The 72,089-nt window shown below is 39.7% G+C and overlaps 1 protein-coding gene across 6 annotated transcripts; it reads right to left on the bottom strand.

Moving 5' to 3' along the window:
• Window positions 1-16,323: 16,323 nt before the first annotated feature.
• XRCC5 (X-ray repair cross complementing 5) lies at window positions 16,324-70,738 on the bottom strand. 6 transcript variants are annotated; one of them, XM_075152934.1, is made up of 21 exons: window positions 70,628-70,738; window positions 67,384-67,497; window positions 66,654-66,837; window positions 65,414-65,462; window positions 63,759-63,881; window positions 60,633-60,821; window positions 57,566-57,680; window positions 55,730-55,868; window positions 53,608-53,720; window positions 49,317-49,379; window positions 48,508-48,645; window positions 47,028-47,118; window positions 45,649-45,782; window positions 39,084-39,280; window positions 34,864-34,957; window positions 33,325-33,394; window positions 26,247-26,356; window positions 25,614-25,710; window positions 23,535-23,602; window positions 18,634-18,705; window positions 16,324-17,829 (listed from the first exon to the last, which is right to left on the bottom strand). In XM_075152934.1, the coding sequence occupies exons 1-21, from the start codon at window positions 70,643-70,645 to the stop codon at window positions 17,815-17,817; spliced, it is 2,193 nt and encodes a 730-aa protein (XP_075009035.1). In that variant the 5' UTR covers window positions 70,646-70,738; the 3' UTR covers window positions 16,324-17,814. The 6 variants fall into 6 exon arrangements, 5 of the variants coding, with proteins under 5 accessions (XP_075009035.1, XP_075009037.1, XP_075009036.1 ...); XR_012674065.1 differs by lacking the exon at window positions 16,324-17,829 and adding an exon at window positions 19,540-19,611 and having other exon boundaries at window positions 70,628-70,720; XM_075152933.1 differs by lacking the exon at window positions 16,324-17,829 and having other exon boundaries at window positions 18,280-18,705; window positions 70,628-70,720.
• Between the last annotated feature and the right edge of the window lie 1,351 nt (window positions 70,739-72,089).

The following is a 72,089-nucleotide window of genomic DNA, read 5'->3' as shown; positions in this document are numbered from 1 at the left end:
GATTAATTAAAACTCTGACAAACAACAATGAGACTCTTCTCAGGTCTGAAAGCAATTAATTGCCAAAGTCCTCAATAAATCTAACAGCATCACTGACTGAACTGGCAGAAGAGACCACTTTGAACAGCTCCAGAACAGAGGAAACAAAGCAGATGATGGAGCTTGAAGCATCCCCAACATGATGCATTAATCTTTTGATGTAACACTGGGAGCTGGGGCCTAGCAATTTTAACTTCTTGTTTAATCACCTTCTCTCTCCCCTTTCTTTCCTCTCAAGATCAGAGGAGGGGAGCATCTCAGTAAAGGACATGAAGCGCTTGAGAAGATTGTTAAGAAAACATTGGCCCTTTTTGTCCTTTGTCCAGACTCTCTGAGCTGTAATGAATGGGTTAAATTTTTGAATGTCTGTTCTCCTCAGACCAGTTGTAACCAGTCCTGATAAAGAGGGATTTTGGAAATGCAATGAGGAGCTGAACTCTTCCAGTGCTTTCCCTGTTCATCATTCAAAGAATGACAAAAAGCAACAGCACTTGCCCAGAAAGTGGTAGCAAATCAAATCCCACTATGGGCAGGTCAAGGAAAAACTCAGCGCTGAGCTGGAGTCTGAGAAACCAGACACAGGCTGTGGGGGTCAGGAGCAAAGGCAGGGCATGAAGAAGAGAAGATGAAGCTGATCAAAGGACTGTGAGAAATCCTAGACTCCAGAACCACTTTCCAAGGTAGGCAAAAGGGGAAAGCTCTAGTGCACAACCATTTAAGAAAAAATGTTGTCAATCTACTGCAGGGAAAAATGGCCACAGCCAGCAGAGAGGGAAGGAATTAGTGCTTTTCACTTTTTGCCTTCTGTCTGTACTGAACATCACTCTTGCAAACTAAGCCCAGCTGGGACGCCATGGGATTTTGAGGGAACACCACGAAAGACCACTTTCTTTTGCAGCAAACAGGGCTAGAGGACAACAGACCATCTTCAAAGCCAGTGCAGCTCAAACATGTTTGGAGACCTTGCAGTACAAGGTACTGCTTTTTCAGAGAGATGGGGAAAAAAAGCCTTTCCTTCCATTTTTATCCTACTTATGCATTGTTAAGCAGCCTTTGCATTTCACCTCGAACAGTTACTATTGAGGAACTAAAGCTTCTTCATACTAGAGATCCAAGACAATGATTAATACAATTATCAGCAGCGATTAGTTAATACGACCATAATACAACAATCCCACTGCCTGCCAGTCAATTGCAGGCATCAGCGCGTTAAAGCATGACAGCTGCTCTGATTAAACACTGCCTCGCTCCTGAGGACAAGAGGAGAATCCTCTTTGCAGCAGCAGCCTCAGCTGAGGGTGACGCAGGCTGCAACTTCCCATGCTGGAATGGGGCAGGAAACAGTGAGTTTAGACATGTTGAACTCAAAAGATCATTGCCCTGTGATCACGTTAGAGGGAGGGTGCATGGCTCTTGCTTATTGGTGGGTCTTTAGTTCAGTAATTGAAAAATAACCACATATAAAAGGGTAAAACAGGGGTAACTAAGCAGAGGACAACAAAAAGGGTTTACTTACAGGGCTCCCATTTTAAATTACAGAAACTGGTTCTCCGAGCTTTGTAAAAAGGTTCGCTATGGAAAGCAAATTTTAACGTGCAAGTACAGTAAACAACAGATCCCTTTTCCAGCTACAGAAGAGGAAACTAGTCAAGGAAAGAAATGGACCTGAAAGGGGAAAGGTAGGAAGGCACTTTACAACAGATGAAGCGGACGTTTGCAAATACTAACAACTCTTTGTCTCCATCTAAACAAAGGAGGGCGAGAGACAGATGCCACATACATACCCAGATTTCCCAGGAGAAGAACGGAAGAGAAATTAGGACGGACCAGATGTTCCAGGAATTAAAATTTTTGACGAGTAACTGAAACACACAAGGAGCTGTTATTGCTCAGGTGAGCTCCGCTGCCTCAAGGTATGTCTATATCATGCAGTACAGAAGCATGCAGATGTGCCCTAGGCGTCTCAAAAAAAACCAGCTAGGTCAGAGTCATGCAAGTATCTCTTCAGAGCACCATGCTCCCCTGAGCCCAAAGGGCGAGAGGAGGCTAATGTTCTGCCAGTGCATTTTAAGCCATCTTCAGAAAGCAGATAAGGCGGCGCGTCTCTGCAGATCAGTTGACGTGACAGATACGCACAGACACGTACATCCACTGTGGAGTGAATCCATCATTCAACCTAAGATTTGGGTCAGATTTTCTGACTCCACCTGCAACTCAACTAAAGACCACTCAAAAAAGGGATGAGGACGGGGCAGGGTGGGTGCCTTTTTTCCACAGTTTTGCTTTCTATCCCTTCCAAGTATCATACATATAACTCATGTTACTCTCCAAAAGTCCTTTCCCTGTTGCCAAACCCAAAAAGACTGCACATTCAGGGAGGGAACTGAGAAACCACTCTGCAAGGTCAGGGATTTTTTTGTCCCAGTTTCAAGGTTCAGCCCATTTTAATGTTAACGCCATAGCTCCCTCCACAAAAAAAACCCAACTTGTTTTAAAAACATTAAAACCTTACAGCATACTGCAAGAAGAACCATCATTCCAAGCTCCCTGCAGTATTTGGCCGTTGCAAGGTAAGACGGGGATGTGGGTATAACTTCAGCTTTGAATTTCTTTCTTACCACTATCAGCTCAAGGGAAGCACCAATGTTGTTTTTATCCACTGCATAGACCAGGTGCTACAGAACTGCTTGGTGTAACCTGCCACACTGCAAAATAAGTGTCATATTGAATTAGCGATTCTCTACTACACTTCTGTCCTTTTCCTCCACAAACAGCCGTGTAGAAGTGTAATCCAGAAAAACGTATCACTTTCTAACTCCTATTTTATAAGCCAACTAATACCTCCACTTACATAGCATTATTGTCATGGACAGTCAAAAGAAGCACTAGTTAGACTGGCACATTAGACACTTGTTAATTACGTTCTGTTCTCAGTGTCAGGAGAGTCTCTCGTTTGTACCTTTAGAAGCTGCAAAAGGAGGAAGGCTCTGTCTTTGGGAGGAAAACAAAAACAACTCTTCTCTGATGCTGTGTAGTTCTTGAGTTGGCTAACCAGCTACTGCAGCGTAGCTGCCTTATTTTTGTCACAGACTAATGTATGCATCTGGATACGCAGATGGACTAATTTTATCCACAAGAATATATAAAATAAGCATCTCTCTGCCGAAGTCAATGAAAATGTATTGGTATGTAAACCAGCAAAAATAAAATCAAAATACCACACATCACTTCTAGCATTTTGATCTTCGTCTGAGATCTGCATTCACAGATGACGTTTCAAAGTATTCATACATGTCTGGAGTTGAGCATTCAGCTTGGTACAGTTCAGCTGATAAGAACTCAGTTCAAGAGACGAAAACACCAGGTTTGAGGGAATTAGAGCTAGTATTTTTGATTCAGGCTCAACTCTTGAACTGATTTTTCCCTTACCCATGTATATGGCACATCTTTTAATTTCTTCTTCTCTAACAAAATTATTACACTTTTCTCACGCCTCTCCATCTCATATGCTTAACATTGCATTTTCACAGCTCTTTCACAGGTGGCCTCTGAGCCAAATATCCCTTCTGAAGCACAGAAAGGGGAAGGATGGGTGCCCCAGAAAGTGTAAAAGATGCGTTGAATGTATCAAAGGACCCAAGAACTGACCAGTAAGTTGCTCTCAAACAAGGGAGCACTAGAAGGAGGAAAAATCTAGGACTAGAGTCAACATCCCTCTTGTGCAAAACTGAAGGAAGCGAAGGGTGTCTCAGCAACGGCAGACATGCTCACGTGCTGAGCAGCACTGAGAACCGCAGTTAAAGTCCTGCTCAAAGCTCTGCTCACACAATTGACCTGAACCACTTGCCCCTGGGGGTAGAGGGAGAACTCGCAGAAAAACTAAAAGTAGAACCCAGAAGTCCTAACCACAAATATCAGCAATTAACTACCAGCACATAAAATCTGGCAGCCAGCACATAATATATTCGATCTGCTTTCATATGCTTTGGTTTGCCAGGCAGAGAGCAACACTGACTCCGATGACACATTCCCGCACTGCCTTCTCCGTCAGCCAAGCTGCGGCAGACAGCAAAGAGGCACGAACAACCTCTTGCACTGAAGTACTTGTGTTGGGAGCCCTCTTGCAAGCTCCCAAAGAATTAAGCATAAATAGATTATTAGATTCTAGATAGTTTTGATAGATTTGATAGTTTTGATTAGATTTGGTAGCTTTGGAAATGTTCCTTTAGGCATTTAAAAAAGAAAACAAGGGAGTGCAGGCCCAGTTGAAAAGGAGTATGTTTGTTCCCTTTAGAATCATTAAGGTTGGAAAAGACCTCTAAGATCATCGAGTCTTTGGAGCAAGGATCACAGGCAGCTGCATGAGACAGCAAACCCCTACACACTGGGCTACAGCAGTCACCAGGGAGCAGTCACATAGTGAAATGCCCTGAGCAGAAAGCAATACGGGCTTTCTGTACCTCTTGCTTTTTAACTGCTGCATCTTTCCTGAGAGAAAAGGGTCACACACATGTTGGCTTCTGCTAACACAGCAATCCGCTCAAGATGCTTTACAAAGGATCAGTGAACCTACCTTGAACAGAAGTGAGATGTTTTTCTTTCTCCATTGACAACGTGGGGGAAAAGTTGCCCTTTCCCCAAGTTCAAGAGTTTGCATTAGCCTCAGCCAATCCATGCCAGTGAAGGGGACGAAAGTATTGCTCTATCTTACACAAGAGATCTGAAGCAAAAGAAACCGCTTAACACCTCCCATCCTTCTTCCATGCTCTAGCGTGCAAGCAAAAGTTGTCGCAGTCATGGATTTCTAACCTCAGAAGCAACAACTGGATCATTTGTTCTGACTTCTCGCACGCCCCTTAGCTCCTTTGGCTAATCATGAATTTCCCAGAAAACTATCCATAGCACTGATCTGAAGGTTTCAGGACATGGGAAAATCCATCCATTTCCTCAGTATTTTGATCTAAACCGTCGGAGCAGGGAATTGGGTCTCTCCAGGTCTGCTGCCATTGTGCTTTTAATTATGGGACCTGGAGCACATCACTTAACTACCTCAAAACCAGGGCAAAAAGGTTACTACCAGTCCACCAAAGTGCAGTGGGATCGTCACAAGAAACATGGTACCGATTAAAAGCAGATTGTCTAGAGTTCAAGCACTGTCTGCAAAATGAATCAAAACTTAAAGGTGTTACTACAGACAAACGCATGTGCTTAAAATAAAAATTTCTCTGGTTGCATCAAGTGTCTCTCACAGTTACAGCCTATATTTAACAAGGGAGGCAGCAAGACACACTTACTTTCAAAGTGCATTTCATGAGAATTTGCTATGCCAGCCCTACTATAGGTGCTCAGACAGCAGCAACAAGATGAGTTGGTAGAAAAGTTTGGCTTATATTAGGCTCAATAAGATTAGATTGGAGAGTTATCGAAGGCTGGATTTTGACAGATATCAGGACAATGCTAGTCTCAATGCAGGCACATTTTGAACCCACAGAGACACATTCTGCTACCAGGAACAGCAGGGGTATTTTTGGAGTCATTCAGAATCTGCCTTGTAGCATGTCTTGTCATGCTTATCTTCAGCCTCCCATGCCTTCTCCACCTTTTCTCCAAACCTGCAGTGCAGGGAAAGTTTGGATTTTTGCATCATTTGCATCTCTGAGGGCACACGGCTTTCCACTGAGAAACCAGCACTGAAAAGCATTTGCTGGTAGAGCAAAGCCCACTGCTAAACACCATAACCCCAGAGAAAGGGTTCCAGAGATGGACCAGCTGCTTGTCTTTTACAATCCAAATGGACCTTAAAAAGCTCCCTGGGGCTTTTGTCGCCACATTTGAGGTTGGGCCAGGTATGACTCTGCACCAATGGCACACAGGAAGACATGTCACCAACATCACTTCCTCACCGGCTTTGACTGGCCCAGCTCAAGCGTGCAGAGCCAGTCCACAAAGGTCTATAGCAGGGACATGACTTCTGTTTGCCAGCCTAGAGCCCGACCTGAAGGCTGCTTCCTCTAATAGGCACAGCTGGAGTAGCAGTTGCACAGGATGACAGTGCTGAAGTTGGGTCTAGACCTGGATTTTACAGATCCCCAGTTGTTGCTTGTTCCACTGAGTTGTGCACAAGCTACTTGGTGCCAACAAATGAGGAGAGTCCTACATAAAGTTTTCTTAGACCAGACCACCACCTTGCTCATTGCTTGATTGACCAAGTGCAGGTGCTCTCTTAGTTGCACTACACAAATTCAGACACAGCTCCTTCCAGGCAACACAGTGACCCCAAAAGCCCCAGTGGCATGGGCTCAGCTCAATGCCATCTCTTTTGCAGAGTAGGTGGAGCCAGCATCAGGCGAGCTGGCTAGAGCTTTTGCTTTAGGATCAAGATCCTACGTTGGCTTCTCTGCAGCCTGCACTAGCTTTTGGTCTCGAAAGCTTACATGGGTGATGCTCTTTCCTTCCTCCTGCTGATCTACAGATCAATATGAACCTCTTTATTCATCTAATTATAGCTGCAGGGAACTCTTTGCAGCTCAAGTGCATTTGTCTCCCTGTGATGTTAATACAATCAGGCACAAAGATCACTTCATTAAAAGATCATCTATGCTTGATCTTATTTGAGCTATAAAAATCACTCCTTTGTCATACAAACTGTATGGCGAAAAGTGCAAAGCTGGATGACTCGCTTTAGCCCAGGGAGCAGCGTTCAGCTCCAAAGAGCAGCTGGGAGAGGAGCTGTCACCAAGTAAATGCAGCACTTCCACCATGATTCAGATGGAGCTACAGGCACCACACTCCAAGCCAGTTAGCTTTTTACTTAAGGCCCCAACTCAGCCAGTATCTTGGCACTATTTAAGCACTAGTTTGCGACACTGCTGCTTGCCTTATGCTGGAGCTGGTGGGACAGGAATGTAAGCATCCCTCAAAGCCAGCCAGCTTGGTTCAAGTCACCAGCAGAGGTGACTGAACTAGCCTGGCTGGCTTTGCAAAGCAATGAGCTAGGTTGCACCTCCCGCATCCTTTCTACCACAGAGCTGCTGGTGGGAAGGACAAGCCTCCAGCAAAAAGCAGTCCTGCAACAAAGGAGCAGCAGCAGTCTTCAGCCACCTCAGCTGACTCCAAGAAGGACCTCCATCTCTGCCCAGCAGGACTCATCCACTGCATAGATAAATGGGCACTCTGCAATCAGGTATGGGGGGAAATGAGGAATACATTGAATGTAAGGTGTAGAGTGTGTGTGGCAGAACCCAGAACAGAATCTAGCTCTCCCGTACTGTAAAATGATGTCCTCTTTTTTTCAGTCCACCTCCTCCACCTTCCTACTAAATATCCCTCCTGAAATGCAAACTGCAGAATTTGTTCATTTATAGTGCGCTCAGACAGACGCTGTCCTCAAAGCAAAGGGGCTCTTTACTAAGTAGCTGGTGGCCTAGAGGGGATGTTGTCTGCAAAGGAGGTTGAGAATGTCCCAGCAAATGCAGCTCGAGGTTGGTACTTAATATTTGCCTCACAGATGTAGCTTCCAGCTACAGTGGATATTACACTTATACAAAAGAGCACATCTTCAGCAGTAAAGACTAAGATTCAAGATTAACAACCAAGAGGAATCAGGTAGAGGAAGGATTTGAAATTGCTAGAAATATTGCTAAAAAATGCTTTGACCTCTTGACTAGGACAGACAATAAAGGGGTAAGGGCACAGCACAACCAACCTGCCTCCACTGGATTTTTTTCAGATCTAACCTATTTTTGCAGACATCGTCTGAAGACACCTACCCTCAGGCCTGTGGGTGAAGGACACTTTCTTTGTTAATTCTGCAAGGAAAGCAATGCAGCCTTGGGACACTGGAGCATGCACATAGAATATGCAGGCACAGCACAGCCTTTGCCGCTGTCTGTGTCCTAGTCCAAAAGGGATATCTTCAAAATCCTCCACAGAAACGATCTTGCCTTGCCAACACCTATATTTCTACCAATACTGACCCATCTGTGTGGATATTGCCTCTCTACGTTATACATCACTCAGCTGAAAAATAGGAGCAACACAATGTTCTTTTGAAAACCTCAGGATGGAAGTAAGCTATTACAGCACTCTCTGTGCCATTAAGTTATTAATAAACACACAAAGTCCTGAAATCTTTTTAGCAGATTCTCACTGGAAAAAAACCCAACGACCTGTACATGCTAGAAATTCAGCAGCACAGGAAATCCCTGGTTCAGCAGCACTGAATCCTTGGTTCATCATTCATAGACATTTCTGGACATGAATTAAATACATATGCTTAACACCAGAAGTGCTCATATAGCAGCACCATAATGCAAGTTCTTCTCACCTTATCGGCCAGATGATTTTCAGGAACTAGTGATCACAAGAAAATTCAGGGAGAGATAATTGTAGGTCACCAGGTTGACACTGGCCCCAGAAAGCAGAGAGTAGTTGCACAGCAGGAACAAGATGAAAAACTATAATGTGTCCTAGCACTAAAGAAGACAAATTGGCAAGAGGTCTACCATACAGCACTGGAGAAATAGTTATGTCCCCAAAGAATGGTGGTTTGAAGCTTCCTTGGTACCCTTCTGGAGAGGTGAATTTTGAAAAGCCGTTAAGTCAGAAGGGTTTGAGGGGTCTCATTTCAGCTCCCAGGACTCAGAATCAGATGGCAATTTCCTACAACCAGTGGTTTTGCCTCCCAAACCTGGAAGTGCAGCAGATAGTGCCAATTTTAGCTGAAGGTAAGAGCTGAAAATGAAGCACAGCAGCAAAACAGGCTGGAGAGAGCAGTCATATGGCTGGAGCTGTAAACTGCCAAAAAGGCAAAAGTAAGAGTAAGTGAGCAAAGCTGGATGGACACCCAAAAACCTGTAGCCAAGTTCAGAAGTACTTCGTACACAGTGCATGTGGCACGTGGAGGAGGCAGGGGAACACACTGAAACGGTGCAGTGCACGGAAAGAGATAGAAAAAGAAAAGTTACAGTACTTCCACGTGAGGTCACCTCCTCAGAAACCATCTTGCCTTTGCTTCCTGCTGACCAGCAAGGCGGTGACGGTTACAGCGTGAGTCTCCATGCACCCAGCCTAGGGCAGTTTGTAAATCGCTCATTGCTTCTCATCCCAAATTACAGTTAGTGGATGTCTGCATTCTCGAACACGTATGCAAAAGCAGCATGACAGCAGTTGTACAAGGGGCCTAATGTGCTGACCATAACACATACGTGGCAGACCCATGGCTACGGTGAGGGAAGAAAGAGAAGACATTAGAGAATCAGCAGACAGAGCCGGGGCAGCTCACTCCCAACCCACCTCTGCTAGTCTGGAATGATGGCATTCCCTGTCTCTTCACATTAAAGCATTAAAGTCTGAAGCTGTTCGAACACCAACTAGCAAAGCCACCGTCACTCAACACATTGCTTTTCCTTTAAAATCTCACAGGGAAGTATCACCCAGTTGAAGGGGTTGCTTTGTTGTCTGTTCTGTGCACAAGAGGCAAAGGACACGAGCCCATTTGGTGCCCAAAGGCCTGCTGAGCTTGAGATAAGTGAGACTGTCTGTGAGTTCTGTTAGTAAATATAAAATACGCATTTCTTCCCAGGGTGTTAACAGTCAGCTGGTCAGCAAATGAGCCTGTTAATGATCTCAGGGCACCAGTAAAAAAATAAAAATCATACACTTAGCCTACGGCAACTCATAAAGTACTCATTGCTTCTTACCCCAAATTACAGCAGCATGCAAAGACAGGGAAAGGCTATAACCCATCTGCTTCACATTTTAAAAATTAATTTTGGGGATTTCAGTGTTTCTGTTCTGTGCTGCTATGGAGCTGTGTGCTTGTATGGGAACAACTGTCACGTGTGCACGTGCATTCACATGTCCACAGACATCACCACCATAGGGGCAACTTTTCCCAAAGGAAATGAAGAAGAAACTGAGAACCTGACCCTGGGTCACCAGAAAGTTCCCACCCTATTGAACTCAGAACAAACAACTGCACAGGGAGCAAAGGCTGTTTACATCATCATTCTGGTAAACCTTTTTCTATATGTTAGTCTTGTTTTGCTGTAGGTGCAGCTTCCCAAGGATGGCTGCACAGGCAGGCAGGAAGGACAACCATGCTAGTGGCAGCTGGCCATCAGCACTGTGACACAACGCTACAGGATTCCTCTTGATACCCAACCCTGGATCCCCATACCTGCACCCTTGATACAGACAGGCCAGATGCACCTTTTAAGGCTTCTACAGCAATGCTAGCAGAAGTGACAAACTTGGCAAATTAGCCAACTGAATAAATGCAAGAGAATGGAGCTGTCTGATCCAGAAAGCACAACTGCTTTTGAAAAGTCAGATGTATTGGAGAAATTGTGTGGCTCTACATCGTGACTTTTTTTTGCAAAATGCCTTCAGTAAGCAATGCACGCCTGGATAATCGTTGTTAAAAGCATCCCATTAAGGGACTGCAGCTCTAGGACACATGGGTGTTACCTACAAACAGCTAACATGCATTAATACAGACTGGTCTATACATTACAAATACTGACAAGCTCCATGCATAGCAGCTACAAGAACTCTCCATCACCAAGTAGCATTTTGAGCTGAAGACATACAGCTAAATCCTGAAAGCCATGCAAAGTCCAAGAAAGAACATATTTTTTTTCTTTCTGCTCCTCCTTAGGGCCTCTCTGTGTCCATTCAAATGAATCCTAAGGGAATGTGCTTGTTGATATGATTTGCCCACTTCTCATAGTAAATATTATGCCCTCATCTATTCAATTTCCTCCCTCCTTGTCTTGAAGCACTATTTTTTCAGCTAATCTCTGATCCCAAACTGTGTGTATGTGTTTTGAGTTACTTTTCTCTTCTTCTCCTCTCTCAGTTCCCTTGCTGCCTTTAATTCATGCAGGGAGCAATCTGTGCTCCACAGACACGGCTGGCTTGTTGGGTACCCAACAAGTCCCCAAATGAGTGTAGAGGAAGAGCATTCACAGCAGTCTCACAAGCTTCCCTGCACCCTGCCACCAGAGCATTTTGAACCTGAGCAACTGGGCTGCCAATTCTACACCTACCTGGTGATTTTGCCTTAGTGTCCTCTGTGCAGACACATTGCTATCAGGAGGAAAACCGATGATGCTCAAGATAACTGCGGTGCAAGAGTCATCAACATCTGCTCCATCAGCTGGTTTCATGCCGGCTCTGAGGGCACACAGGAAATCTTCAGAGACTTCAGGAAATCTTTGTACAATGAAGACTACAGACAGGTAAATTATCTTCAGATGCATTTGCTCTTCTAGGATTTGGAAAGTGGGGTTGATTGCTTCTTTAATGCCAAACAAAATACAGAATTTCACCCCAACAATTTTGGTCATTCTGCAGCTACCAAGAGAATCACAACAGCTTATTTTCTTCTGTTCTACTCATCCTATGGTTTTTGTACCAGTCTCGAACCATTTGCTGTCTGGCCTAGAGTCATTTTCAGGAACAGATACTGGCAACCTAGAGGTCAGATCCCATCACATGGAAATTCCTGCACAAAAACTTCAGCAGTGAAATATAAAAGAAGGAAACAATTTGCTTTGCGCATCTAACACATGCTTCTCCATGCAGCTGGGATCTGCCTTTCAATTCTCTTTACGCCACAGTAAATCTCTGAAACTGCTCACAGCTCTTCCATGAAGAACTAGATTCTGCAAAGTCATTTTCCCTTGAAGAAAATACAGGCTGGTCCTGCCTTCCAGCACACACTCACTCTGTAACATACGTGCAAAGATTCGGTTCCCTTGATTTCCAGTAGTCCCCTTGGGTATGTATCGCTCTTGTTGTGTTTCAAGTTACAGTGACCTATTGTAGGAAAAGGTCATTCCTGCATGTTTTTCTCTCTTCATGTTTGTTCTTTTTCGCATGTCCTCTGTCTCACTGCAGTTCTTACATCTGAGTCATCATTAGCTTTGGGTTAATGGGGATTATACACAATCTCATGTGTAAGATGAGAGTGAGTCATTCAAATGCTAAAGCCTCTATTGCTTCCATCTCCTGAGGACTGCAGAGAAATCTCTGCCGGACAAGCTACAACCCAATTACATATTGTCTTTCTGGACTAGCCCTATTCCTTCTACATTGATTTTGTCACTGCTGCCTGAAGGGAACTTTGTGACCATTTGCATTTTTAAATAGGTCAGTGTGCGTATGTCTGGGAGAACAGCAAGTAAATGTTCATTATGTAAAACAGCTCATTCTTTCTGATTGTGAAAGAGATATAGAAAGGCTGTTCTTTCCAATAATAAGCTTTGAAATCTCATCTGTTTCCTCTCCTTGCTTTTCAAAGTCATTAAGTGGAATAACTGATTGTCCATTTCTCCAGAATACCTCGGTCTTTGTCTGTTTAATGTCTGCCTCTCACATATTCCTGCTGCCTGTGAGACACTTAATGGAATTCCCACTGCTCCACTTGTCCTCAAGACTAACGATCATGTTCTCCTCATGTCCCAGGGAGCATCACAATAACTTGCTTTTTGTCTTCATTTACCGCCCGCCCCCCAAATCTTTTGCCATAAAACTTTTGCACTTATATATCCTCTCTATATGAAGTCTCATCCAATCAAAGTCCCTCAAAAGTCTTTCAACTGCCTTCTCTGTGAGACACCATGAGTAAACAACTTTCCCCAATTGCAAAGGGAGGATAATCAAGAGGCAGAGAGGTTGAATAAGTGGCCCCAAATGAGTCTTCAGCAGAGCTAGGAATAAAACCCTACTGTTGCTGTCCTCCACTAGCAAACCAGAAGATTAGCTTTCTTACTTTCTTACAAAATAAGACAATGAAAAATTTTTAATGAAGCTACAGGGGACGCAGACTGTTTCTCCAACTCTTTAACTTACAGCTTGATTTAGTATTAGCACACCACCGAGAGATTCCACCTGTTATAGAACATACCTCATCTAGAGTACCTTCTTTATCTCCCAAGAAGCCTGACCACCAGATCTCACAAAGTTTTGAACATCCCTTTTGATAGAGCCACACACTCCTTACAAATAACACACAACAAACCCAACCAGCTCAGTGATAGGTATGGTCCTTGTAAGTGCAGATCTCCTTGAGTTTTGCTTGTTTGCTAGCAAATACTAAAGGCTTAAGACAGAAACCTTCCTAGCTCTGTCCCTTCAAGACCTTTCTGCGATAAGCGCATGCCTCTAAAGGTAATGTTACTGTCTGCAAAGCACAACCCATACCAGAGAAACAATGGCTTAATAAGCTACAGAACACACTGGTAAGTTCTGGTACTTCAAGTGGTAGAACATAAACCAGAAGAAAGTTCATTAATCATATGCAGTTTCTATCTCATCAACAATGCTTTTCTCCCCAAAACCTTTTGTCTCCTTCACTCCTTCTCCTCAGGGAGAAGAATATACCTGCTGGCTGATGTTATCTTTAATAAATTCCCCCACAAAAAAAATGAAGTGAATCAGCAAGTTTAGCTTCTAGAAGATGATCAGAATGTTAGTTGAAGGTGGGATTCAGATGATACACAAATTTGTACGCTACCCAGGCAGAGTTTTGTGAAAGGTGGATCAATATTGCTTATGCTAAGTTCTTCTTGGAGAGCATACAGCCTTCTAAACTTTGGGGCCAAACTGAAACATGGAGATACTATGGTTGGTAACTGCTGAAAGTTCACGAGTACTAGAAGACTCCAGGGTGAAAAACCTACATCCCAAGTTACTAAACAAAGGACATCATGTTATTTCTCATCTCACCTTTGCTGAGCCATTTTTTATCCTTTGTAGACAGACAAGTGACACTCCCTGAACATTCAGGAAGGCTGAGGGCTAGAAGATGAAATTCACGTGGGATTCATGCACAGTGTTATGGGACCACAGGGAAAACCGACCCTCTTACCTATTCAGATCAGGGCTTTCCATGCTGGCCTGCTTGGAACCAAATAAAAAAATTCTTTCCCCCTCCTTCTTTTTTAGTAAGTAAAGGGTCCCTAAGCATTCTCATATAGCTGCTATAACTCTTGTGAAAAGCCAACATGGTGCAGGGGGCTCTATACCATTTCTTCACATCATGGATGTACCTTACACTGTGGGGAGAGAATATTTGTCATTTGACTACTCGCATTAGCAGGCCGGAGAACAAATTCTCACACATCCAAGCCATATAAAACTCCAACAATCAAGTACTACAGCTATTTTACCTTACTTTACCTAGCATGATGTCTGATCCACACGCTTCAGGCAAAAATATCTGCACCGCAGTTGGTCTCCTCAGGGGCTTGTGCTCCCTTTATGCATTGTCTCAGACAGCAGATAGAAAATGTTTCTAGTTATACCCCTACATTGGAGGTATATCTGCTTTCTGTTAATATCTTGAAAGTTGCAGTATTCACTCCCTTCTGGAGGAAAAGGAAATGACAGTTATTACTGCCTGTTATTGCACATCAAAATAGGAAGAAAGATGAGACAGGGTTGGAACTCAGTAAAAATAAGGAAGAAAAACAATCCTTTGGTTTGATACATTGAAAACAACATTAAATACATTTCTATGGTCAACCTACCAATTCCATCATAGACTTCCCAAACTCTCATAGGAGTCCATACAGCTGAGCTGGTGCATACAGAGGGGTCCTAAGGATTAGGATACACCAGTAAATATACGTATGACCAAATGTAAGTACTTTTTAGTGTTGTGAAATAATTCATGATTTGATAACAGCAAAAAGTACTATGAGTACTTTAGGCTGCTGGTAAAGAAAGCACTTTGTTATTGGAAGAGCCTCATACTTACTCTATGGCTCCCAAAAACAGTATTTTGTCCCTTCTGTGGAGCATTCACAGTTTCATGCTATGGCCCCAGCTCCCATATTAATTAATGCTTCCTGGTATAATACCTCTGAATACTTTCCACCTCTCAAAGTCCACGCTACAAAACATCTTTTCTGGTCTACATTCCTCTTCTAATTGAGGAAAAGAAGGAAGAGGACCTGCAGACTAGGCAACACATGATACTGCTGATGTGACATGATGATTAGCCTGCCAGCTGCTACCCTCAGCTGCCAAGGCCAGCCAAAGAAGGAAAAAAGGCTGAACTCTTCATTCCTTTCCCTTTCACCTCTTCCCAGCATCAACTTTCACAAAAACCTTTTAAAACATAATGCTGAAACCAGTGCCCCTCCATCAAAGCTGACTGATACTGCCCAATGAGTTAAAGAGATATCAGAGCAGTAGATTAACAGAAAGACACAGACAGCAATAAGTTTTGATCTCTCGGCAAACAAGGCTAACCAAGGTTACTGTCCCATATGATTAGCACCCAAAGAGCTTTCCAGAGAGGCATTCTTTCCAGGGGAAAAAAGAAAATAAATCAGTAACACATAACAAAATCACAGCCATTATCTTTTCTTTCTTTAGACACACTGATAATTTCTCTGGCTATGAAGTACAGGACAGGGGATGTTCTGCTGCTTGCAAGAAAACAAAGTTGCATGGCATTTCCTGCATGTCTGCTTTTGAAGTGGAAGACTGCTCTATTGCTTCTGAAGACTGGCCAGTATTGCAGTTCAGAATGCGTATTCTCAATGTAATCAGTGAGTAACTAGGTCAGACTCTATAACTGAAAATGTGAGTTTAGACTAAGTAAAAGATCTCTTCCAGTCATCTAATAAGAACCTGAAAGCTGGCCCTTTGCCAAAGAACAAGTGTAAAATCAGGTTGCTATCTGATAGATTCTCCGTAAGACATACCACAAGCTTCTGATGACTGATACCCAGAAAGCTGGGCAGAATGAAAGACACTTTGCTTACCTTCTAAGAATCTGCTTTCACTTGTTTTAACTATGAGTCATAAATTCCCATTGCCCTCTTCAGTACTAGCAATTCAGTTACCATACTGAGCCTAAATGTGCTGTACAGGTAACAAGAAGATCTATGAAATAATACTCCATGAACTAAATGTTTATTGCTTGACAGAAGCAATACTCTCTAAAAATGTGCTCAAGTGGTTCAAAAGAAACAGAAAGCCCTAATCCTTATTTTGATTTGCAAAGTAGTTCTATATCCTGTCTAGTCTTGACCAAGACTTCTCATGACCTCTGCAAAACGGTAAAAATTATTTTATTGGGGTGTTGTTCTATTCTTTACAAACTCTAAACTTCACAAGTAATTACACTCGGCTTCTGTAGAGGGCTTTTGATATTCAGTGTTTGCATTGTATGCTCAGAAAAGGGGCTTTTGATAGTCTCTCTTAGGCACTGCATAGGTAGTTAATCATCTGATTTTAGCAAACATGGTTCTGAAGACGACAAAAGCAAATTTTTAAATATTTTATTAATCAAACAAATTAATAAAATGTAAAAAAAACACAGCCAGTGTTATACTCAGACATTCAAAACAATGGACTGACCAAGTACTTCTTATTTACAGTTCAGAAAAATATCTTCTGGTGACACAAATGCTCTAAAGGTCTGGAAAGATCACTTATTCCCTGCCATCCGCATTTGAAAAACCCTTTCAAAGTCTGCATGAACTCAATCACAACGGGATGTAAGAGAGGAGAGAGCAGGTCGCTGTGTAGGGAGACAGGGACAAAAAGCAGTTGCTGTTTCCCACACAGGGGTTGTTGTTCAGTATAAAGTGCAGATATTCCAAAATGCTTTTTAACTACAGCTCATGATTTTTTTCTTATGATCTTAATACCATTTTGCACAGTATGTTTATACATTTGCAGTAATGAAAGAACGTTTTTTAAAGGAATGAATCTGGTTGTAACAAAAAAGCATCTGTGAAGGTGTCATTAGTGTCTCTCCAGATCTGTAATCAAATCTGAGTATCTCTTTCCAAGCAGTAGTTGACTACTTTGGCTTGCTCTGTGTAGACAGTACTCCATTTTGGTTACTAATGTTAACTGTTATCAGTTATCTATCACAGGTGTCAGTGTCGAGCTTTCATGGATTCTTCTGCTCTGTGTTAGCAGTTATCTGCAGTGTATGAAATGGGGATATAAATGATTTATTCATCCTTTTAGCATCAGGAGTATCTACAGTAACCATACTAGTTAAAAGTCTAAAAAATGAAACAGGAAAATCTATAACAGAAGGAGACAGAGACTGTCGAGCAGCTGCTGAGGTGACAGGATAGAGAACCTGTAGTGCAAAGATGACCGTAATTACTGATTTGGGTACAGTGTGGCAAAATCAGCACACTTGGCTTTGCTGTGTGCTTTACATTCTGTTGTGGATTTCAAAGTATTACTTTGCAACTCCCTGGCCTAGAATTTTTTCCCATAAGCCTTTGTGGGTTTTTTTCCTCTGTTTTTTTAATAGGAAAAAAGCATGAAAATAGAGACTTTTTCCATTCTGTAACAATAATGCTATGGAGTTACCTCCACTAAAGATTCAACATTACCTGGTAACTTCACTGTGACATTTCTATCTTCCTTCCCAGGCAACGTAACAAGAATTTCAGGCACCAGCACAAATTCTCATTAAATTTAGTAGTGTTTAGCTGAAAGCAATATCAAGGATAAGCTAGATTCAGTGTGCTTAAAAAAAAAAAAAAAAAGAGATGCCTTAAAGGTATCATTACTTCACAAATACTTCAGATTATTTCAATCTTCTTTTCTAGCTTTGAAAAGTCAGATGACATTTATAACAACTGGAAATGTCTCTGGGATTTCTGCTCTCATTCCAGAAAATAAAGATGAATATACTGTTTTCTCATTAGCATCCTGTTTTGTGCCCCATCTCACAGGGAGATCTCTTCCAAAACTTTGCTTGTATAGTCACCATATATCGCCCAGTCACATCATGTCCAGCTGCAAATAGAAGAAACAGATTTGGAAAAAGCAGCACTGAATTCAAGTTATTTCTTACGTGTGTTTAGCACTTAGAAAACAAAACAAATTCGGAAATCCTTATTGTGTAACATAAATGGACAGCACAGAACTTAATACTAAGCTGCTATAAAGTACAAAAACAAACCTAAAAATCTCATCTTCACATATTCATATATGCAATTTATAAATTTTAAAAAGTACAGTCCAAAAGTAGAAATCTGCCTGCTATTGAAGCTTCGTTAAAACTGTCTACACTATCAGCTTAAGCCTTGGAGACAGATTTGTAATGACTCAGCCTGTAAAAAATGGCTAAAGTATTTATTAAAATACCTCTTGAAATCCTTGAATTTCAGCCTATATAGAGAAGGTTAATTGAGAAGATTAAAACATCTTTTTTTTTTAAATGATTTTCAGTTTTCAACGCACATCAATAGCTGTTCTAGATCTACAAGCTTTGTTAAATGCTATTACAGTAAATTGTAACAATCTGCTATCAAATAAGCAGCCTCACTGGCTCTTTTGAAGCATACTAGAGGACACATTTAACCTGTGTAAAACCTGTGTTACTACACAGCACAGTATTTGCCATCATGAAAATTACATACCTGGTTATGTTTTACAATAGCAAACAAATAATTTCATGTGGCTCTTTTCTGACTCAATTCCTTAGGTGTTTTCTAAGCCATGCACTCTAACCTACTGCTTTAAGCACGCACTCTCTCTCATTGCACCCTTCAGTTACAGTTTAATTCTAAAGCCACATCATGTCTTTATGGTACTCACCAAATCATCAACATCACCACCTTCGTCTGTGGAGGGCAGAGTTTCATTTTTCTTTTCTTTCGGAGCCAAGAACTGAAAACACAAATGTATTTATATGATACTGACAAAACTCAGACCCTTAATGTTAAATTAACAGAATGTATCCTTTGTATATCAAAACAAATCCACCTGTAATTAAAAATCATGAATGAAGTTTGTTCTGGTTTCCACCCTCTAAAATCATCATAAAGTACAGGAAATTTCATAAGACTTGCTTTTAAAGGATTTTATGGTGAAGTGTGTTGAATAACAGACAAAAGGATGTGGTTCTTCAGACAACATACGGTTAAGTTGTAGAAGACCCTGTAATAAGATGCTGCAAATATTAGTCCTTAGTCTCATGAGGAGATGGGGAAAGTTCATAGAAGAGAAATCCTTTGAAGTCTACCAAGTCCACAGAAACAACCTCAAGCACAGGAAGTATCTGAGACATCAGTGGCTGGAGCCTGGGACTGTACACTTTTCCCTACCCATCTGTTATTGTCCACTGTCAAACATGGGATTCTGGGCTAGATGGAAATTTTGTCCATTACAGTATGGCCATGTTTATGTTCTTAAAAAAAAAATTTTAAAAGTAATATTGTGTGTAGCTACAAAATGCTGAAGGACAGCAAACTTCCCCCCCCATTGATATTAATACATATTTAAGCTGACCAATGGCTTGTTTAGCAAATTTCTAAGTACGACATTCTAGTTCTGTGTGGAACTTAGAAGTTTCCCATTCAATTCAACTACTATTTAACAAATGAACAAAGACATAAATTTTAAAAAAACCCTCAAACACGCAAGATGGTTGGAATGCCAGTCTTTAAAAATAGAAAATTCATTACATAAAATTCTATTGCCATAGCTGCTGATACAACTCACCATATGCCCTTCACTTAAAGCATGGCATCCATAAACAGAAGATAAAGGTAAGTCGCTCAGATACTATAACAACTGAAATCAAACATACAGACAATATCTGGAGTACAACCACCTCTGAATTATTTTTCTCTTAGCCTAACATAGTGAAAAAATAATAATTTACCTAGAATAGCAGAAATACATGACTCTTACAAGTATCCAGTTGTCTAGAAGTTTTAGTTACGGTCTCTTTACCAATATCCTTACTATAAAAACATAAATTTTCTTTTTCTTATTAAAATGCACTTGTAGAACAAGTATGTAGAGCCAGGAACAACCCTGCCCCAGATAAAAAGATGTCTGTGAAAGCTGGGGAGGAAGAAAAGCCACATTCCATGACTTTGAGTTGCAACATCTTTAATTCAGAAACAACTTCGCTATAACTCTAGATGATGAAAGAGAACAGCTAGTTAGAAAATAACCACATTAAACAGGCTACAAATACCTGGTTAGAGTTTAGGTAACTCTCTTGTGCAAACAACTGGCTCCTGAAAGCAAGCTACTGTTTACCTGAGGACTTCTTCAACTGTAACAGCTATGGAGGTTGTGTAAAAGATCATGGGATCCCTATCAGAGCACTACCAGTCTCTGAGACAATATACTTGTACTGTAAAAAGCTTAAATATTATTTTATATAAATAAAATGTTCTGATCCTTTTCTAGAGCAATAGCGACAGCTTTAGACAAGGGGTAAAATACTGAGAAGTTACCTGCTGCATCCCTTTTGTCGGAAAGAACCAGATATCAGATCCATTAGGATGAAAAGCAAATACATTGCTTTTGGTTAACACCAAAGACAGAAGATGTAGACAACCTCTGCCTAGTTGTCTCGCTACCCAGAAGTCAGACCTCTCCTACATCCTAAACAGCATCCTACATCCAAGAGGAGTGTAGAAAGCTTACTCCACAGACAACACTCACGTTTTAACATGCTGACTTCAACTTATCATATATATTTTGTAGCTGCAAAAAAACATGAGAAAGTGACAGGGCCAGAAGGAATTAAAATTTCAAGATGCCGTATGTCTGTGTATCTTTTTTGCTGGCAAAGTTCTCAATCTAGTAGTAATATAAAGCACATACTATGAAACTAAAAGCTAATGACATTGTCAGCTCTGAAAGGCTTTTTGTGCCAGATCAAATTTCATTTTACACAGTTAATTAAGACTCAAATGATATTTCTGAAAGCAGCACATTTTTCAAAGTTTTCAAAATCAGCTTTCCCACACTAAATTAGGTAAAGAAAGCAAAAAGCTAAAGAAATGTATGATGAAGATTTGCACTAAATTGAAACCTGAAGTTTCCATCAAATGCTGACCATGCAAAGTTGTTTTGTTTTCCAAAACCTGTTTTACATTTATGCAAATGCAAATTACATATAATAGTTGTGCTGAAATCCATTACTTTCCCCAAAGCAACCAGAGAAAGCACTTGACATTTCTGCTCTTTTAACCTATCATCCTCACACTCTAAAAAAAGTATCTCCACTATTACAGGAAAAAAAAACCCTACCTAAAATAATTTTTCTCAGTGTTAGGAAAATATGCATGGATAACCTAGCTCAACCAAAAAGAAAAAGAAAATTTTTACGTGTTACCTCTCTAATAAGCGTCCTTGTAAGTCTTCCTTTCTCCTTCAGACAGCAACCCTATAAACCTGAAATCTTATATTCAAAACAGTCCTGAAACTATCAGGTAGTGATCTGCCTATAAGAGAAAAGGCTTTTGTGTCACATAGGACCACACTGACAGCCGATCTCCAAGACCTACACGTTTGCATGTGACCTATTACAGAGGTGAAGAAAACTTGCATCTTACTCTGCTGTGTGATATTTTAAAAGATCCAATACAACTCTTTAGTATCACCTTCGGGGTGATCGCCTTCAGTACAGAAAACAAATGAACCATTGTTGCAATCTACTATAGACCTAGGAAGATGCTGGCTATGTATCACACAGGAAACCTGTGGCAGGGTTTAACTGGACCAAGGAGGACTAGATTTTAGATCAGTCCCATAACCTCAAGACAAAATTTTCTATCCCTGTAGATCTTACTCCAAGGATATGCAGTCTCCCAGTTTCTTAAGTAAAAAGTCATATAAACCCTTGACAGTCAATGGCAAATCAGGGTTTTGGTTTTGAATCTGGAGAGTGTGAGGAGGTAGCTATCTAGTGAATAACTGGGATTGCCAACTGCCTAGCTAGCAAAGAGATGCAACCCATTTATTCTTAAGTCAAGGTAACTGACACGTTAGAGGACTCTGTTGCAGAGCTGATTTCATACAATCTCTCTTACTCGCCTGTTTTAAGGGGAAGTTATGGCTGTTGTAGGACCTTCAATCAATCACAAAAGAATTTCCTGTATTGCAACATCTGGCTGACTGTAGGATGACGTTAAACAGAAAAGTTTTGAAGTCAGTCTACAAATGCTTTGCTCCAGCTTAGCCTGGCAGCTGTAAATCTAGTCCTTGGTATACTATAATTTGTGCCGCATTCCTATGCAGGCACAGTATTTTTTAGCCACAAGCTCACAGGTAAGACAACAGCATGTTGTAAGGTCTTCATGGCTAGTAGAGATTTCCTTAAGGAATAGTGGCTATTTCACACAGCATTAGCACGTTTTGAGCATCAATGGTAGTTTCAGACTAGAAAGTGAAGTTCTGAAGAAACATATTGTCTTAGGAAGTTTCCAAGTAAATTCATAGCATTTGGAATATGTAACAAAAACTGATACTCTTTAAAACCACCACTGGGGAAAAAAGTTGCTCTATACAATTATGTGTGATAAGAAACAGCCAGTAGGCCCTTCATGTCCAGAAAAAAACATCATATTCTGTCATTTGTACTCTGCACATGTGCTTAGCTTTCGGGACTCTTAATTTGTTAGCTTTTCGTTTTCATGACATTTCTGTGCCTTCTTCACCTTGAGGTAAATTGTTACAGATGAAAAAAGCAGTTTCTAAAATACAACCTTTTACCCAGTCATTAATTCACTTATGGAGAACCTACTTCTACACCCTTCTGGTTATTGCTAACGTAAGGCCTGGAAGTTGCGAAAATCTGTGTGGCATCTTTTAGAAAAGCTGCTTCGCTGCAAAGTACTTAGTGATTTTACCCACAAGTTTACCTTCAGGGGTCTGTAATACAAGGACCTTCTTTCTCCTAAACTATTTAAAATCATGGCTAGCAGCCTGATATAAGAATGCCTGTCTTATCCTCTCCACACAAATACAATTTTTGACAGCAACTCTGAATTCTGCTTTCTTTCAAACAGAAGTCACTATTCTGCCTGTTAGAATTCGCTCCTTTGTAACTGTGACATCCTTCATTCATCACTGCAGTTACTGAAGTGTTATATTTCTGTAGAAAGGATACCTGCAAATACTCCAAAACTTTTGTTTCCAAAAGGATCTAATATGATCACCAATAATAATAACAGTATCATCTATGATGTCCATCAATCAAAAGAGCTGCATAAAGTGGAAAATACTGATATCGTTGCATATATTGGTGAAAACTAGCCATAACAACTTTTTATTGCTAGAGTTTACCACGCCTTTAGACAAAAAAGTGTCCTAGTTTTTGAACTCGTGTGATAACAATGAAATCACAGTGCTTTCTATGAAGTTCAAATAATGATCTTGCATATATAAATAGTCTATTCCTGTTCCACTAAACTGAGTTCCTGAAGTTCCTATTCTTTGTAGAGGATATTTTCAGATAATGATGTCAATACATGCTACTTTCTAAAGACCAGTTAAAACAAATGCTGCGGTACATGCTAGGGAATTATTTTTGCTCTGAATTGGGACAATTTCAATTGTGTGGCAAAACGACAGTCTTCTTCCTTCATATGAATCCTATTTCCATTCATCTAAAGATTTATCCACATAAGAAAGAATCTTCTGTTCCATAGCACAGGCTCTATACAAATAGATGCTCATTAAAAAACTGATACCTTTTCAGCCTCTTCACTAGTCACCGAACTTCCCTCTGCTTCATCTTTAGTGATCAAAGAAATTCTGTCTAAAAAAAAAAAGAGATATGAAAATATCATTAGACGGCTTCCCAAAAATGCACTTAATGTTAGAAATCAAAAAAGTCTCCCAACTTCTGAATGTGTCATCATCACCAGCAAAAATAAAAAAATATTGCTCAAAGGAAAATGTGACTTGCATAAATGAGTCAACTATGATATAAAAATAAATTAATGAGCATATTCATAAGCTTGTGGAAGTATCCATTTAGTAAACTGCTAATATTATGACAATCAAACTAATGAGACACTGAAATCACAGATCACAGATGAAATGCTGAAAATCATCAGAAATTACACTTTTAGTCATTTACAGTATGCTCTTCAGTCCTTAATAGCCTTAGAAAAATTAACTCCTAACATACAAACACTTATGCTGTGATTACCTACAGTCTGACTACCAAAGTGTTGGTCCTGCCCCCACTTTGCTCCTTTGTTATGCCAGTACCACCATCCTGTGCAGTGACCCCCGAAAAAAACAAAATAAATCTCAATTCCTTTTTACTCCAGTAGTTTTTCCAGTCTAGTTCATCACTTGGCTACACAAATGCTTGTGCCTGAATAAAGCAGCTGTGGGTGTGAGAGCAAAGAACAGTAGATTCATAAAGCTACCAGCAGCAGTACAAGTGTAATGCCACCTTAACGTGCCCGTAGAACGACACGGCAGGGTTTCATGAGGCAAGTGAACTTGTCAAACAGATCTGCCTTGCTCCTGAGCCACTAGCTCATTAACTCACATCCATCCTCTTTTGGTGACTGTAGCTGCTCATGACAAGGCCCAATGCATGCTACATTTGGCAGAAAAGAGGGGATGAGTCATGTGGCAAGAAGCAGGGAAAACAGGACTTCTGCTTTTGGTAGCAGCAAGCGAAAAGCAATATCAGCTATTTAGTGAGAGCAGCTAGATTATGCATAAAGCACTATGATTTTATCATCCTCTCACAAGAAGATAATCTATTTTCTATAAAAATATCATCTCTGTTTGCATTTGTAATTTTTTTTTTCCTCAAAATATATTCCAGTTTGTTAAAAACTCTGGTTTGTACCAGCTAAAAATTATTAAAACAGTATTCTAGCATGGCTTTGGAAGATCCAAGTTTCCTACTTTCAAGGTTTGGGTTTTTGTTTTTGTTTTTGTTTTGTTTTCAAATTTCTTCAGAGAAGGTCCCCTACAATACTACTGAATATAATATAATATTCTTCCAGTGTTGTCTTGTGCTGTTGTTTTGGGTTGCTAAACAAATTTCCATCTTGTATTTTAAAAAAGTTGGGCGAAGTAGACATTACTTTAAAAGGCACTATACAACAGCATATCATTACATTTTATAGCATGCACCCTGAAGAGATACAGCTGGGCATTTAACAGATTTTCTTAGCACTAGTTACAATTAAAAATAAGAGTATGACGTAAAAGATTTTTTTCAGTCCACTATGTTTCACATTTGTGAAAATGTTCTTTTATTTATCACTTCCATAGTCTCTGAATGTCTTTTGGAATTGCACCGCCTTGTATCTCCCGGATTAATCATAGGTAGGTGTCATATTACCACATATTCTGTCCTTCAGGTTGCTTAAACACAAAATGATCAGTGACATATTTCAATGCTATCTATGCCTTTTTTGAAGCTTAATTTGGAAGAATCTTTTTATATCTCTGCTGCATGAGTTTTTTCCATTTATTTTGAAATTCAGCTGAAATCGTATCTTCTTCTCCTTACCCTGTAACATTTAATTTGTCTCTCTTCTTCCACAATTAATTTACCATTTCAACAAAACTTGGCAAGGCATTACGGATATTGCTGATATGAAACTATTAGTGCAAAAAAGGAAGTTGCAATGTGAAAGACTTTTTTTTTTTTTTAAACAGGCTGCAGGAATGAACCATATCAAAATGCTGCTCTGGGGTTAGTTTAAGTGTCCCATTGCTAACAAAGTTTTCTCTTACATAATGGATAATACAACTAGAAATATCTTTTTTTTTTTTTTTAAATGCCATCCTACCTTGTGTCATGACCTCCCAGAAATCAGCTAAGGCTTTATCTTCCACCTTTGATTTCAGGGCCCGCAGAAAATCATTAAAGCACTGCACCTTGGACAGCTGAAAAAAATAACAGCAATGATAACACAGAAATATTAAAGTCGCTTACTAAAGAGCACTGCAAACTTTATTCTTCATGAAGTCATCTAACATGGTGAACACAAAAGTCAGTACAGATTTTAGTTTTTAATCTCTACTAAAACCAAGAGTTCTAAGGAAAGGTGAGCCACAAAAACTGCCTTTCAGAAAGCTAGCAAGACTTTCTTGTAACTAGCTTTATTCAAGAAGAAATTTGTAGGATTGCTTATTTTTCTTTTACAAGCATCAGGTCACAGGCCTTGTGTTTTTATGTTTAAAAGAAAACAAATAACAGCAAATAATATCAGAGAAGCTAGTCTGCATTCCGATAAGAATAAAGAAACATAAAATGCAAATATATTTCTAAACTTAGGAACAGCATAACAGAGTTTAATCTATGAATCAATTCTTTTTGCTGTAGCAAGAAACTATCAAGTTTCTAATACATGTCTTTAATTTGAGAGGCCCATCATGTCTTTAATTTGAAAGAGATGAGAGTTTTCACATATTAATATTACCTTAATGGCCTCCTCTCTGAAAACTCTGATACAATTGATCCCTTTCATGTAGTACTGTGAACCTTTATTTTCCAGGAACTGATCAACGCGGTTTATCAACTGTTGACTCACTGAAAGACAAGGAGAAATAAATAAATCAAAGAATGCACACTTTCAAGACAATACAGTATTTTTCCTTTACATCTCTCTCTTTCTATTCCACAGGCATCAAAAGAGTTAATCATACCCATACCGCCTCAAGCTAATCAAGTTGATAATTGTTATTTAAGCTACTGACAATTACTTCAGCCTCTCTGGAAAAGCTAGGTATACTAGGAAGAAACCCAAGCATGGCCAACGCAAAAGTCTTTTCCTGAAAGCCAAGAAAAAAAGCATTGGCCTAGCTTGTTTGATAGAAAGTAAAACCAGAACATTTGGGATCCTAAAGCTGAGGGAGATTATGTTCTACAACGCAAAGCATATTCCTTAAACATCCTTTGAAATACTTACATATTTCCATAAAAGCATTAAATTTACAATGAAGGTGTAATAATGTCAAAACAACAGCTGTAGGATGATTGGAGTCAAAAGACTACCTTGTTGTTATTGACATTCGAGTATATCTTGTCTCTGTACAGGTAGTTTGATGATTTTTCATCGGGGCAATGCTCTTTATGATTATGGAGATAAGTATTACAAACTGTGCATGCCTGACAGAAAGCAGAGGCAAACAATGAGACTTGTACCAACAAGAAGGGGAACACCAGTTTCATTCTCACTGTTGAGCTCCTAAGAGGTAGGCAGCTGTAACACACTGCAAACGTGACAAGTGAAAATGTCACCAAGAGCTCTGCAAGCCCAATTAAATTCTGCTGGATTTTAGTACTTTATTTTCTTCATGTTTAATTACAGGTGAGGAACTGTCCAATTTTACCCTCTGCAGACACCTCAGCCTGGGAAAAGACAAGCGTGAAGAGCATACAACAGTGATCTATAAACTCAGAAGCACCGTGGAAAGGATGAATAGGGAGTGATAGTCCACTGCCTCTCTCAAAACAGGAGCAAAAAATTGGGTTAAGAACAAATGGAAAAAAAGTATCTCTTCAAACAAAACCAGTTAACCTCTTTACCACAGGCTGCTGTGGGATGCTAGGAGTTCTAACAGCTTAAAAAAAAATGCTTGAACAAATTCTTAGAATTCTTAAAAAAGGAAATCTATCTAAAGGGAGATTAAAGATGATGTTGCCATTGAGGAAGAAAATGCAGGAAAGCGTTCTGGACAAGTCACAGCATCTGCCTGTCCTGTTCTTGTAGTGTTAAAGACAGGTTACTGGATTAGCAGAAACTTTAGTCTGACCTATAGACCTTCTTACGTTCAGATGTTATGGGCATAGATGTCACTGCAACTATTTCAGCCATGGAAACATCCACATAAAAAATCATCTGCCAGAGTGATGGAAGAGACAAGGATAAGTAAACACACTGAGAAGCAGACATCATTTAAATACTGTATTCCACTCTGCTTACTGTAAGCATGCACAGCGCTAGCTGTTATATTTATGTTCTATAAAATGCCTAATTAAACTGAATCTGAAGGACAGCATCTCTGAAAAGAGTGAAACAAGACATGTTTGATATTATCCTACTAGCTTTTCACTCTACAGTTTCTAGAAAAGGAGGCGCATAATGGTGCTGTCCAACAGCAGCTATCACACAAGAAAGTGTGCTAAAGTGCCTACTGCTCCAGAGGTGATCAGCTCACTCTTTTTATTTATTTCACCAGTAGCTGACAAACGAAATTGAAGTCTCACTACTTAAGCTCCCCAAGTTAAGTCAGTCCATTTTTTTCATGGTTAACAATTTTCTCATTAACTGTTCTAATTTCTTACGAATTGCACTAATAAAAGCAAGTCCTGCTGGTGTTTTCAGTGGTGGTGGTGTTTTTTTTAAACGCTGCCTTTTCATTGATGTGTTAAATTAAAACCCCAGGCACTACGAGGGTGCTATAAAAGTCTTTTTTGTCAGAATGATTCCAGCATGCTGTTTGAAATTATCAGACACTCTACTACTTCTTTTGCATTTAATTTTTTTAAAATCCCTTTCCATTTGATTGCACTGGCAGGCATCAGAAGAAAAGACTTTTTCTTGCTACTGACTGTGAGCTGCCTCTTTTTGAAGTCTGTTGTAAGGAACCAAAAAAACCCTACAATGTTTTACTAGGCACTGAAAGACCATGCAGGAAACAGGTTACATGGCAACAATATTTTAAGTCAGGTTCTTCTAACATCTTGAAACAGCTTGGCTAAAATTGGGTCTCTCCATTAGGTCTCCCTTAAATGACAGGCCAATGACTGATGAATCTAAAATAGATAAAATGCTTGTGTTCTGATTAGCTTACCAAATTACTTCAGGGGGGCAAAGACAATACCAGAGATGGTAGGTAAGGATTATAACTGGAAGTTCTCCGAAGTGGACTCTGTTCCTTTACACTTCTAGGTCCGAGAACTTTGTTGATTTCCTGCTGCCTGTTTTCTGCCTTTCCATTAATGTGAATCTTTGGTTTTGGGTGCTGCAAAAAATAAATCTCCCTGTTTTTGGAGAAAAGCATGTTCTGCATAAAGATGTCTATCTAACTAAGCTGTGAATATTAGCATTAACTCTGATGTGTCCCAGACAAATCTTATGCATTCGGGTTTTGAAGAACAGGTCCTAGAGTTACAAACTAACAGCCTATTCAGGCCACTACTATGTAATAACAACTTTTTTCTTCTCCCCCAATCTCCCTCATCCCCCACACATTTAAGGAAGTAAACTAACGAAATTCTGTATTTTGCATAAACTGGAATTCCAGCACTCCTAATAACCACCACGTTCTGCAGATCATGCCAAGAAATTTTAATCTTCTGCTTCCCTCTTCTACTGTAACACGATACTGGTTAGATAATAAACACAGTGATTAAAGGCTGGAGAACTACAGGTAAAAAAAAAAAAAATCTTTGAATAGAAAATATTTTAGTTCTAACAGAATTTAATCCTTTCCCCACTGGCATTCAGATACATTCCTTACTCTAAAATACATTCACCAGTGCTGTTATTTCTTGTGAAATATGCTATGAACAATTATATTCACTTGTTATCCCTGAATAGTTACAGTACAAAAGTGTATTTTCATGTGTGTTCAGTTCAGTGCTTGGTCTTCATTACTATGCCAACCAGATTACAGCATAATAATAGATAAGGCTGTATAATAGTCCAACCTCCAAATCCTTCGGGATTCCCTCTCCCCCCTGATAAATTAACCAGGTTAAAAAATAGCTCTTTCTGTAGACAAAAGACTCCTGTTGTTACCAATCTTTTGATTTATCCACTGGTGGTGGTAATGGTTTGTATTAATGGACAGTGCTTAAAGTAAGTCACTGACAAATCAGTTAAACCACCTGATAATAAATGTTAAACTACTGCTCTGTAAGTATCATCTTTTTGTAACTGAAAAGAAGAAAGAAATTATAAACAGAAAACTGTCCTAATTTTTTAAGGACTTCCTTCATCTTTAAGCTAAGAAATAAGAATTTTAGGATCAAGAGCTGTTGAACTACTCCAGTGCCCTATGACATGCTGTTCAATGGTCTCTCTAAATGGCCTGTCGGTATGGATCAGAATGATTTAGGCTGGATGACTGAAGGACATCTGGTCTAAATCCCTGCTCAAACCAGGGTTGCTGTGGATCAGGTGGCTCAATGCTCCACTGACTTGAGTTCCGAATAGCTCCAAAGATGGAGAGTCTCGAAGTTCTCTGGGCCCCTATTTCCGTGTTTGACTACCACCACTGTGGTTTTTATTTCTTTTTTCCCATAACATCTAATCCAAATTCTGTTTGTTGCAACTCAGAGCTTTGCGTCTCGCCCAATCGCTATGCCCTTCAAAGACGAATCTGCTTCATCTTCTCTGTGAAGCAGACGTACAGGAAGCTTCAAAGTGATTTTATATACACAAGTATTTGGTTTGCAAACACTCTTCCAATGACTGAATAATTTTCATCAAACTATTCGTTGCATTTGGCCTACCTAACAGTAGAGTAGAAAATTTACAAACCAAAGAAAATACTATACATGCGCCAGTATCTTTTTTAACCCTCATTAAGCCATCTTATCTTCCACAGAAGCCTATGAAAATACAACACCCCATATCAGACACAACCTGCTCTCCAGAAATGCAGACATAGGTGGAAATCTGTAAATAGTCAAACGTAACTGGTAGTCATGTGGCTACTCCTTTGGCATTACAAAGATGGCAAGCACTCACTGCGTTTGAGAGTCAGCACAGCAATGAAGACACTCATTGTACACCCTTGGGAGTAGCGATTAGATTCCACTCAGGAAAACTAATCTATTTTATTTGCATTCATTGACAAAAATGTCAGAAGCTGTTATCAGAAGACTGCTCTTTGTGATGACTGTGCACTTGTAACCTGCTCAAAATAAGACCTGCATAAAATGACATCTCTCTGGCCATGAATGCAAACAAGAAAGTAAAGATATCTGGAGGGAAACACAATACTAGTTACACGAGCAATCAACATTAACCAGTCAATTGACACCATCACGCACAACTCATCACGTAAGCCGTAAGTGGGTCCCTACTGTAATAAACTACAGAGGACCATTAAAAACGAAGTTGATTACTGTTTCAGGAATTGAGCTGCCAGTCTCAGAAAACCTATCCCTAAGACCCTTCTCAATTTGAAACTCTTAGATTTTCTAAAAAAATGTATTTACACATTAGTGACCCAGTTCTCACTAACAGTGAATGCACTGTTTCTCCTGCTCTGGTCTACCATAGGACACAGCTTGCACTTAGGCTTCTCCTATGAATGGCACAAACCCTGATCATCACATCCCAGTGAGGCCACTGCAGGAGATGCATTGGTACTCATTTTCGATGATAAATATACCATCAGGACTTCTTATAAGCTGTTTAAAAAAAAGAAAAATTCCCCTTGCCATACTTTAGTCTTGATAACTTTATAATTTTGGTGACTGAAGAGGATGTGTGCCATTAACCTGCAGCTTAATTAAAAAGCCACTATACTGTCAGTATTTAAAGTACAACACTTCCTATTTCTACAACTTCTCTATCTAACAAAAAATCGCACCCCCAATCAAACAATTGAAAGGCCTTTCTCCTCCCTATGGAGGGGAGTTTTAAAATGAGAATGTAGGCTCTATTCAGTTTGGAAGACTACACTGGATGCTCTTTTTATACAAGAAAGAAGCAAACCAGGACATAACCTAGTAGTTTCCCTGTCTGCATCCTGACACATAAAAGATATTTTTTTTTCCCAATAAACTATTTGAATGCCACAGATTATCCTTTCCTGCAAAGACATTTTAAATGTCACATGTTCTAGCAGAGGAAAAAAAAGTTTCATCATCAAATATGATATAAAATTATACTAAAAAAACCTTAGAACCACTGAGTAGTTTTAAGGCAGAATTTACTATTTACATAACCAGGATGCAATACAGCAAGCCATTAAAAACATGCCTGTAATGTTTTATGTATTAAGCTACCTAACAGGCTCTAAAGCAGAAAAAGGATTATGCAGAAGAAAAAAATAATATGCAGAACATGTTTTTATTTATAGTGGCTTTTACCCCTCCTTTAAATGGGCGACTGCACAACATTCTAACTAGACCTTACAATTACAGATCACACATAAAATAAAAGCAGATTGCTCAAAATTTCAGAATCCATCCAAACACGTACTGCAGTTATCTCCAGCACAGCTACCAACTGGACATATTTAAGCACTCTTTAGTTAAACCATCTTCCAGGGTAATCACTATACTTATTTCTGCCTTAAAGCTTTCCTACATGATAAAATTAATTACCGTAACAAAGTAGTCAACTGTTTCACAGTTTCTGTATTCTAATATATCGTACAATGCTTTTTTACTGCATCTTAATATATCTGAGATTTGTGGACACAATTCCAAATATTTTTTCAGTAAACAATTTCTTCTGGATCTAACGCAAAATCCACGTAAAAAGCTGGCTAGCTGGCTTATAGTTCTGGAAATTTTAGAGAGAAATAGCTATGTAGGCTTTAACAGACTGTATCACAAATCAATATACTACTCAACACGCTCCTCAAACTATGTCCAAAAGGACCAAAGGCCTTGTTGAAATACCCAGCACCTCACTTCAGCACCTCTGCAAATTTTTTTTCTTTAAAGAGAAATGCTACATTAGTGGCTATTCGGCAGATGAGGTTTATCTTGCCACAACCTTCAAATCATTCTTTAAAAGAAAAAAGGACCCCATCCATCCCGTGCATTCTTTTTAAGATACCTTTGGATTACATATATCTCTATATAGCTGTTCCAGTAAGGAAATACCATACAAACAAATGGTAATTTCTTTGCATTTTCAGATTTAGAGCATGCAAGACAGTGGCTGACCTATGCTTTGTATTCTCTCTTGTCTCTGCTTGCTGTACGCTGAGAATAGATTCAGTGCACACAAAGCCTGCTCTCATCTCTAAGAGTCACAGACTACCTGCTTATTACACTCTAAATTCACCTGTGCTTTCTCTTGCTCACAACAAGCAGTAAGAAACAATCTTTGCATGTAAAGATTTAAATCCCAGGCATCAGATTCTTATTTCTTCATAGAACAGAATAAGTAGACAGCAGAAGATGGGTTTCTCACACCATGCGCAGCCAACAGCCCTCCACTTCAAGCCAGAAAGATCCATGAAGCCAGATGAGAAGCTGATACCCAGTTTGAATGAGGCAGGCAGGCAGTACCAAGGGATCTTCTGTTAGAAGCACCTGAAGAGTTGCTCAGACGCCTCAGTGTAGCCGTCTAGTGCCATCTTGCACAAACATGGGTATCTGCGACTTTCAAATGGGCAAGGCAAATATTGACCCAGGAATTACAACTGACACCTTTCTTTGCTGAGTGGCACTAGAAGCTAAGCAGTGAACTCCAGAGCATCTCACATAGCACTAGAAACTTATGTTTAGACAAATGGATTGCATTTATTGAATCCTGAAGATGCTACTAAATATAAATAAGATAGATAAAAGTTATTTACCGTCTTCAAAGTCAGTATTTTTCTGCCTCACCAGAATTCGAAAATCTTCTGCTGGGTTAACACTGCCAACCTACAAAAGGTCCAAAAATGATACAATCATCTGCCAATATCCATCTCCTCATTATTGTGAGGCAACAAGAATCTTTAAATTTCTGTTTATTTTAACACGGAAACAGAAGCTCTACAATTCTCTGCGTGCGGACTCATAAAACCAAAGTCTTAAAATGTGTGTTAACGTGCAGTACTCCTAGCAAAGGTTAGTTATGACATGAGCAAGATGAACTTACACTTACTATGTTGCACTCTTATAAGCCAACCATATTCTCTGGGGTTTAGAGGTCAGAAGCACAGTAATTCAGGCTATCTGCTAGTTCAGCTTTGAGACCTTCTGTAGCACAGACCTCTCACTAATCTTGACAGACATTTAATGAGGAGTGGGAGCTCCCAAGCATGTGGGTACAGAACCATTGGTTTGCCACTCCAATAGAAACCTCAAAATTAAAAGCTTGCACTCAATTCATCTACCCTTTCTGGCCCAGTCTGACATCTTAAAGCTGAAGCTCTAAATGGGCATACAAGTGCAGAAACCTTACAAAGGAACTAAAACCAGATCAAATATAAAAAAACACTTTCTGAAAAACAGATGCAATAACCTCAGGAAAAAAAAAAAATTACATTGCTTAACACTTCCTTTCAGGAATCAACATTCCCCTAAGTTTATCTGAAAATGTTATGCTTTGCTGTCAAAATAATTCTTCGATCTTTCAATAAGCTTGCTTGGTCTCTTCGAGTTTCTTTTAAATCTGGCTATGCCACTTTTCAGGAAAACTCAGAAGTGTATACTAGGAATATAAAATATTTAAATCTTTTTAGATTTTAAATCTTTTTAAAAATCTCAATCATGCATTTTAAAAACCAAGCTTAAAGGATAGTTTGAAAACAAGTGAAGTTATCTCAATTAATATTAAATCAGCTTTTTTCCTATAATTTGAAAAATCAAATAAAGGAAGGTGCACAGTTATGATACAGGCTTCATCTACCCATGTACACAATACCTGGAATTAAGTTAGACGTTTAACCTATCAGCAAGGTGAAGCTAAATTTGTGATTTAGAACCCCAACCAATGCAGAGAACAGTCCCTAAAACCACAGCAATACCTCTGATTAAATATAGAGGCAACTTCTATGTTGCAGATGATATGAAAGACAGCAAGAACAAAATTCAACCACTGAACCCCAAATCTGAGATTCTGTTTTCTTCAGATCCTCAGGCTTGCCCTTTAGAGTTCTAGACACTGGGGAAGAATTTTCTCCTAAATATCCAAGACTGATGGAAACTTGTGCTAACATATGCTTAAGGGCAGAGAAAGTTGTCTTTACAATCTCTAGCAGAGAGTCTCAAATCTATGAGTAGACAATATTTCAGTCATGTTTCAGCTAGAAATCATCCTTTTGTCAGGAATTCTGTATATTCACTATAATACTCTTAGAGAAATTAATCTTCCCCTTTAATAATCAGATTTGTAAAAATATGCTTACAGAGGTGACATTGCCTTCAGCAAGTTTTATGATGCTAAAGCTACCTTCCTCATCTTCAATTTTTGGTTTCTTAGGGTTGGGTCCATCTTCACTGCTGCAAATGAGAAGGACAAAAATTAATATAAACACTTAAAGTGTCCTGCCTAAGTATGAAGTCAGTAAATTAATGAAATATACACTGAACACTGGACAAAACTTCATTATACAACTGTTCCCAAATTAACACTAAATCACACCTCATTTTTCCCCACAGGCTGCACAAAGCAGACAGTAGAAACAGAGATCAAACTTTATCTTATCATAAAGCTAAGGCACCAGTTATTGAAGGTGCGAGATTATTCATGCTTATTTCAGAAGTGAATTTACTCATACACGTCTTCTCCACCTTTCTAAATACATAATATCTCCAGTCACTTTATTTGGAACCTGTATATTCAGTTAACCTTGATAATTTATAGTATATGATTTACAGTATATTGCATAACATTTGGTATTCTCACCAGATCTTAACATGAAATGGCAACAAAACTTAACATTTGAGTAAGAAATTCATTTACTCTTCAAAAACTACCTCCTAGTTCCTGTCCTGGAATTGATAGCTACTACAAACCTGTTTACACAGTGGCTTTTGAGTCCAGTGACCCATATTCTCCATCAGCACACGAAAGCTTTATAAACTTCCACTTACAGCAGTCAAAACCTGCTAGACAAACCCCAATTAAGTACGTAAAAATTCTCTCAGGACATTTTAAGCTACATCTCAAAATGCTTTCAAAAGACTATTTGTTATTTTTGAAAGGCTAATTGTGATTTTAGGCTACTTTCTAGCTTTGCCCTCACAGGTAACATACACCAAGGTGTACATTCAAACCAGGAACTTAATTGTAACATGCAACATGCCAAACTTTAGAGCACATCTTAGCAACAGAAGAAAATCCAGCTAATCACAAAAGGGGAAGAAAATCAGACACCATGTTCTGTGTCACTTAATGTGACAGGCTACTGACACAGAAGAATTGATTTCAGTTTAAGAATGCCTGAAAGCTACTCAGCGGTCTAAACAGCAGTATTTGTGTTCCAGGAATCCCAAAACAAAGTTGTTTTTCTTAAAACAACTACTACTGCAGTGAAAAGAAGAAACTGCTTGACGATGTAGGGACAAAGCCAGAGATCCTGGACTAGGTGCCATTTTGCATTCTACAAGGTTAGAACTGATTTTAAAAATTGCATTTCACGTTACAGAAGCAATCAACTATTAAAAAGAACTTGTACAGTCTTCCTTTTTACTTTCTATAGCACACTCCTCTCCTACTTTACAATCAGCGTCTATCCCACTTTGTTTCAGTGGTCTTTTCCGCCCTTTACTTAATTTCATCACTACTGAAATGAAATTCCTTCTCCTCAGCAGCTCCTGTCATCCAACATAACCTTACTTATCACTCTAGGAGAAATGATGACTTTGGTTATGCCTCAGGACAAGAATAGGATACCTTGCTTCATTCTCAACTCTGCTGACTTTCTGGCTGACCTTGGACAAGCTGCTCGATTGTTTCGGACAGCCAATATGCCTATCTGTAAAATGGAGACACTGATACTTATCTAACACCAGGGAGTTTAGAACTTCTATTTGAACCAAAATTCTCGTATATTGACATGGTTTGATGAAAGGTGCAAAGAACAATGAAAATTCTATTTTAGAATATTTTTCTCCAAAGGTGTTTTCCACCCAATTGCAATGTCTTGAAATCTTTTTCCTCCTGCATTATTTTTACGGATTCAAAATGCTTTGGGATTGGAGGAAGGAGGAGAACATAAATGATGATGCTGCATTTAACTGCCTAGGACCTATAGCTGTCATTAATCAGTGCAGCAGAAACTAATGAATCCATACCCATTTACACCAGCCAAGGATCTGACATTTAGAATCTGTTACTGGTAACGCACTGATTAGCAGTATTTTTAAATTGTAAAACGTGCAACTACTATTAGAGAAAAATTAATAAAATACAAGATTAATTTAAAACACCCACTTATACATTTATATAGAAGCCTCTCACATACTGTAAAGCTGGATGAGGTAACAGCCTCTCCAAAGCCAACCTAAGAAGGAAAAAGTAAAATGCTTTCCATTTTACTGGATTTTTCAAACTACACAGACCTTCGCAAAAGTAAAACAAACGAATGCTGAATATTAAAATCTGTATTAAGATATCATGCCTACATTTATGCTGCCTTAACCCCATTAGACCTTAAAAATTAAGCAGAGATGAATCAGGTCAATATGATGATAGGAGACACAAGTCAGTTTTAGAAAACAAAAATAATGGTCAAGAGAGCTTCTAGCCAACTTTTTCAAAACACTTTAGTTCAAATCTGATAGTTTTAATAAGTTGAACGCTATCTCGTGTTTAACATTTTCCTTAGTCATTGTTGCATAGTAATGTACCTTTTTTTAATCAAGTGACTTAATTATATCACTCAGCTTTTCCCCACACACAGAACAAAATCATAAAGTTAACACTTCTGTTGTAGTACTGACAATACTGCTGTTCCCATTCATTACTACAGCAATACCAGTTTTCTTCATATTTTTTAATCCTATTACCATTCATTCTGTATCCTTTTGCCTCCCTTATAGATTTTTTTTTTAATCATTTTAATGCCCTACACCAACTTCTCTCTCAATTGTTTCTATAACTGCTTTCATCACTCCTCTAAGGAAACCAGTTTTTAAACAAAATAGCTTTCCTTCTTGCTTGTCAAACCGATCACTTTGGGGTGATACGTTTTTAAGCAACTACCAGTAATGGGTCACTGGTTTTTGTTTAAATTCTCTCCCTAGCTTGTTTGAACCCAAGTTTTGCCCCTTTTTTTTTTTAAACTGGTTCTATCACTTTCTAAAATACACATATAAATGTATGTATATACACACACACGCACCCAGAGAAACTGCGACACAGAGCAAGGACAAGAGAATTTAATCAGTATGAATTCACAGACACACCACAGCAAGACAGGCACACATAGTAATGAACAAAATCAAAAGCAAGGTGTTTCCCAGTCTGTATACAGAAATGTGGTCGTTATTCCAGAGCGGTAACTTGAGAAGTCCTATGTCATGTCTTCCCAAAGACAACATGCTGAGGAGCATTAACCAACCCAAGGTAAAGGACATATGACAGCTCAGCTAAGCAAGGCCTCAAAACGGCTCAAAGATGTTGTTCCTAGCGCTGAAAGGACTGAGCTAAAAATGACAAAAAGGAGGGAGAAGGAGCTAACTGAGAACTCTCCAACATCCCAGGGGACCCACTAGTTATATTACAGGCATTCAATAAATCAAGCTCTAAGAAGCAAATTTTGTTTGAGCAAATTGATTTGTGGCTGGGGTGACACTACCAATGCAGTAGCAATTAAACATTTATTCTTCATATTTGCAGCACAATTAAAGTAAACACAGTGTATGTAATAACAACAACAAAAAAATTATCTTAAAAACTGTTCAGACAATAGATGTTCCAGGACAAGTCCATAACAGTTTGATATTTCAAGACATCCACATTTATTGAACAGCAGATAATAATGAAGTTGCTTTTCTTTTGATTTAGAAGTCAAAATGAAAGCTACAGAACAACCTAAATCGAGCATGCTGAGAAGGAAGACTCACCTTTACAGCTAATTTAAAGCTCCACAGCATTTGTTCTAAACTAAATTAGACCCTCTCTTATTCTTATTTGAATTATTTTATAACTACCAGTAGGTCAAACTATTTGATCAGGAGACTGTAAGCAATGCAACAGGCTGCCCAGAGAGGATGTGCAGCCTCCATCCCTGCATGTTTTCAAGACCAGACAGGATGAAGCCCTGAGTTATCTGTTTAGATTGCATAGATGACCCTGCTTTGAGCAGCAGGTTGAACAAGAAACCTCCTGAGGTCCCTTCCAACCTGATGGATTCTGTAATTCTGTGACAACAAATACAGACATGAGGAAGCTACTGACTGCTTCCTGGTGTGTCTTGCCCCGTAACAGTAAGACCACCACTGTTCACAAAATATGCCGACGTACTGTGGTACCACAATATTCTCCATCAGTATTTTTTCAGTGTGTAACTCATCTTTCGAACTTATGTTCAAAAGACTCTGAGTCTGCTTCATCCAGCAAAAACAATTTGAAGTGTAAAAAAAAGTTTCAAAAAAAATCCATAATACATCTCTAACTTACTTGTCTTTGAAGATGTCTTGAGCAGTCTTCTCTTCTTTTTTCTTGCCAACTTCCTTTAGGGGGAAAAGTGCTTTTACTTTTTCAAGAGGAGCCTGACACCTTTCTTTTACCACACGGGGCATCTCCAGCATCTCTAAAAGATGCTGTTCAATTGGCGGCAATGGCTCATTGGGGTGAAAAGCCTTATGCTGCAAACACTGCAAGAAACAATTTGAGCGAAGAAAAACTTTTAGTTTATGTGCTTTTAATATAATGCCTGTATGCCTGACATCATATGGTACATGCAAAATATCTTCCACATTGGTGACAAATATTTCAGCTCACAAGTGGATTGAAAGTCATATGATCAGCTGTTTAACGAGATTAATAATGATATTAAACAAGAATATTGATGCAGATGAGTGTTCCCACTCTCCCTGGAATGAGTTCTATGAAAATTATTAGGAAAATCCCAGGAATGAAAGTCATCTACATCTACTCAGCTTTTTAACTTCCCTTTACCTTTAAAATTCAGTTTCTATTATAAAACAGTCATATGGGAGAGATATCTATACATTCCAAAATTAGGCAATGAAATATATACCCCAACCATGTATTCCAGTTATTATCACAGTTTATTGCCCTTCAAAGAAAATATTTCTTCTTGGTCAATAAAACTTAGTATGCATACAAGAGAAATTTTCACCAGTTAAAGAGCAAATGGAAAGAGAGAAGTTAAATGTGCACAGATGAGGCACAGAATATAGGTATGTTTGCAAATTAGCTTTGAAAAGAGTGAGGGAATGAAGGGTCCTGACAGATGTACATCAAAGTTGGAAAAGATGGTAGGAGCTACAGAGAAGAAGGCTTTTTCACCAAAGCATAGACAGTGCACACAGGAAGCCAAGCAGAGGGAGAGAGATAAGGTTAATGAGGTAGGCTACAGAAATTCCATTGAGCATTTTAAAAAAAAAGTAGGTATCTCTTAAAAGTTGTGAAGTGTGGGATAGCAGTAGAGATGTATGTGATTGTGCATATATATACACAGATACCAGCGCACACACATACATACATAAAAACATGTGATGTACATGGGAGAATAATTTTTCCAAGCCCATTGTACTGGGTGAATTAGACACAAGTGTGAAGGTAACTACTCAGTAAACTAGGAACACAGCAGAGATTTGCTCCCCTGTTGGCTGTCAGACATGACATTAATTTAAAAAACAAAACCAAAGCAAACAAGAAAAACTCGCTATTCATGCTGAAAAGCTGCCAATAAAGAAAATCCAGACCATATGCTACATATCAATACTGACGTGCTTTCATGCTGCCATTAAGATTCCAATCCCTATTAGAGCATACTTTCAAAAGGAGGCAGTCATACAAGGCTACTGATTTGGAAACACTTGTAATGATTTAAGGCATAATTATTTTGAAAGAGAGTAAAAATGTTGCTGGAAGCTGCAGTAATGGCTCTTGTGATACAAAAAAACAATATTAAAACAACATTAGGGGATTGAATTAAACTCACAAAGCAAAAAAACCTAAGTCCCCTGTTGTGAATGTGTTTTTCAGGCTTTTGCATCTGAAATCTCCCTGTGTGCAGCTGCAAGAGCTGAGCAGACTGAGTAGCCACAGCCTCCACTTGATCCTGTTTTTAGAGTAGATTATGACCTCTGAAACCTAAGATGGCAGGTACCATCACAACTCAGGTGCTAAATGGAGATGAAGTTGAACAGACTTAACCTGAAGTTTCTAATCACAAACAGTCCCTTTTAACCTTCCTTTCTCCTCCTTCTGTGCCCAGCAAGAACCACTCCTACCTTCATTGGCTAGAAGGCAACCCACGCTGCCACTGGCTTCCAGACTCACTGTTCTATTCACTAACGTTGTCAGCAATGTACTAGCTCCTCCTTGCTCAATTTCCTTACATTTCCAGCCTAGAGATGTAGCCAGCTTTCCGGAACAGGGGTCACACTAAGATACTGGTCAATGGATGTAATGAAGTGGGTTTTTCACATAATTAATTCCATGATAAGCAATGGCATAAATGCATGAATAGACAGGAATTTGCTGCAAGAAAGCACCCTGCCTTGTTCCCTTCCACAGTGCATCTAGAAACACACTTTTGTAAGAACATATTTTAGCAAATCTATAAATCCTACAGGAAGCTGACAGTATTTAAAACCTTAGAATATGGGAGACAGATTCAGCTATCTAAAAGATAAGCATCTAGTCTATACCAGTCATCTACTCACTCTACACAACCACAACTATCATGTACTTATGATCTCCGAAACAAGAAGGAACAATTACTTTCCCAATGTTCTTTTTTCATGGATTATGGAATAGACTTGGACAACTCAGCTTACACTAGTTAGCCAGCTTTTGGGTGGTTAAACCTGTGTGAACTGAATCCCAAACACAAGGGTCTTAGAGTTGCTTACACCTAGTTTGTGATGATTTCAAAATGACTTTCCAACAGATCCACTACATTCAACCAAAGACAAGATTACTTGTTGCTGAAAGCCCTTACAGACTTTCGTGAGTGACCTCCTGTCCCCCTGTTGCTCTGCTTTTTGAAAGAACATCACCATACAGTCCAACCAATTACAAACGAGCTCAGTCCTCTGAGGTCGCTTACACGCAGTCTAACAAGAGCCATTACAGCATATTTAGATGCAGACTCTGCAGCTGGATCCCATGAACTATGCAATGCTGCGGGCCACCATCCCCACAAACCTTCCCCCCAGGTCTGTCTCAGTACAGAACAATCATCGTTGAGCAATTTGTTTATTTGGCTACCAATTAAAATGCACTGCATTCCCCAAATGTCTTATGTGCTTCAAATCCCTGTATTTAAGAGGAACAACTTAAACAATGACGCTGGAAGTCTGCCACCACAAAAGCTATGGAAGTTCACTTAGGCTTTTCTGGAAGCAAGGAATAAAAGTTGAAACTCCGAATACAGGATATTCTTCACCTTCCACTCCAGCAAGCATTAGCAACTCCCTTCCACCCACTCTGTCATTTCCTGATGCCTACCACTACTTCCAGAGATATAATTTAGCTTTAGACGTTTCTGTTTAAGTTCTGGCTCTTGTCACTTATCATTCCAAGTATCTTCATGAGGTAACAGAACAAGGAAATGAAGGGGGAGTTCATCCTTTCTTCAGAGTTATTTTTCCAAACCATCTATAGATCCTGTTCAGCCCAATCAATTTACTGGCTACATTCAAAAGATGTGTAATTTTTCTTCGTAGTTCTTAAGGAACCAGCAGTGCCACTTGGTCTAAGAACAAGATATTAAGAATCTGAACATGTTTGCAGCAAAGGAGAGAACAATCTTTTTGCAAGTTATATGGATTAATAGCAGTTTTGTAACCAAGACAAAAAAATGGGGCTGTGCGCAGGCAAAAGAAAGCACTAAAAGGACTGGTAATTTAGGGCTTTATAAATAGCACGCACTGGGGACAGGAACTGTATACTACCTAGTACATTGAAACAGTCAATAAATACTTTTTTCCACCAGTAGCATTCACCCTTACAAAATCCTATTAGCCTCTAAGGAAATTGGTGAGTTATGCAGTTACTCTCTTCTAGCAGCACTTGACTCAACTGCTGGAACACCACCATCATACTGTTTCAGAAGATAAATGGCACACCTAAAGAAACATCTTTCGTTGATAGGTGACATCCACTGAACCAAAAGAACGCAAAATTGTATCTGGCAATATAACAAGAGGAAATTCTATCCTCTATGTGTTTCATTTACAAGCAAAACCATATTTGTTTTGTAATACCCAAGCTTTACAATCCTTCCTAAAATAGGAGTCATGCAAAGGTCAATCCATTTTAAGCTCTTGCCCAGCAATAACCTTCTACTGACCGAGTCTTGCATTCAGTTACACACTGTCTTCTCAGTATGACTGGGAACACTCAGTTCTTCAGGTGTCAATCAGAGTAGGATTTGAAGACAGTGGGCTTACAGGTGTTCCTGAAACGTAAATATGACCTTCAGATCCTTTGCTTCATTTAACAATACTCAGGCAGCATGGCTTTTGGAAGTTAAGGTAAGTTTTCTTAAAGTGAAAAAGCATCTTCTTCCTACTTGTAAACTGAAAAAATTTCGTTCCGAATTATCATAGAATCGTAGAATCATTAAGGTTGGAAAAGACCTCTAAGATCATCGAGTCCAACCGTCTACCCAACACCACCATGCCCACTACACCATGTCCCTAAGCGCCTCATGTACACGTCTTTCAAATACTTCCAGGGATGGTGACTCAACCACTTCCCTGGGCAGCCTGTTCCAAGGCCTGACCACTCTTTCAGGAAAGAAATTTCTCCTAATGTCCAGTCTAAACCTCCCTTGGCCCAATTTGAGGCCATTTCCTCTCGTCCTATCGCTTGTTACTTGGGAGAAGACACCAACACCCACCTCGCTACAACCTCCTTTCAGGGAGTTGTAGAGCGCGATGAGGTCTCCCCTCAGCCTCCTCTTCTCCAGGCTAAACAACCCCAGTTCCCTCAGCCGCTCCTCATAAGGCTTGTGCTCCAGGCCCTTCACCAGCTTCGTTGCCCTTCTCTGGACATGCTCCAGCACCTCCATGTCCTTCTTGTAGTGAGGGGCCCAAAACTGAACACAGGATTCGAGGTGCGGCCTCACCAGCGCCGAGTACAGGGGCACGATCACCTCCCTGCTCCTGCTGGCCACACTATTTCTGATACAGGCCAGGATGCCGTTGGCCGCCTTGGCCACCTGGGCACACTGCCGGCTCATGTTCAGCCGGCTGTCAACCAGCAACCCCAGGTCCTTTTCCTCCGGGCAGCTTTCCAGCCACTCTTCCCCAAGCCTGTAGCGTTGCCTGGGGTTGTTGTGGCTGAAGTGCAGGACCCGGCACTTGGCCTTGTTGAACCTCATACAGTTGGCCTCGGCCCATCGATCCAGCCTGTCCAGGTCCCTCTGCAGAGCCTTCCTACCCTCCAGCAGATCAACACTCCCGCCCAACTTGGTGTTGTCTGCAAACTTACTGAGGGAGCACTCGATCCCCTCGTCCAGATCATTGATAAAGATATTGAACAGGACCGGCCCCAGTACTGAGCCCTGGGGAACACCGCTCGTGACCGGCCGCCAACTGGATTTAACTCCGTTGACCACAACTCTCTGGGCTCGGCCGTCCAGCCAGTTTTTTACCCAGCGAAGAGTGCACCTAAGCCGTGAGCCGCCAGCTTCTCTAGGAGAATGCTGTGGGAGACAGTGTCAAAGCTTTACTGAAGTCCAGGTACACCACATCCACAGCCTTTCCCTCATCCACGAGGCGGGTCACCTGGTCATAGAAGGAGATCAGGTTGGTCAAGCAGGACCTGCCTTCCATGAACCCGTGCTGGCTGGGCCTGATCCCCTGGTTGTCCCGGACATGGCTCGTGAGCGCCCTCAAGACGAACGGCTCCATAATCTTCCCCGGCACCGAGGTCAGGCTGACCGGCCTGTAGTTCCCCTGATCCTCCTTCCGGCCCTTCTTGTAGATGGGCGTCACATTGGCAAGCCTCCAGTCGTCCGGGACCTCCCCAGTTAACCAGGACTGCTGGTAAATGACGGAGAGTGGCTTGGCAAGCTCTTCTGCCAGCTCCCTCAGTACCCTCGGGTGGATCCCATCCGGCCCCATAGACTTGTGAGTGTTGAGTTAGGATGAACATAGGATGATGTTGAGATAGGATGAACATGCATGCTGTAATACCATTTTTGGTCAATTTTCAGAGTGGAGTCACGCACTCAATATCTCCGTGGCTCTGTATACAACAAAATTCTGCAGCTGCATAAATTGCATCGTAATTCTCCTTATTTTTGAATTTGCTGTGTCATTTTTTTGAACACTTGGATTCCAGTGTGTAATTAAGTCTCTCATCCTCACAGTTGGAATGAAAATCTTCATGATACGAAAGGAATGTAAATCAAAATGTAGACAGCTTGCTACAATAACTGCAAGAAGTGTGAACTGTTCTGGTTGCCCGTAAAATGCGTCAGCTTAGACACCCACGTGGAATATTTTAAATGTCAACAATGTTAACCATTTACTGCCAATGAAGTTCACCTCAGACTGATTTGTTTTGGAACCACTGCTAGATGCAACAATGCAGAGAAAAGTGACTCTGCTCAAGATTTGATGGGACACAAAACGAGGAGCTAAAGGGATCTCTGATTTTCAGTCAATTTGTCTCTTCGCCCAGAAGCTGAAGATGGAGTCTATGCCTGCACCGTGATCGTGGCAATACAGTGTTGAGATACCCAAAGCAAGTTTTAACTTGTCTAGTCTAGGTGCCTAGTGAATATCACGGATGCTGTTGCAAAGAACTCAGCACAGGTGTAATTTCCCTTGCTTCCTGGAAACTGGAAATTTTACTAATAAAATCTATGTCAGGGACAACATGGAAGTCACTGGCTACCCCATAATTAAATGCAAAAGAATTTATATTCCCATCTTCACAATGCAAATCTTTCCAATGTGAATCAGAGAAAGACAGAAAGGTGAGAAGTCTTAACAAAAGAAGTTTTTAAAAAATGCCATATAGTTCATCTCACCTGATATAACCTCTGAAAATGAGGGTTTGGGATTTTGCTCGGCTTAAACAGGTCCTCAAAAGTTTCTCCATCATCATTTTCATAAACCAAATTCGTAGAATCAATCAAAGAGTCAACAGCAGATAACTGATCCGCTAAGGCAGCAATTACATACAAAGAAAAATTAAATACACTTGCAGATGGATGCATTTCTTGAAACAATTTATAAATGAAGATTCACTTCATAATGTGGGATTTTGACCAAATCATTACATGCCACAGAATACACTGCAGATATAGACGTGCCAATAAAGAATATGGATAACGGACACAGTAATAAAACCCCTGCTTTATTTAAGGACTACAATGTAAAGTCATAAAGCCTTCCCTCCCCCCCCCAAGACTTCAATTATTGCTGCCTTTCTGCTTCCATTTTTCTTCTTTTTCAAGATGTTTTCATTTGCAACAGAAGGTTTATAGGCCACTTAGAAAATAAGGAGAACAGCTGGTTTGAAAAACTAAATGGTGTAATATAAATTTTAAAAGTTATGATTGCAAATTAAGACAGTTCACAATAGTCAACTACTGCTTTGGTAAGACAGGTTTCAGATTTGTTCTCAAACTGCTGGTTATAGGCAAGAAAATAGAAACTGTTTCAGAAACAACTCAGCATGCTTTATATACCCTGATGTGCAGAGGCCCATTCAATGGATCTCATAACAAATTAAAGAAGTGGGAGTGGATTTTAAACTACAAACTACATCCATTTACGCTCATTGCTGTGCAAAATTCTCAGAACAGTAAGTCAAGCTTGGTATAGCTGCATGTTCTATGGCTCTCCAAAGACACCCTCCATCTGAATCTGGACACCAGTAAGTGCATCCTTTAAAAAACAACACACCACAGAAAATACAGTCTTTGCCTTTGTACATTATATTAACAGGCCATACTGTAACTGGCTACAGGACCAGCTTTGTATGAATGAAGCTGATCACATATTGTAGCTCCCACAAGGTTGGCCATTTAGTCTCACAAATGAGTTCAAAGATCAAAGGATATGGAGGACTAAATCTCAGGTGCCTATCACAGAGATCCTGTTAGACTAATAATTCCATAACCCGAGCCACAAGTCATTTAACAGGACAGTTTTAAAAGACAGCCTGCAAACCTCAAGTCTGCTCAGCCTGCAACTAAGCTGGCGAAGTTTTGAAACAGGCTTTACACTTCAAGATGACATCACACTAATGTATTCCCAAAGGGCTGGAGTTTATTTCCTAAGCCAAAATAATGACAAAACTTATGTTTTCATTGGAAAGCCAAATATTCTAGCTCTTTTAGAGTGTCTTAAAGGACAACAAGTAGGTTACTTTGTGCAGTTGTGCAGCGAAGCACTATCTTACCTGTAGGAACGAATTTTTTATTGTTTTTCAAGGATGAAAATATGTACTGTCGTAAGTCTTCCATGTAGGGTAGTTGCACATAGATGAGACACTGAGCAAGACAAAAGAAGAAAGAAACAACTGAGCCTGAAGTAAAAAAAATCTGAAGTATCCCAAAGTGCCCTATCAGGGCAATATAAACATATGAAAAACCCAAAGATCTAATATCTGTGTGTATCAAAATACTTAAATAAAATATTTACAAAGCAACACAGTTTTAAGCAGAATAAAATACAGCATTGTTTTATAATATAGCGATGGCTACACTCCTCATTTTTCTACTGGTGGAATAAAGACCTCCCAGGTCATCTGATCCCTTTTTCTTGTGCAGAGTTCCAACCAGCCAAGCTTTAAATACCCCATACAGTGGCGCTTTGGGAGACTTTATCATAGGTTACTGTGTTTTAAAGTCAAAAGTTGGTTTCAGTTTTTTAACATTATCAGCCTAATTTTTTCTTTATCCAAATACCTCCTCCAGTTCATACCACCCTAAGTAATTCCTTTCCATCTTCTTGTTTATACCCTTCAAAAGTCTCAAGATTGTTATGTCCACCCCCACTTTCGTCATTGCTTAGCCATGCTATACATATTTAGCTCTTTCAAGTCTCTCGTAAGTAAGATCAGTGGAAACATATGTTGCAAAAATTCTGACATACTGTGTTGCTTCTGGGTCTCTCAGAATTCAAGAAAAAATATTTCAAATATGATTCTGCTGTGTACAGAACTTACTTCTTTTTCCCCTACGAAACAGACTTCATTTTTTTCCTCTTGTTTTTTAAAATAACCTTTTCAAGTAAATAAATATACTACTGTCTTCCTAACTCTCCATATGAAAAACAGCTTTAAATGCTGTGAGCTCCTCCCCTCAGTTCCAGTTGACTTGGAAACCTAGTGACAACAGCGTAGTTGGACATGCTTGAAATGCCATGGCAACTATCAAATTCAAATTTCGCACTACCAAGCAACCTGGAGATAAATCCGCAGTTTAAGAAAATGAAAGAACCTAGTGCAACTTTGGATTGTACGCAGAGAGGTAAAGAGTAACACAGCAAGAAAGCAGTGGTAACTTATTACATAAGTATGTGATTATACTCTTTCTAAGTACCAAAAAACCTGAGATTTTGAGGATAACAAAATGAAATTATTACTATGTTACTGAAATAAAAATCAGTATCATTTAAATCTGTAATGTAGAGGATACTAATAGAAATATATGGCATTATTTTTCCATGTATTTTTTCTATGGAATTTTCTTAATACTATTTATTACCTCCTTGTCTTAAGACTATTTCCTAAAATCACTCCGACAAGTCACATTGGTTTCTTCTGGTATTACATAACACTGCAAATTCATATGGTTCAAATATGATCACTTATTAATTGGTATTTGTAAAGCACCAATATGGAGGCTCTCTACAGAAAGGGAAGAGTGAAAAATTACCTCGTATGCATCCTTAATATATGGAAAAGCTACCCCAATTTGCGGGTTGCATCTTCTATCATAAGCATACCGCACTATAGCTACCACTTTCAACTCATCCAATGCATGAACAAGGGCAGAAAAAGCAACTGCTGCATTCTGGAGGGGGAAAAAAAAAAAAGTCTAGAGAGTCATGCAAGTTCTCATTAGTCTGCTGAAATACATCTTTCACAGTGAATTCAACAGCACTGATTTAGTCAAGACTAGTTCCCTCAGCTGTAACTTCAACACAAGCATTTTTCATGTTTAAAAAATGAAGAAGCAGAAAGGTCAAATCTCATCATGATAGTGGATCCATTCAAAGCTGAGCAAACTTTAGATTCAGCACATTCCGCCTTTTCCACTAGGTGCTAAGAGCTCTCAGAAGTATTACAAGAGAGAACGGGAGGGAAGTCAGACCCTTAAAGGAACGCTACAGTGACGTTTTTACCTCTAATATTTAAAATAATTCGGGGGTCTGTTCTAAATAACACAGCAACAGGACACACTGTTGCTCTGCATAGAATGGACTTAAGCACCAATTCCAGGTTCCCCATGCCCTTGCACAAACAATATTTAACAGTTTCTCATTATTCATGAGATATGGTATTCATTTGGGGTCTAATCCAACTTCTTTACATCCTAATGGGCAATGGAACAAGACTTCTGGAAGCTGATTAAGAATATTTGTTCTTATTAACACAGAAAGAAGGGACAATTTCAAGCACCACTACTATTCTTTTCTGTTCCACAGCAAAACACCTTCAGCATTAAACTTCAGTTCACCTTACCTCATCATCTTTCCCTGCAAAGACCTTCAGAACCTGGTTGCCCATGTAGTAATGCCTCTGGATCTACAGAATCAAATGGTCAAGAGTTAGCCTTTGACAGAGTAAAGCCTTTGACACTGTCTCCCACAGCGTTCTCCTAGAGAAGCTGGCAGCTCACGGCTTAGGTGCACTCTTCGCTGGGTAAAAAACTGGCTGGACGGCCGAGCCCAGAGAGTTGTGGTCAACGGAGTTAAATCCAGTTGGCGGCCGGTCACGAGCGGTGTTCCCCAGGGCTCAGTACTGGGGCCGGTCCTGTTCAATATCTTCATCAATGATCTGGACGAGGGGATCGAGTGCTCCCTCAGTAAGTTTGCAGACGACACCAAGTTGGGCGGGAGTGTTGATCTGCTGGAGGGTAGGAAGGCTCTGCAGAGGGACCTGGACAGGCTGGATCGATGGGCCAAGGCCAACTGTATGAGGTTCAACAAGGCCAAGTGCCGGGTCCTGCACTTCAGCCACAACAACCCCAGGCAACGCTACAGGCTTGGGGAAGAGTGGCTGGAAAGCTGCCCAGAGGAAAAGGACCTGGGGGTGCTGGTTGACAGCCAGCTGAACATAAGCCGGCAGTGTGCCCAGGTGGCCAAGAAGGCCAACGGCATCCTGGCCTGTATTAGGAATAGTGTGGCCAGCAGGAGTAGGGAGGTGATCGTGCCCCTGTACTCAGCACTGGTGAGACTGCACTTCGAATACTGTGTTCAGTTTTGGACCCCTCACTACAAGAAGGACATGGAGGTGCTGGAGCATGTCCAGAGAAGGGCAACGAAGCTGGTGAAGGGCCTGGAGCACAAGTCTTATGAGGAGCGGCTGAGGGAATTGGGGTTGTTTAGCCTGGAGAAGAGGAGGCTGAGGGGAGACCTCATCGCGCTCTACAACTACCTGAAAGGAGGTTGTAGCGAGGTGGGTGTTGGTCTCTTCTCCCAAGTAACAAGCGATAGGACGAGGAGGAAATGGCCTCAAGTTGCGCCAAGGGAGGTTTAGACTGGACATTAGGAGAAATTTCTTTCCTGAAAGAGTGGTCAGGCCTTGGAACAGGCTGCCCAGGGAAGTGGTTGAGTCACCATCCCTGGAAGTATTTAAAAGACGTGTAGATGAGGTGCTTAGGGACATGGTTTAGTGGGCATGGTGGTGTTGGGTTGACGGTTGGACTCAATGATCTTAGAGGTCTTTTCCAACCTTAATGATTCTATGATTCTATTCTATGATTCTATGATCTAAAACAAGTGTCATTAATGCGACCGGACCAATTAAATTATGAAACAACTAACACATTACTCAAGTGAGAAGCCACAAAATTTAATTACTGTGCATAGAAGTTAAAGCCCTGTATATGTTTCATATCTCCATTTATCCCTCAATATGGATATTCAGTCATATTAGGCAGGATATTCTCGTACTCTTCTATTGATGGGCAGGAATGAAAGACTACGATACTTGCAGCTGAATAATACTGCAGTATGATAATACCAGTCTGAATAATACTGCAGTAATTCAAAAGTCAGTGTGGAAAACCTCAGTAGTTAACAAAAGACCTAAACCTAACTGACACTACCTTTATGCTATTAAATTTTCCTAGCAAAGACGTGTCAAAAAGGAGCTGAAAAAAGTCACATCCTTAATTAATAAAGCTACTTCAACAGCAACCAGGAGTATATACAGCTGTGCTGGCAAAGAAGCACTTCTGTTAGCAGAGTTTATGCTGTTCATGAACATGGCTGACGCCCTCCTCCCCCCCAAAAAAAAAAAACCAAACATAGAGTTTCATTAAGCGGCATTGCTGGAATAGCTGGAGCTATAGAGGCTGTGAAACACACCCAGAGAAACACTGCAATAGTGGAAAACCTGTCACAAGGACTGCAGACTACTATGAACACTGGTTAAAATGACCTTTCTTTGTTAAAGAAAAATCTCTTCAAATTACACTGTCTCCAAACTGACCTGGAGTTTCACTATTTAGCAAATTACCATATGCTGTTGACATCAGTGACAACTTGCACCAGAGCAGATCTGTTTAAAATATTACAGCACGATTCTTCAACTCAGATTATTCTACCTGCAATTATTCTTTGCTGTTCTGTCTTTAAAAGCTCAGGAAATTTTACGTTCAGTATAGTATAAATATCTAGATGTGTGTATCACTACACCTTTTTTGTTTGCGAAAAAAACATGGTCCCTTTGTAATATTTTTAAGTATTATTTCTTGATTTACATGGCATTGCTTATAAATTAAAAATCAAAGTTTAAGCGGCCTCTGATCTTCTTTCCTGAGGGATGTGAATAACTCAGAAAAATAATATGAGGCGGTTCTATTCCTTCTTTAATTATGTATTTGGAGCTGTTCCAGTTTCTCCGGTTAATAATAAATTATCTTTTCTCCAAAGCTTTTAAAAGAAACAATTTAATATAAAACATACATTTGAATAGTGTCAGTATTATGATTCCAGACAATAAAATTCAGGAGCCAAAACATGAGGAAAGCATGGGTCTTGAAAATTCCAACTGTAGTTGAAAACTTCCCGATATCATTATCTATACAGTGTAATTTTAATCCTTCAATCACATCTGAATAATTTTATTCCAGTGAGATCTATGCAACTACTATTGGGCATAATTACTCACACTCCTCGTTACAGGACCAGAGCACATTTTATTTAAGATGTAATTCCTATCCGTTATGAAATCCACAGACAAGAGAAGCACATCATAAAAATTATCAAAAGCAATAAATATTTTGTGCATTGAAAAAAATATAACACCAATTTGTTAATTCTTTGAGGCATATTTATGTGAATCAAAAGTATTGCTACAACTAATTATATTCCTACAATTAATTATTAATTATGTATTTGAAGGTATTACCACACTGTCTGACCAATGGTGGCAAAAGAAATCCATGTGAAATAACAGCTCACTTACAGGAGCATGATGCTTCTCATCTGTTTTCCTCTTAGTTTCTGTTTTCAATAAAAGTCAGACTTCAAGTGGAAATAGGAGGCCAGCCTCCAGCATAAGAAAATGCTGCACATGGTGAAATAAATCTTACAGAATTAAATTAAGACAGTAGGACTCAGCTGTGGCCTAAGAATGCGTGCAAAGGTGCAAGAAATTGTCTCATTAAAACACTGGGTTCAGACACAACAGTTCACTTGCTAGACCCAGTTTCGGTACAGGAATTTAGCAGCCCCTAAAATCTCTCTGCCCTGGGCAATTTAGGGCACATAAGCTCAAGCATGGTATGTTCCTTGATCAATTACTTTCAGTACACAAGCTTCAGTGTTACTTAAAAGCTTTAAGTTCTGAATGTCCTCAAGGAGCAACCAGGTTACAGTTCCCATTTAGGCTGGCTTCTCATTTCAATAAATCAACATAATTTCCTAGCTCCTCAGTTAATAATATGCTTTGGACCACCGCACTGCAGTAGTCTAAGGGCATATTGAGCAACGTGCACGGGTCTCTGTGCCACCTGTACTGTAAAGTAAAAATATGTTACATCCATTTGGGAGTAAGCTCCCACAGATACTTCTTATTTCATTAGCGTCTCTCCTTCCTGGTAAAGGTAATGATTCCTCAGCCTTTGTGAAGGGTTCTATTTTGTTCAGGCCGCGAGGCATTTCAAGGAAGAGCAGGAGGGCTGGGAGCTTTCAGAACAGAAGGCGCAGAGCTGCCCTATGATTTTCTTTCAGTTTTGAGTGGTGAAGGGGACTGGGTGCAATGAACTCCAAGAAGAGTAAAGTTTCAGTCACCCTGTGCAATATCCCGGAGAAGAAAGAGGGGGAGCAGCTTAACGTTTCCAGCAATTACTGGCACTCACATCTCTGTACTTTCTGCTCATGCGTCCTGCTTCAAGAAGGGTTTGTTAAGCCTTTGCCCAAGGCTTTCCTAATGCATAAGTCCTGGATTTTCTGCAGGAAATTGCCTAGTGCTGGATAGCTTTTATTAAGGTATTCACTCAATGTAAGTTTCTTACAACTTCCAGGTAAAACGAATGGCTAAGTTAATACCACAAGTACAGGTAAGTGCATACAAACACCAAGCATCTCATTGAAATATGGAGAGTTTTTGAATGATGTTATCTTCGTCTAAGTTCTCTCAAGTCTTCGCTACATTTAGTTTTTTTATAGTAGAAACAAGAAGCAAGTCATAGTTCACAAACTACGGGAACCCAGTACAACGCCACAACTTTAGTGAATTCAAACTGAAATCAATTGTCTTGAACAACCCAGGAAGTTGAATGGGAAGAAGTTCAGTACTGTACCTGAGAGGATCTGCTGAATCCCAAAACAGAAAAACATTTCGCTTCTGTTTTATATTTCATTTGCTCTTCATCTTCCTTGGAAAAAGGAACTATATCACTCCCATAGCGAAACCCTGGAGAACAAGAGAAGAGCATCTGGTAAGCATATGGGCTTGCAATTCTAACACTGAAATTAGCGCTCTGAATATTTTAACAACGCATGCATGCCCCACAGCTACACTCCACACATGCTCATCAAATTACTTTCCCTGTTAACAAAAAACCACACACCCCATAGACACATTTGTACTTCACGAACAGCAGTTGCACTCCCTGTACATCGTTTTATGCAACGTGGCTACCCTTGTAGAGAGCAAGAAAGAAAATAAGGGAACTGAGTATCTTGCCCAACAAAGTTATGCTCACAGAATAGACTTAAGCAAATCAGAACAGATTTCAGCAAATAGACTGCAACACTTCCTGCAAATGTAATACAAAAACCCTCAAACATATCACAAATCATGGACAGGAAATGACACCAGAAGAGAACAAAATGTGTTAACAGTGGAAGTGAGATACACCCTCACATGCAATGGAAAACCAAAACACTCTTGTATGCAGAAGTGGTCTTTCTATACATTTCTGTGTTTTACTTCCCGTGCCTTACATTACAGAGGTATCTCCACAAAATAGGAATCTGTTAGTTTCTCACAAGTATCATCTGTTCCAACTGCTGATTCCCCCACCTCAAACTACAATATCCTCCCTGTAACATCATCACTTTATTATACTGTCACAGACCAAGGATTATATCCTCAGGTGCGAAGAAAGCAGAAGGAACAAAGGTAAATCCCTGGATGAAAAATCTATATGTAGATACATTTTCCTGGAAACTGAAAAGCAAACGCACAGGCAGAATGAAAGAAATTTCAGTATGGGTGGTTCAAATGCAAAATATTATCTAATTATGACATTTCTCAAAATGTCCACAAAAGTCCATGAAGCATCAGCAGCTCTTTAACTTGATAAAGAAATTTTTGGCCTCTTTTGTTCACATTGAACTGTTCATCACTGCTTTTTAATAGTATCCCGCAACCACTCACCAACTTAGGCAGTCAGGACATCAGCAGAGAATGGTCACAAATACTTCAAAATATATTCACTATAAAAAGTGGACTTTTTTTTTTTACTAGAAGTTTTGAAGTTATAAAACATAAACAGACTCCTAGCTTTTAACTATCACTTCTGCTTAAAGACAATCACATTGTCGTCGGGACATTTTTGTCTGCTACTGCTACAAAACATCTATGATTGCTACAATTGAAAGAGGTTAAATAAAAAAAATAGAGTATTTATCTTCATTTTTCAATTTATTTTATTCATTTGACAGCACTTTCTATACTGTTATCTGAATAGTTCTGCCCTTTATAGTTAATACACTGGCCGTACTTGTATGGGATTGAAACAGAAAAGGAAAAAAAATTAGTAAAAAAATATATCTACATAATCGCAAAAAATTAAACATATTTGCTTAACTCCATTTTAAAAAAGTAGACTATTTCATACTGTTTCTGGGGCCTTTAGTCTTCTAAGGAATTTAATCCACGCAGAAAAAAGCTGAAGGTTATAAAAGAAGTATTCTGCATACCACTACTTCAGATTGAACCTGTTACGGAATTTAAAGAGCAAAGCTAATAGACTCTTGAACACTAAACCTTCCTTTAGTGGTTTCACCTTCCAATTGCAGAACATCTAGAGCAGCTGCTTATCTAGAGAAAAGCAGTGTTATGAAAGTATTCATGTTACCAGTACAACTGAAGATTTGAAAACAGAATAGAGGTAGCAGTATTACTCACTACAGAACTGAGGTATGGTCCTCCACAGAATACAGTTTAGGAAGCTGTAGTGCCTTCCAAGTTCCACCTGGTGGTATTATTATTATTCCTATTACTGGCAAAAGTAAGAATTTTTAAAATATGTGAAGACAAAGAGTGTCAGTCTCTCTGTTCCATCAGCTTACAGAGCTTACATTCTAAGATCATAGCTAGGCTTCAAAGTATGAAAGTAAAAGGCACTTAGGTGATTTAAGAATACAAGCCATTATCTTCGGTTTGTCTTCAGGGTGCACATAAAGAAGTCATACCTTGAATAGTATCATCTTTCTGAACCTCTGTCTCATCATCATCATTCAAGCAGTAAACAGTTTCTTTTTGCACATCATCTTTTCTAAGGGTTTTAGCATCCACAATTGTCCACATTTTTTTCACCTTCTCTTCCATGACCTTTATATCAGAATTCAAAGAAGAGGAACGCTTAACACTTCAGAGGGATCCAGAGTGCTTACCAGAACATGCAAAAAACTCTTAGACCAAGTGCTGCATTATTTTACCAACAAGGGACTAATAATGACAGCCCCAAATATGCATCTCTGACTGCTACCACAGTGCTTTCAGCACACTGTTTAATCTGGATGAGACCTAACACCTGAACTGTATCATATTGACTGCATACTTGTCTTCGTTATTCATTAAAGTCATGGGCTAAGTAATTTGTGGAAGTCTTTTAGTGACAGGATAACATACAACTTGCTTCCTCCAGTTACATAAACACTTTTGACAAAGCATTAAGATACATGTTAAAGATACAAGAAGACTCAGTGCTCATTCAGCTTGTTTGCCCAAGTTTTGCATCAGGCTTACTACACTACAGGATAAAAAAACCCTATGTTACTGCAACTTCCCCAAAAGGCAGAAAAAGATCCCAGTTGCATTACAGGACTGGGAGGGGAAAGAAGGAATAAATACCGCAATGAGTGAATGTTTCCCCACTACAGGAAAGAAAAATGCTTTCTTTTCTCTCTACTTAAGTGAAATTGATGGTATACTTAGTGAACGAGAAGAAAAGTGGAGAACTGGGCAGAAAACAGAAAAGACAGAATAGATTATGTCAGTAGATATCACAGGTCTATTCCTAGCTCTGATCCAACTGCTGTATGACCCCAGGCTAGTCACTCAGTTCATGTTGCTTATTCTCCCAAGCTTCATTTATTTTGTGTGTAAACACCTTTGGAGGGGACTCTTACTGCACATTTGTACAGGTCTGGCACAATATCCTAATAAAAAAAAAATTATGAATAAGTATAAATAGAAAGCTGGCAGTAGAGATCTCTTTCAAGGCTAGTATGCCTATCTCTCAGAAATCAGATATATTTCAACTTCATAATATATCTTCCTGAAACCTTGCAATATTGCCCAGATTCTTAGTCTTGGGTTCAAATAAAAAAACAATTAATCTCCGTCTCACCAGATCCATCAATGCTGCCACACTATATAGTTACCTATTAATTATTCAATAACTGGAATTTTGCACATTTTCTGTGTTTAAACACACTTACTCCTCCCTAGCACTGTGTGAAGGACCCATATAAACTATAAGGGAAACAGACTGCACAAGCTCTGCCAAATAGTATAAAGTAAACAAGCTGAAAAAATATATCTTTTTTCCCAAGTCTGAAACAATAATAGATGCGATTTGAAACAATAGCTGGTAAAACATTTACACCCACCATTTTACATATACACGTGCATAATTCCTCTCATGCCTAGGGCTTAAGAAATATATATTAAATCTCACTGAGCTGCAGACATATCACTGAATGGAAAGCTTCACACAATCGCAGCATTCTTAATCAGGTTTGTCAACTTCAATACCATTAAGTGTCACAGCGTAGATGGCAATTACTTCTATTTCTGTACATTGTGAATTTTAGTTCTTTAACATATGTGTACAATATGGTGAAGTTAGAGTTGCTGTGGGAACCACAGTTCTAGATGTACTGGCTTCTATGCACATAAAATCTCTACCATAATTATTTTGGATTTTGTTTTATCTTTTATTTTCTTAGCTTTAAGGAAAAAACATGCAGCTGCACCTAACTTGTTGCCAAAATACACTAAAACAGACGATTTTATGGACTTACTGATTTGTAGGCCACAATCCTTATAGACAAATTAGAACCAATAGTGAGCTGGCACGGCCAAGCCATAGGTCTTCTTTCTATTTTCTTAAACATCGAAAGACGCTCCAGGCTCTCTCTAAATGAAGGAATCGGGAAAACAGAAATGAACTCTGGTGAACTGTAATAAAATATTACAGACAATACACTCTCTTCAAGGAGATGCAGGAGTCCCATTGTTTCAGCTTAGACTGCATCAAGCGTTAGAAAATAAAACTGTATGAATAATCTTGTCATTAACTATTGTCAGAAAAGAGAATGAAAAAAAAAGGTGTTACAGTAGATTATTCCCATCTCGAGCCTTTGTGATGGTGTGACATTAGGGCTTAAAGACAGTATGTTAGGTCTTGTGATGAAACTACACAATCGCTTATTAAGCATTTTACATTTATCTGTGCTTACCCAATTAGGGCATGCAGTTAGCTAAACAAGCCAAATTAGAAAAGGCTTCTTTAAAGTGGTAAAATGTTTTCTGCAGTGGAGGTGAAGAAATAAAGAATCCAGTTTCAATTAACAGGATTTTGTTTGTGTGGTAATTAACTTTTGACACTTTTTTTTTTATATACAGTACTAATGAACTCATTATTTTCAGGGCATTCGGTTAGAGTGAAACAAGTTACTCAGAATATTTCTAGCCTAAATAGCATATATGCAAGTTCATAAAACACAAAAAAAGGAACTGTAATGATTTTATTCTAAAGAGTGTTAACTCAATTGCACAACTTTAAGTAATGGAATCCAAAAATTAAAAATTGACAGTAAAAGTAATTTATAATATATTATTGTGAAATCAAATAGGCTTGCACCCCAGAACAGCTTTCAGCTAATACAAACTGTGTCAGCTATTTTGCTATAAAATTCCAGTTCAGAGAAAGCGATCATAAATTTTTTTTATAGCATGATGAAGCAGAGATAAAACAGTGTTGACCTCATCTTTTTCACTTGATGATAAAACCCAAAATCTACCTCTCTCTGGATTAAAGCACTTGCCTGGTAGAAGTCAAGAATAACTCCTAAAAACATTAGTACAGAATTCAACCTGGCATTCAACTTTTTAACTTTCTTAGGATGAGCAGGGTCTTTTTGAAAATTCTAACAGAAGCACAATGAAAGGAGAAAACGCACTGAGTTTTTTATAATGAGGTAAGCATTGTATTTCCTTTTTTTATTTTTTTTTTCCTTGGGGAAAGGAAGGAAGGGAGGAAAAATTACTTTTTCTGACAATAGAGACATCAATATAGGATTTTTAAAAAGAACCTGTTGCTACATCATTAAAACTACTGCAACACATACATTCAAGGATGAATAAGAAAATCAAATACCTAAGTGTCAAATGCCTAAAAATGTCATTTAAGCTCAATTTATTAACTCTATCCTTTAATTTCTTATATTTATAGAAGAAAAATGCTCCCTGTCATCAAAGACGACTCAGCCAATAAAACCCTAGTAAATGCACATTTGAACTTGTATTTTAAAAACATGTCTCTTCTCCTCTGCTCTCCCAAAACCCAGAGGCAGCAGAAGTACCTCCTGTCCGATAGTCAGAATATCAAACTCTAAAACAATACAACAAAATTTTCTCACTTACTTTCCTGGCATAACTAATTTATTTTCACAAGAGTTGAAATATTTTTACCAGCAGGAATAATGAACATAGGAAAACAGAGAGTGTATCTGAGTTGGTAAATTATCATGACAGATTTGCAAGGCTGACTTCTTAAAGCTTGATAAGCAACTTAACTGCATCTAAAACCTCACATACTCTTAAACAAATTAAATAACTAAAGCTTTAATCTGTTAGGCAAATGCCTATTTATCCAAAGATTTTGGACCTTCCCTGAAAGCATGGCACAAAGAAAGCTTATACGGTAGCAAGAGCCTGCAATAAAAAAAAAATATAAAGAAGGGGCCAAGCCACATAGTAGCTTCACGCATACGGATTATCCTAAAGATAAATGGGCCCAGAAAGATACTGCTTTTCTGTGCAGTCTTTTGATGCAATGACAAAGCCTGCTTTTTTCTAGAGACTCAGACTGCTCTGTTGACTAGCATGGAATACATACACAGTGATCCATGTTTCTTCACTAATGCACACTAATGCTCAAATAACAGTTTAACTGGCTAATGAGGTGCAAAGCTGATCAGTTGGGCAGGGTGAGGGAAGGAAATCCCACAAATAAAATTGTAAGTAACAGCATGTAAACCTGCAGGTACCTCATCTAAAAATTACACTTGATAATCACATTACAGCTATGGTCTACTAAGTTTCCTGAAAAACACATTGTTTAAAAGATCACACTTTATAATTGTAGAATAGAACTACTAAGACAATAAAATCAGACTTTTATAAGGCACATAGATGCATTTTGCTTGTTTCCCAACTGAGACAACACCTATGTGGAAAAATCTTGGATATATCATTAGCTACAGTTTTTCAGAGACACATATATATTTTTATTCTTTCATTGAGGAAACATGAAGTGAAAAACCATCCTTCAATTCTTGCACTAGGAATGCTGCTAAAAAAGTATATTGTTTGGTACAGTGGCACAGTAGTCTGTGATTAAACAGCAGGATTCAACAAACAACATTATTCAAAACATTTGTGGGAGTCTGATAAACAAGCGAGCTAAAAGAGGTCTGAGACCAAGGTAAAAAGGCTACCATTAAATGCAAATATTCTACCTGCACTATGTCACACATTCCAACTCTTTCCAAAACATGCTTTTGAAATCTCATTTATAGAAACATTCCCTCCAAAATCCACCAACACTAAAGATGGAAGAACACTGATTGTTTTCTTTAAATGCAGACATAGAAAATTAATTTTCCACTGAAATCTGTAAGCTTTTCTACCTATTCTAAAGCCACTGAAGCAGCTGTTTGAAAGGGACTGAGTGTACAATAAGTTACAAAATTCACTGACTTCAGTGAAACTGGAAGCCAAGTGACTGATTATTCAATTTCATCTTTTGGGGAAGAAATCAGAAAGTAAATTTACAGTGTGATAAAGTGGATTAGCCAAGTTTACCTGAAAGTATAAATTTCTTCCAGCCCTCCTTCTTCGTCCAAAGTATGCATCAGTTTCCTCACAATATCAATGCCTTCCGTCTGTTGCTCAGTTAAACCCTTTCTTGGAAAAGAGTTTCTGTGCACTTGAGAACGTACACTGGCGCTTGTACGTTCACCTCCATCGTCAACATCCACTGGAAATGGCAGACTAAGAACACAAGCAGAAGCAGTTAGTTTGACTTTATTTTTAATTAAAATAACCAACCAAACCCAAAATCAAAATTCTATCAGGATCTACAATTTCTATCTAGCTGCAGTCAGATCTAGAAAGAGCCACATGACTTGTGAAACACATGAAGTAGTATTTCAGGTCTACTTGGCATTGGTAACATCTTGACCAGAGTGCTGCACCAGTTCTGGGCATCATACGTCAATAAAGATGTTCACATACAGGAAGGGATTAGGGAGTAAAGACGATGATGAATAGAAAACAAGATCTATGAAAAAAGATTGAACAAAATACAGCCCGTAGAGAAGGGAGTCAGAGGGCAAGACAGTCTTAAATATAAAAGGCGGTTGCAGAGAGGAAGGGAACAATTGGTTCTTCATACTCAGCCTGCACTCAAATTACATCATGGAGTCAGGTCAGATATTCAAAAACCTGATAAAGGTATTTCAAACCATAATCTCTAAAACCAACAGCCTGAGGAGATAGAAGAGACTCCATCACTGGAAACCTTTATAAAAAGATTTGGCAAACACTGCTCAGCAAGGACATACCTACAACTGACCCAGTCTGAAGCAGAGGATTGCTCTAGATGACTTATTAAAGGCCATTCCAGGCCTGTGATTCTGTATCGGCTCTAAATGCCAGCAAACGTGCCCTTCTCTGCAGTGGGGCTATTATGCATTTCTGGAGTAAATGTTACTCTTTGAGATTTTAATAGCTTACAACACTAGGTGAATTCCTGACTGAAGATGACACATTTTCCTGCACTTCAAGAATCAGATTTAAAAATTTAGCCAGGGGTTATAGATAAAATGATTTTGCTGTGCTTCATAACAGAGTTAACTAAGTGTAATAACCACAGAAGAGAGAGATGTGTAAGAATCTCCACTCTGTGCCCCCGACAATGACTGCAGATTTTTCAAATCTTTTAAAATCTTCCATCAAATCATCCAATTTTGAATCAACCTCATGATACCTTTTACCACATTTCCACAAAGTAAAAGAATTTTAGCATTTTATTATGTTTTCAAAAAAAAGAGCCTACAGATCTCTACCTTACTTTCACCTCATTAGTCCTCACTAAACTTATCTGTGGAACAACATACAATAAGCAGAGTTAACAATACGCACAACAATACGTCACATACAGCAGAGTTAAAAATTAAACCTCAGCAAAGTGTTTGGTACCTTTTTAGGAAGCAGATCCACTGACAAAGAGAAACTGTATTTTAAAGCCGTTAGGAAAGCAAAAAGCTTCAAACCTCTGATACATAAAAGTTAGATTACTTTCATTATACAGTGCTTAGAGACGCCTGTGATGAGACCTGTGTAATTCCCAAAGCTACACTGTGCTCAGCATGTGCTCCGTGCTTGATAACAGGGAGGAAAACCAACTATCTACCACAAGTTACAACCTAATCAGTAAACAGGGCGTAAGAGATGGAAGCATGGGTTATAACAAAAGGACAAGGTTTAGTAAGAAATTATTTTTAAACCAGTATCCTGAGTATTTTACATTTGTACATGTATTTCTCAAAGCATCATTTGCTCGTGTGGCTGGGAGACAGGGTGTAAATCTGCAGCTGATGCTGTTAACAGCAACATTTCCCTAGTGCTCCTATTAGCCATGAGACTTTTCCTTTGCTACATTTCAGGCGAAGAAAATGTAAAGATGTATCAGAAATCTACAGAATAAAACTGCAACTTGTGGTAGTAGCATCTGTCCTAGTCTGCATAGCAAACTACAGGTATGGAGACAAGGTAGCAGGGGCTAAATACCAGGTCTCTGAAAGATGTAACTCTGGCTGGCAGCATGTACTCAGGTTCATGGTATCATGCCTCCGCTGCCTCCAGGGCCAACAATAGCTCAAATAACCTAGAAGGGGCACGTCAAGGTATGTTGCAAGCATACCTTCTTTTGCTGTGTAGACAGAACTGAGAGTAGTCTGACATTTTCACATTCAGCCTCTCCCAAGGACAGGCAAAAAAGAATTTTTCTGTGGAGGATCAGCCCATGATTTTCAGTCACACTTTGCTACCTAACCCCTCTGTTATCTTGCAGGTGGGTCCGCAAATGGCTTTAATGAATTTGTCAAGTTCACAACATTGCTCCTTACAGAATGCTGGATCTAGGTGACAGTAAATATTAAAATGGTCAGCAGTAAAACTGTGGCTTTAACTTTCTCCTGTGAGATTATTTGTTATAAACAGCAAAAATTAACATTCACACAAAGTTTTGCTTTTAAATAAACTCCTACTAGAAGGCCTATAGCTTCCTATGTTACCACCATGTGCAACAACTAATACAGATCTCAGCACCACCATTGATTCTTCAGATTAATGCCTATACCAAGACAGCCAAGGGATTCCTGTCATAACATGTAAGACATTGCTTTCATTTTCCGCTTCCATTTCCCAAGCCCATCACTGTGAATATAACCCTTCTCTTCAGACTTGCTTTTCTACTGACACCAGAATCAGGCCATAAACATCTGCAATGCTACCTCGTTATTTCTTCCCAGTAACTCCCTTACCTAAAAGGATCTAGGCTGTTGCTGTGACAAAATCACTGCTTCTGAGGCTATTTCTGGCTCATTGTTTCCCACTTCTCTGCTTATACAGATCTTTTGTCTCCCGTTTCAGACTTTGGCTCTAAGCTATAAGCTTAACTGGAGAAGAAGCCATCATCTTAATATGTATTTGCACATCACTTAATCAAGGGGACTTGGTTCATAACTGGAATTCATGGCATGTGTAATTGATATAAGTACTTATAACAATCATATTACTTACTGGTACACCTCTGTAGAAACAATACACCAACAGACCACCCGCTCCTTCAATTGTTATTAAGAAAGAATAATAATTTCCCTTTAAAAAAATGGCAGAGTGTATAACAGCCACTTCCATACTTACAAAAACTGAAGTGAAATTCCTGTTTTCTTCAAGTTAGCAATGATAATTTCCAGCTGATCCTCACTGACAGGACTACTAAGGTCTGTAAACAGTTCAATGTGTCTCTTCTCATATTTCTTCCCTCTTAAAATACAAAAAGAACATTTACATATACTGGAAATATCTAGAAGGCCCTTTTCTAATTCTTTCCTTACAAAATTGAAGCTTCATCAAAGTAATATACTTGTAAAAAAAATAAACAAACAAACCTACTTGGTAGAAGTTATTCTATCATTGCTCATATTATTTATGGTAAGTTTTTATCTTTATATGATTCCCCCTACTCACTCCTACCCCCTAAAATTGAGGGGTTTAGCCCTGTGACTGTATAAATCACTAAATGAATGAATGGAATTCTGCCAATTTTCACCAACATAGATAAAATGCTAATAAAATATGTTAGGTTGTTTATTGATTATACTAGGTATTTCCTTTGCAGCTGTAAGTCTGTCCTTGTGAAAACGAAAATGTATTTTAAATTACTGTTGCTGGCGGGGGTTCCATTTTAGTAAGCTAATTCAGTAGATTCATTGGATAAGATGGACTTTAAAGCCTACTTAATATGCTAAGAAGTAGTAACAATAAACATCAGAAAGTTCTGCCAGCTACAGAAAAAAATTCAATTAAACTGATATAGTTTTTATCTGGATATTCAGCATAATGGTGATTTGCTTGAACTTTTACCCAGTAGTATTTTCTCAGCTGAAGCTAAACTCCGTATCAAAGGGTTTAGTGCATACAAGCAACTTACCCACAAGATAACAAAAGCAGTTCCTCCACAGATATTCAAGGTTATACTGCCATAAATACAGTGATTTTAATTCACAACTCAGTTTTAACCGTTAAATTGATACAGCTCTCCATACCAATTAGACTTTAATCATAAAAATACAAATTGCATCACTAAGTCTAGTCTTCTGCATTCACAACTAGATCATATAATCTTTTTAACAACACGTTCAATCTCTGTTTTGAGAGGAAGTAAGGCTATCTTCCCTGGACCATCAGTCAGTCCACTGAGTGTTAGAAACAGTCACATTTCCAGTTGTCCATTCATTGGCAACTTTGTAACACTTGTGCCAACATTTTCTTTCAGCTTAAACAGTGTTTTTTCCTACTGCACGTTTATCTCCCACACCCTGCATATTTACAAACAGCCACCTTATCGCCAACAGCCTTTAAGTTGCTAGGCTTAACAAACTCACCTTTCTAGTTTTGTTTTCTTTTTTTCTTTGTAAGATATGCCATCACCCTTATAAATTTGGTAGCCCTTTTCTATGCATTTTAGCATCTGAATTAATGTTTTTTGAAAACAGATCACAAGAAATGTGACACTAAGTGAAGTCTTTGCGCCTTGTATAATGGCATTCTCATTAATCTACTGCAAAGTTCCCAGTTGCATCAGAAAGCTCTTAGATTGTCTGGAGAAGCTAGATGTCTCTTGGGGATTCTTCAGGGACAGACTCCTGCAGTGTGTTGTTTGTTTTTAATTTTTTTTTTTTAAAAAGCATGTTCCATATTTACATAATACTGGAAATGTAATACTGACAAGAAATCAGATCAGCTCCAAAGTGCAAGGTCAGAATTCTGTAAAAGGCTTTGGGTTACATACTCACATTGTTTCCTTCTGAAGCAAGTCCATACACACAATAATTGCATCCAGAACTAAGCGAATTTAAGAAAAATCTCATCTGGAACACGAATCGTGTCACAAAAGTGTTTTTCCTATGAAACAATCTTCTGTTTTCACTCCCTCCCAAACACTGACAGACACGCATTTTAGTTAACAAGCAAACAATTTTTTTAGACAAGTACTCTTCAATATCTACTGTGCAAGAGGTTCCTATATATAACTTGTCTGTTTTGTGATCTTATCTCTTCCCCATTTATCTGACGGAACAGTAAAAAGACTGCTTCAGGGCCCAATCTTAACTGTCAATGAGGAGGCTCAAGTCCAACAAAAGACCAATCTAGTCTTTACAACGTTACTTTGAATCCACAAACAGAATTTACTTGTCCTTTCAAAGCATGACACCATTTTCTCATGCAAGTTTTCCCTCAAAACATCTGCATCCGGCAATCTCTTGATAGTTTCTTCCTCACCACAGTTTTCATTGGGAATGTATTTTTATCACTGAGCACAAACCTGCCCACCGATTGAAGAAGGAACATGACTCTGCTTTTGCTAAGATACAGCTAACTGGCTCCACGCTTCTCTGAAACAGCTCTGACAGTCTGAACAGAGTTCACTACCATTATTTTATGGCCAGAAAGAGGGAAGACAGCACAGGAAGTCAGAACAGTATGTAAATGAAACACACAAAGGAACACTATAGAGATTGCCTTCTTTTAAAACTCTTCACCTTATGCAGCTAACAACAGAACACATTCAAACATGAACAACATTCAAACCAGCAAGTGACGTTTGGCAATGTTAGAAATACTTTATATAGAAATCAATCTGATAAACCTCTATTCTGCTTTATCTGACTTCTGGTATTTCTGCTGACATATTTTGTAAATAATATTTTTATTTGATGAAAAAGCATAAACCAAGTTCTGCAACACATGCCTTATTTGAGGCCTAAAATTATATTATTGCTATCTTTGTTCTCTTTAATTAACAGAACACTTCATAAAAGCAACGATTCCCTAAGGCCAAAACTCCATCTGCTAGCCTAAAAGAATGTGAAAAAGCAGCTAATCTGCTTTTGAACAAACTTAGAACCACAAATTAGCTGAACTCTGATAGTAGTTAAAACTTCGGAGGCAAATCTGAGCCCATTTCACAAGACTAACTTCCTGTCTCCTATGTAGCTGAATCAGTTCAAGAAGAGCTCTACAACGAAAGGATACAGTCTGCTTGTTCAGAGCCTGGTTTAATCACATCTTGAATGTCTTCCAGCAGATCAAAATCTGGTAGCATTAGTGATCTATGTACAGTAATGTTTTGGTATTGATCCTCACTGGCGAGGTCATTCCCAGTACCATCTGTGCCAAACAAAACTACAGCAACTTCATCTTTACTCTCAGCAAAAACCTGGAAACAGAAAAAATACAAAACAGGTATAAAAACACAGGTAGATTCATACTCAGCTATGTTAGGTAGACTCGAGCAAGCTGAACTAATCTTGAAACAATGTCAAGTACAGTGGATTTACTTTTTCTTACTTTTTCAGTGCTATCCTACCAAAATGTAATCTTACAGAGAGTTAGATATAATGAAACTAACAGACTGACATGAGGATATCTGGCATAAAACCAGTAAAATTGGTCGACTCAGTCCTTGAAATACGTTTTCAGTTGGTAAATCTTAAGAAGGTTTTCTTTTAGAGAAAGAGAAGAGTACTTTTTTCCCCCTAAAAGTTTCTACTGCCCTAAAGAAAAAGAGTGACCAATCCAACTGCCACATCTCTACAAAAGTACAGCTGAAACAAAGAACACTGTTACTCCTGCATAAAACTGGACTAATTCTTACTCATTTCTCATTTATTTCAATATTAGTAAATGAGGAAAATATTTCACAAATGTCATGACTTTCTCTCCCTTTTTAACAGTTTTTAATCACATGTAAAGTCACACATACCTGTCGCTGCACAAACTTTGTCATAACCTTCTTGGCTTGTTCAAGCGAAGACTCCTCACCAGAGGCAGAATTGCTCATTGTAAAGCCTACATCCAGGCACAGCACTATGGCTGCCTAGAAAGGAAAGACAATACTGAAAAAGAATGTAAAAGGGCCAATAAAAGCATAATTACTTAAAAGGGCTGATTCAGATCCTTGAACATACAAAACCTAAAAATCAAACTATGTCACTATTGGTTTCTTTTACAGTAACTGTTAATCCTCACTGAACTGAGAATCCTGTACCGTGTTCCAGGCATCTCAGTGGAAAATACAAAAAATCCTACGTTATACAATAATATGTTAAGAGGGGCAATTTCTGTTCAACCCCGTGAACATATTAGGGATCTAGGGGCTCACTAGGAAATAAAACAGAGATATTTCAGTTGACAAGTACCAGCACAACACAATACAGTATACCTGCACAACACAAGGTGGATATACAAGCTTGTTCCCTAAACTCTACAGCTACATCCACCCCTCGCAGTAGCTCCTAATTGCTGTAGACCACTGTTTGGTCTAACCCAAGAACATAAGAATGACTGCACTCCTATGGCTTCCAGAACATTCATTGCTACTGGAGGTGTCTCTGCAGTGAGCACCGGTGCCTGCAGCGTGCAGCTATGCTCGTAACGCCTCAGAAGGATGAACTCCGATTTCAGCTTAGGGGCTTAAATCCCACAAGCTAGCATAGGTGTTTGCATTTCTGATCATTGCTTTAACTGATCTATATATAACAGTGCCCAAGTCTTCCCCTTAATTGATTTATAAACTAGCATATGATTAAAATAAGACTTCTTCTTGTGATTTCTCTTGTTCAACATTTATTAATAATTAATATTACCTGCAGTGTGTTGCCCATTCAACTCGTTTTGCTAAGTTCCTCTAAAGTCTTCCACAGACTCTAATTACCTTGATTAACCTAAGTAATTTACCATCCAGCTGAATGAAGCTACAAGAGGAATTCAGCAAAATTATGTCCTGCATTTCCAAGGACACTGACAAAAGGCCAACTCAAATTTATTGTCACTGATTAAACCAAGGATCTTTAGATATACATCAAAATCTTGCCTGGTGGACAGCCAGGAGCTTAAATTACACTGCGTACAAAAATTATTGTTTGCCAGAACACAGGAAAGTTATGTATTACCTAGTTCGGAGCCAGTCACCCTGTTTTAAAATACAAGATATGTGCAGTTCTCTAAGAAGTGAAGCTGCCAAAAGGATGTGGGCAATAAATCAGAAGATTGAGAATCAAGCAACATGAGATGCATAGTCTGCTATCGCAAAACAAAAGGGATGAACAGAAAGAAAAGGTGTTGTCTAAGCTCTTTTGCATATGACCATACAAATAACTCCAAGTACCTTTTTAAACGTCAACCAAAAGAACCTGATTCTTTTTGTCACCCAAATAGATATTTCTTAATATCAAGTTTATAGGAATAATTTGCCCAGATTAGGTGTCTAATGCTCTGTATTAGCAGCTCTCAAACTATTTTTTTATCCTCCTCCTTCTTCCAAAATATATTGTGCACCTCCCCTGCCATTTTAACAAGCAGCGGTTGAACTCCTCAGAACGAAGAAAGAAAGAAGACTTAGCAACAAGACTCCACAAGACATCCAGCAGGTTATACTCAGTCTCAGCACTCTCTTCCTCGCTCTGCCTTCACTAGTGGCTTGCCTGGGAGCCAGGAATTAATGCCTCTGAGTCAGCTAGGTCTGCAGAAGCTTAGAGTGGAATAGAGGCAGTACTTGGGGCTGCACTAGGTTCTCACAAGAGCCTCGTTACTGCTCACCTGCCAGCCTGAGGAATTACTCTACCAGCTTCAGTAACTGCAGACCCTCTGTTTGTTGCTGTCCTGCCTCAAGACACACCACGGCTGTCAGCTGAATTAATCCTGTTGTCCAAACCAGGTAAAATGGCCTTCACAGCTGACAGGACGACAGCAAAGAAAGTGAGCAGGTGCAGGAGCAAAGAGTTGCTGTTTTGCTTGAGAGAAAATGATCAAGTATGAAGTGTTCACATGCTCTTCTAGAAGGCAGCAAACTCCAAGCCCGGTGACTATTCAGGTATGTGGAATCCTCCTTTAAGAGAGCAGGTCTCTCTTTTGGTAATCCTCCTCTATATATCTCTTCATCTGTTATTGATGTCCGTGTATCTCACCTCTAAGTATCCAATACTGCCATTTTCAGGTGCAGTATACTAAGCTACGCTTTCAAGATACTCAGCATGTGTGATTGTGGGACAACATTGTCACACTTGAGCTACCATCAAACTGCTTTGCTCAAGTACTGATAAGGACGAAAATGGAATGAGCCTGCCTTTACCTCCAACCTCTCAATGCTGAAGCTAGTTATGATAAAACTAAGAGAGATATGGCTAGAGCAGCACTTTAGCCTGCAGCACAGACAAAGCCTATGTTTAACAGATACTAAACTGCCCTGTATCAGAAGAGAGCATAACACAGCTTTCACCAACAGGATTCCTTAAAAATACCAGACAAACAAACTGCATTTTTATCAGAGCAAAACCATTTCTACTATCGTTTTAGCAAGAGCAATGGCAATTACTACTGTGGTAGCTGCACTGCGCTCAAAACCGCAGCTGCCCCCGAGACAGGAATACTGAAGTCCCTTTGAATTAAACAGCTTTGTACCAGCAGCAACTCGGAGGTCGGCACAGGGACGAGTGACTCGGTTTCAGAGACGGGTTTTGCAGCTCTGGCTCTTGTGCCGTTTGCTACTAATACCGAACTCGGCTCACGGAAGGCAAGCCGGGCCGGTTCCGCTCCACGCTGACTGCGGTACAGCCAAGCCGCCTAAGGGCAGTAAAGTCAATTCCCTCAGGTGAGCATGAGCGGACCGGTCGCGTTCAGCTCGCAGAAAGGCACTACCGGAACCACCCCGAGGCGCCGTCAGAACCCCCACAGCGAGCACAGGGCCGCGCAAACACCCACGGCCACAAGCGGCCGCTACAGGCGGGCAACGGCGGCTCCGGGCCGCAGAGCCGGGACCCGCTGCCACGGCCCCCATGGCGCTCAGCCGCGGCCGGCCCCAAGCGGCCAGCACCCCCTCTCCCCCCCCCCCCCCCGAGGAACGTCCCCACCACACCGGGCCGGGGGGGACGGCGCACGAAGTGTGAGGGGCGCACGAAGGCTGTCGGGACACTGGAAGACCGAACCCCCCCGCCCTCTCCTCTCCTCACCTTGCCGCTGCGCGCCATCTCGCTCGTTCCGGGACGCGGTGCGCCGCGCTCAGCGCTCCGGCCGGCGACGCGCCCTGGCCGCTCCGTGTCCCCCCGGGAACACGGCGGCGGCGCCTCGCGTTCCGCGGGAGGTGCAGCGCCACCCAGCGGCGGGAGGCGGCGCGGGCGGGACCGAGACAAAGGGAGGGCGAGGGTCGAGGCGCTGAGGGGACCAGGGGTAACGGGCGGGCCCGTCCTGCACTGCCCCGTGTCCGGGCGCCAGCAGCGGGGAGGGGACGCGTCCCCCCACGGCCTCTGCGGCGGCAGAGCGGGGGTGACGCGGCACCGTGAGGGGACACGGCCTCCTCGGCCATGGCCTCGAGTTGGGCTGAGGGTGGCACAGAGCAGGCCGCAGGGGGTGGCTGGGCCGGGTACGGCCTAGCTGGGTGAGGGGATCTTTCTCCTCAGGTTACCCCCCGGCCCTCCCTCAAAGTACCACATCTCGCAGGCATGACTACATCTGTGATTTTGGCCATGGGGTGAGCAGTGTGTAGACAAGGACAAGCCTGGTTTGGGTGGACTGGGGTCCCTGAGCAGAGGTGGCAGCAGGGCAGGTCTCTGGGACCAGAGAGGCTCTCCTGGCTCTGAGCACCTCCTGCCTCACCCCATCTGTCACTCACCCCATAGGGCCCGCCTGCCCAGGGCTCTCCAGCCTCCTCTTCCCAGCGCCCGGGAGTCCCACAGGACACATCTGCTGAGGGAGCAGCCATTCCCCTTCACCACCAGGACAGGGCTTTGGGCTGAATGGAAGTGTCTGATAAGCCACATTCTGCCCATGGATCACAAGTGGAACAGGATTTATTTATTTATTTAAACATTGGCACAACACTAGCTTTCTCCCAACATTGACAGCAGAGAGAATTTCTCACTCAAATTACATACAGGCTCTTTGATGAACCTGAAGCCTGCTGATTTTAAAATAAATGCTATATCACATGTATCTTGGCACCTGTTGGGTATTAAATCATCAGCAGAGATGTATAGAGAATGGGAAATATTTCATCACATCTATCAAGTACTTCTTGTTATGCATTACCTTCCCTGTATCCTTTGAGAATATCATTACCAGTGTTCTTTCTATTCTAAGTGTATCTCAAAACCCACATTATTATCTACAATTATTCTCAAAACAGAGTGCAAAGTAGTGATACTAGTATAGCTACAAAAGAGTAAATCTCACATGAGCACTTCAAAAACCTTGTACCAAAAGACTGACCATGCAAACACAAGTGTTTCCTTTTTATATTGAGTGATCTGAAGACAAAAATCCCCTTTTCCTCCTTACTACATCGCCATGCTTTGGGAATATTGGTAATTGAAGGATTCTCTCTTCAAAGCACTTTGCATATCAAAGGAACAGAGCAGCTTGGCACTGTGACAAACATTTTATGGAAAACCTGTAGACAAAAAAAGTCGGCAACTG

The sequence above is a fragment of the Calonectris borealis genome, chromosome 6 (genome assembly GCF_964195595.1).
Source record: "Calonectris borealis chromosome 6, bCalBor7.hap1.2, whole genome shotgun sequence".
Classification (NCBI taxonomy): domain Eukaryota; kingdom Metazoa; phylum Chordata; class Aves; order Procellariiformes; family Procellariidae; genus Calonectris; species Calonectris borealis.
The sequence above is the reverse complement of the archived record's forward strand: the minus strand, read 5'-3'. Positions and strand labels throughout refer to the sequence as shown.

Bases quoted from the DNA above. Each gene is read 5' to 3' on its own strand.
- XRCC5 (XM_075152933.1), bottom strand. The intron at 66,838-67,383 runs GTATGTGTGACT...TTCTGTTTCCAG, and splicing joins CAAAGTTTGTGCAGCGACAG to GTTTTTGCTGAGAGTAAAGA. The intron at 33,395-34,863 runs GTAAGCATATTT...GACCTTTTGTAG, and splicing joins CTGAAGGCAATGTCACCTCT to GTTGGCAGTGTTAACCCAGC.